The sequence below is a fragment of the Sylvia atricapilla genome, chromosome 4 (genome assembly GCF_009819655.1).
Source record: "Sylvia atricapilla isolate bSylAtr1 chromosome 4, bSylAtr1.pri, whole genome shotgun sequence".
In the NCBI taxonomy this organism is placed as follows: domain Eukaryota; kingdom Metazoa; phylum Chordata; class Aves; order Passeriformes; family Sylviidae; genus Sylvia; species Sylvia atricapilla.
The window spans coordinates 5578128-5635444 of NC_089143.1; the positions used below are offsets into that span (position 1 = coordinate 5578128).

The window sequence follows — 57317 nt, forward strand, 5'->3', positions numbered from 1 at the left end:
TACTGGTGGAAATAGCCTTACTGTTTGTACAGACCAATCGTAGCTGAATTCCAAAGATGTGCCTTGATAACTTCTGCAGTTGTGGGTTTTTTATAAAACCAACAGATGTTTATAGGCCGTGCAAACACTTCCTGATTAATGAAAGTTGGTGTTCTTCTTTGTGTAGGTTCTTTCTCACATGGAACACTGACCACTGTTTTTAAGAAAATAGATTTGATATCAGCTCATGGGTAAAATGATTTTTTACTCGCTGGTGGAAGTTATGGTCCTGTGTGAGGACTCTTTACACTGCAATCAGAAGATCATATTTCAAATTAAGAACTACTTGTCATTTATTCTTTCATCACACTGTGCTGGAGTCATTACCAACTTCAGAGAAATTAAGGGTTATTGAATTTGGGTTACTGTCAAAAGGATTATTAAGTTGAATAATCCTATCAGAAATGCTGGGGATTTTTTCCTCTGTCTTTTGGCACTCTCAAGGCAAGTTAGTTTTAAGTGGCATTTTAGATACCTTGCATTAACCAGTGAAGGATGTTCATGCAGAGTTTTCTGGTCTGCATCAGTGCACAGGAGCTCAGAACTGGACTTCCTTTGGAAACACTGTGGTTTCTTTCTGGAAGGCACTGGCCTTTCATTTTTCTATGATTTGCAATCAATAAATCCAAGGCACTTTGGCATTTGGCACCTGAAGTACATTCCAACACGGTAACACATTAACACACTGCATTTTGCTGTAGCCCTCCTTAGTATGTTCTGGGGTTCCATGAGTCACCACACAGCCAGAGGGTGTTGAGCTACTCCCTGGCCTGCCTTGTCCTCTTGGATGGACAACACAGCACTGGAGAACCTGTAGGAGAACCTTTTTCCACTGCTCAGTCACTGTCCCTCAATGATACAGCCTGATAACTGCAGGTGGGCAGTAATTTCATTTGCTGTAGCACCAGAACAGCAGCCATCTGGAGAGGTGGATCAATAAAGGTAAGAAAAAGTCCATGCTGAACTCTAACTGGAATGAGGAGAATTTTTCTCTTCCATGCCTGAACACATGGAGACTGATATGTTTCTCCTCCTGGCTCTGCCTTTTTTAGGCTTGTTTTTTTTTTTCCATTAAGTTGCCTCCCTTCTGATGTCTCCTTACCCTCCAGATGTGGCTATTCTCTTGTTTCCTCAGAAACAGCACCTCATACAGAGAGATTCTTATCCTGGGAAAATTACCAGAGGAAAAAATGGGGAGGTATGGGCCAGAAATGGGATTAGGAGTGTAGGAGAATGTGCAAATCACTTTTTTTCTCTGTCACTCATAGCAGCCTCTCCCTTGGGAGAAGAGGACAGACATATTTGGAGACACAGAGCTCAGCTTTTTCACACACACTGTAACCTCTGCATGCCATTTTGCAAAGGCCCAGGTCTCCATCCCCACGAGGCATTCATCATCCTACCCAAGGAGGCAACCAGCCTGATGCTACACAGCCTTTGGTTCCTTTTTTACCACTCAGCTCTCGCTGCTGCACCCTGCCATGGAAGCACAGGCTTGTTTTCCTTCAGGAGGGTCGTTTGAACCCAAACACATTCCCCTCCCACAGCTATCCTCTGGGCTGATGGAGATCCTGAGCCCTGGCCACGGGAAGGTGCAGGATGTGGTTGTGCAAGCAGAGCCAGAGTGCAGGTGGCAGAGGAACCAAGGGTCAGGAAACATGTGGAGCTAAAGGGGAGGAAGAGAAAGTAGGGAGCCTGGACTTGGCTTTTCCTGGTGACATGCATGTCCAAGAGGAGGGCTGGAGGCCACAAAAAGTCACTTTCGCTGACTGCACCAGGCCAGTGTGGTGAAGCTGCCTCCTTCTGTGTGTTCTCCTGGCCAGCTGGGGCCAGGCTTTGGGGGCCACATGGATCAAGGAAGAGAAGCAGTATTCCAAGTCATTTAACAACTTTTAACCAGAATCTGCTTTTTCTTTTTTTTTTTTTTTTTTTTTTTTTTTTTTTTTTTTTTTTTTTTTTTTTTTACCAGCTAGAAACCATATACCTCTATTTTCCCACTCGCTTCCTTTAAGAATTGGATAATGTTATTATATACCAGTAGGTGTGTTATTCTCCTAGCATGTTTTGACATCCATACCTTGGATTTGCCTGAAATGTTTTTGCACCAGTTCAATCAAAATATTTTCACAGGTTCACACACACACACACACACACACAAAAATCTAGTGACTGAAATGATAACAAGATGGTAGAAAATTCACAGTTAAACTGTGTGACTACAGTAAATAACATTAAAAGTGAAGCAGAGGGAAAAGAATGAAGAGACAGAGCTTTATTCTACATAGTGACTGTTCATACATCTGTGGACATCAGACAGATTTGTTCTTCACTGACACCTGTTGCTATATTCTCTGCGTTAAAATAATTGTGATTTTTAATAATCTAGAAATTATAATTTTATGCTTAGATTCTCACCCTTTATAAATCAAATATTCCTGTTTTTCTAAGTCTGAAATAAAAGAAGTCTTCTTGGCGGTATCAGTGACCCTGATCTCAATGTCTTCCTTCCTTGAAGTGCTAAGTTACCTTTTTCTTGGCACATGACAGTCTGCAGATGTCAAAGAATAAGGAGGTGTGTCTTGTGTGGTGCCAACACTTTGGTGTTGGCACAGTATTTCCTGCAATAAAGGTCTAATTTCAGGCTTATGGAGAATTCCTGCTGACTCACATCCTGTGGCATTTTATGGACAAAACCAGAAAAATTGACGTCCATGTCACTTTCATAAGTTTTTCACCCAAATGGTTTCTTTCAGCACTCTTTTCTAATGCTGACAGAAAGTCCTTGCTACCAATTTATGCCTGGACATTTGGCATCCCTATCTACATCTGCACATTTGTAGTTTGCACCATGTCATTCTCGGACTCTCAATTCCCATCTCACCTCTTCTCCATTGCCTGGCATTTCACTGCTGCTCTGAGCTGAAAAAGCTACCACTGAATTACAACCTCTGCAGAGAAAACAGTGTCCCAAGGACAGTCTGGAAGCCTCCACCATGCAGTCTCACTGGATCAGTTCTCCCAGTCTGTAGTGTTCTCTGTCCAGGGCTTGCCTGGAAAATGTGATGCTGACTGTGGAAAGGAGCACAGCTGGGCTCCTTCCCTGGCTGCTCCCTCAGCAGCAGGATGGTTCTCTAGGAAACCCTCCAACCCCTCCCAAGGTTCTGTGCTTTCCTTATTGTTTCCTTGGCATTGTTAGCCTTAATCAGCTCCTTCTGAGTCTGGGCAGGAGGAAAAATGTGTCCTCATTCCTTGCTATGAGTGTTACAAGGAAGGGTGACCCTTGGTGACTCCCACGGCTGCAAGGGTGGGAAGGGCAATGTATTACAAGCACTGAATCAGCAATTCAGTGAAATGAAATAATTTCAAAATGCTCATCAGCTCTGTTTACTGTGTAGTTAATAAATGTTATATTAGTAGTATTCCAGAAATACTCCTGACATCTCACAAAGTACAGGTATATACATGTATAAATATAAATGTATATATTATAGCCCCCATATATATGATTATGCAGTTTGTCTTTTTAGAATAATCTCATCACAGTGCTGTTATATATAATCCTAAAATCCACCTGAATAACGTGCAGGCTCTGAGCCCTTCATCTGCTATTAATTGTCTGGCTCTAGCTTCAGCCAGGCTCAAGCTTCTAGTGAATATTCCTCTTCTCTTCTAGTAGAATTTTTACTTCAATAATAAAGCATTGTGTCCTAGTGGGCTCCCTTTGCTGCCTGTGGATTTCAAAGGTCAGAATACATGTCCTAATATTTCCTTTTGTCCTTAATGATTATTCTGTGAATTTTGTGCATGGCTTGTTTGGGCGTCCCCCTCCGGAAAACAATGTGGAATGTATTTTTCAACCTTTGGTTGGTGACAACCTTTGGTGAGACAAACCCAGTGAAGAACACAGTCAGTGCCTGGTCACTTCCTTTCCTTTCCTGTTGATGCTTTTCTTCTGGTCCCACACATCAGCTACTAAATGTTCAGAGGATTCATTTAGCTACAGCCACAGCAGAAAGCCATGAGGACGTGGTACAATATTTGCTATGATTTTTTCTTCTTGGATAAGAGATGTGAGAAAATAGATGATTAAAAATAGTGTATTCAATCAGTCAACTTGTTTACAAAGGTAAAATACATAGAAAACAAAACTTTGGGTTAGGGTTTCTGGCTTTGGGGTAAAAAATTTGATTGTGAGAATTGAGGTAGTCTGCTTCCCCAGACTATCCAGTTGAAACATGATTTGTTCTCCTGTAAAGAGAATACTTTCAGTAGCTAAGAAGCTGTGATATTCTCCCTGTTCCTTTTCAAACCTGACTGATTTGTGTCCTGGAAGGGAAGCCTGAACAGAATTTAACTTGCCCTTAATGGAATACTTCTTTTCTTTGGAAAAAATGATGGCCACTATCTCATGAAAATGGGTATGAAGTAAAACAAATAAAATACTAACACGAAAACACACAATTAGTTGTGATGAACTTTTACACTTCTTAAGAAAACGCTTTTGAGACACGGGTGTTAAAAATCAACTCCCAAATTACAGCTTCAAAGGGTTTAATCACATTTTAAATATCTGCTGTGCAAGTAAATTTTGATCATAAAAACATGGGTTCCTCACTGTTGAGGTAAAAATAGTTTTTCAGAGGGATTGTGAGAGCCAGGTGTGCTGGTACCCAAAAGAGCCTTTAGAAGAATGGTAGAGTGATGAAGATCCCTCCTGTATCTGTAGGAGCCCTTGCTGTGTCTTTTGTGGATCTCAAAGTCCCTACATTATGTCCCATAATACAGTTACTATTTAGTTTTCCTGGCTGTGAAAATATTTGGGAAGAAAAAATAATTACCTGGAAGGAACCAATTTGGAAGTTTTCCCAAGTGCAGTTTAAGTGAACCAGCAGGCACTAGTTGGGAAAGAGATGTCACTCTCAGTGCCATTGGCTCTGACCTGGGAAAGTAATGATGTAATTTTGAACCATCACTATAAAACTCTGCTTGGACTTTGTCAGCTGCTGACACATTTCAGAAGGCCTCACCAATTTTTGTGCTCAGGCATCTCCCAAGAGTTCCTAGCTGGGAGCAGGGCAATGGGAATTATGGTTTGGAAGTTGGGTGGTTGTTGGGGAAGATGAATCAGGGAAACCTTATAAATATGATTGCTTAGCAAAAGATTCTGAAAATATGAAACCTATAATCGAAATAGAAATGAAAGCTTACTTTGAGCAGTAGGATACTGAGTCTTAGTTACTATATAACCTGAAAACAATGGTCTAGCCAGCTGAAGGAGAATCCCTTTTGATTGAACAATACCTTTCTGCTGGCTAAGGGATCCAAAGGTCAATGTAGCAAAACAGAAGTCTAAAGAATAGTTTTTAGAGTTTAAAATATAACACAGTATGGTAATATAGTAGTTCTTATAGGCTGTGTGTAGATTCTATAGGATTTTGTGTTGGTTGATCACTGTAAATTAGAATATTCATCACAAAAGGAGATATAATGTATTGTAACAATGACCTCGATCTCTTAACTCTCCTCTTAACTCTCTTACCTCTTAACTCTCACCCTTCCTCTTCCCCCTACTCTTGCTCTCTCCTGCTCTCTTCCCCCTGCCCTTTGCTCTCTCACTCCCTTCTCTCTCAGCTCTCACCCTGCTGTTCTCTCTCCCTCTCTCTTTGGGACTCCCCTCCAGCCCAGGCTGGTGGCTGAAGGCAAGGCCCTTTTACCCATGACACTTGCAATAAAACCACGTGTTCTAGAACATACAGGTCAGCAGAATTCCTTGTCCCAGCCATCCGTGGATTCGCCTACAGGTGGTGGTTTGGAGGTTGGGTGGTTTAGGATTTTTTTTCAGTTGTGTTGCCAAACACACAAAAAATGACAGGAAATCCAGTCACTTCAAGATACCTTCCAAGAAAAAGGTGTAGAAGAGGTACCAACTCAAACTGACCACATTAGTTCTTCTAGCTGAAAAGGAATGCTGAAATGTTGTTGTAGGCTGGATGGAATATTACACTTGAGCCAATAAAGAAGTACTTAATTTGGGGCTGTTTTATTAAAGGATGGGAAACCACAAATTTTATTTCTATTAATTATGAATACATGTGACTGGAATAAACCTGAGAAGACTCTTTAATAATGACTTCTATTGTAAATCAGAATTACATTTCATTCCTTACAAAGATCTGACAGACCTGATATGAAATACCTCAACTGATGTTAGTTCCAGACTCCCCAGACAACTTTATTCAGTGCTTAACTGCCCTGAAAATCAGAAAATGTACCCCATTATCTGAGCTAAATCTCCTGTCCAGAAAATTAGACTGATTATTTCCTCTTTTACCTTTGGTGACTATAAGGATAATTGATCAGGGACCTCCAGCCTGTCCCCACTGGAAGGTTGTTATCATGCCTGTCTCTGTTTGGTCTCCTCTTCTTCAAGATTGAACAGTCTCAGACCTGTCAGCCTTTCCTTGTAGGCTGAGTTTTCACAATTCCTGACAGCCTTTTGCTCTCCTTTGAGTTTCCTCCAGTTTCAACTCTTAATGCTGTTCTATGAGGTGCTGGCAGTCTTTTCCAGTTGTTGTGACCAGTAAATTTTAGGCTGGTGCCTTAGGGAAATATTAATCACATTTTATGTCTGTCTGATTAATTTTCTATCTACTTGACTCGTAATTTTTTTAACTCTTCTGCCAGTTTCAAGCAAACGTGACAGTGGTTAAATGTCTCTAAGATATTAGGCCCATATTTATTCCATTTAAGAATAAATTCCATTAGGTGGTAAGGTGTAGGAGAGACATCTGATTAGAGCGCTCAGCAGTGAAAGGCTGCAACATGACAAAGCCCTTAGCTGAGGCACCTCCACAGCAGAAAAGTGCTACAAACAGCACAAAACCCTTCAGATTTTCCCTTATGCAGTATGGGACACACAATCACCCTGGGAGCTGGGGTACATTGCTTGTACCCCTAATGCAAGGATGACTTATTGGAGTAGGTTGCATTGGGCTGGCTCCCTGTCAGATACATCCATAATTTTTATTTCATATAAAAATAGTAACATATACCTGTGGCAGACTGTTTCCCAAAGTTATACTTCTACTACCCTGGAAATTCAGCTGTAGGAGGCCTGGTTTTGTGTCACTAGAAAGCCTCAGACACCTTGCCATAACAGGTGGCCATTTCAGGTTTCCTGATGGTGCTGTTCCACATCAAACAAACTCCTTCCATATTTGCAGGGGCATGGTTCAGAATCCAGGTTTTTGCTCCAGGATCCTCTCTGTGAGTAGTGTGATATTTGCTCCCTTGTTTTCCTTCCATGAATATTAAGGGAATTAATGTAAAAACACAGCCATTTGCACAAAGTGCCTAAGGATGCTGCTTTCTATTCCTAAAGCATGGAGGTGAGGATATTCCTGTGAATGCAAATCTCTTCACAGGAGGGGATGCAGTGAAAACATGCTGCACCAGGTAACTAATAGAAAAAAGGATTTTGTCCTTCTTCAGTAGTTTTTTCAACCTAGGCTTTGAGACTTTTTTCAAATACTTTCAACTTTGAGCCCCAAAAAGGAGAAAGAAAATTCAAGGGGAAACCAAAAAAATACCCAAGGAAAAAAAATTTTGCATGCCACTTCTGTGTAAGAGTCTGTAGCTCGTCCCTGTCACCAGTTGCCCATCCATTAGCCAAACTGACCAGGGGCCCCAGACACCCTCTGCTTCCTGCTCAGAAAGTGATGCTTCAGATCTGCTTCCTGCTGCAAGCAATAGAGAATCCATAGACTTCAGCCACATAAACAACAAAGGCATTTGTCCCTTCTCCAAAAAGCTCTTGCCTTGCAAAGAGTTTGGTGGGAAAAAAAAATGTGATAGGGTAAAAAAAGGAGCTCCTTGAATGAAGTGTGTGTAGGACCTTGTTACCCTGGCAGGAGTAATTATGTAGAGTTTTAGGACACAAAAGGGACAAGTAAATAAACAGTGAAATAAAATGAGTTTTTCAAAGGTGTTTCCCTAAAATTCCACACATCTCAAACCATAATTACACGCCTAGGAGTGAAGAGACATATTCAAGTCACTTTAGACCAGTCTGGGGCTTGACAGCAATGAACCTGCTCCTCCAGTTTTGTTACCATCAGCATCCAGTCAAGGTAGAATAAAGCTGCTTTGGGGATGTCCATGCACACTGAACTCACACTTCTTGTTCATAGATGGACAAAGCCAAATACAAAGCACATATCCCTAGATTCCAGCAAAGGTATCAATGTTTTTGGCTTCCTCTGAAAATAGAAGCATTGAAAGCTCTACCTTTAGGCAACTCTGTCTGAAAATTAGTGGGTTTATGCCATCTCATTCCAACTCCCACATCTGTTCTCACCTGAGAAAATTATTATTTCATTTCTAGCTGGCAGGTTAGATTTTGTCTTTTGCAGTGCCCCACGCAAACCAAAATGCTTTGTGTGGCCTACATAGGAAGTACATGTTGTGGTGCATGCATTTCTGATTTTGCATGCCATTTACATTAATGCCATCTCATTTTCTTGAAGGGGATCTTGCACGTGCCTCCGTGTCTGCCTGGCCCAAGTTTATCCGTGTGCTGGGGACGCATTGCTGATGAGAGCCACACTGGGGCCAAGGCTGCAGGCTGCTGCAGGGCTGCAGGCTGCAACGGAGACAGAGCTGAAGGGAGCATCCACTCCTGCAGCAGATGCTGAGGTGCTTGCAGCCGTGGCTGCGGCACACAGCTGTGACCGGGAGGCGGCATTCCAGCTGTTTTCCGCGTGGGATGCCGCCTGCCGCATTCCAGATGTTGTCTGCGTGGGATGCTGAGCCCCTTGTAGGCTCGTTGAGCTACAGGAGCAGGAAAGCACATAATCAGTGTTGCCAGGGCCAGTCCTTATCTCCCCCCCAGGTTGTTATTTGAATAATTAAGCAAACAAAGGGCCGCTTGGCTGCTGCTGCTCCGGACTCCTCGGCAGGGCTGCCCGGGAAGCCTTGAAAGCCTGAGAGGAGTCGTGACAGCTCGGGGACGGGACGGGAGGGGGTTTGTCCGGTTCTTCTTTGTGTCCTGTTTTTAATGAGCTTTTGGCGATGAGAGGAGCAGCCGCACAAACAAAGGGCGGCCGGTCCTGGTCGGCCAGAGCAAGGCTCCGTGTCCCCTGCCATGGCACAGACCATTGCCAGGCACCGCTCATGGACACGGCGCTTCCCCTGCTGCTTCCACAGGCTGCAGGGAAGGAGCAACACGGGCCCAGGGGCTGGGGAACTCATTTCAGAATGGATGCTGTGTAAAGTGGGAGTTAATCTGATGAAGCGTGGAGTGATGCACAGGGTTTGGTTGCATTCTGTCGGTCAGCCACCAGTTCTTCCACAACTCTGGTGTCATGCTGAGATGAGATCTGTTCAGTGTGCCAGGACAATTGAAGTTTCATTGAGCTCCTTCTAGCCCCACGTTTCTTCACTGTTACTGTCTGGCCAAGGAAGAGGCACTTTTTAGAAGTAAGACAGATTTAAAAAGTCTTGATGGGTTTTCCTGTTATTCGAGGCCAGTGAGAACGCTGAGACAGAGGGTAGAGTATCTTTAGAGTATCTTCAGGCTGGATTTAGATCCCAGGAATTTCCACATTCACACTGTCCCTGGAGAGGGAGGAAATCCCATCCTGTAGTCACTCAACTCCATTAATATGTTTGGCTTCTCTCACTAGATCCCTGTGGTTCAGCACTGATTGTCTCTGGGGCAATCTGGACTATGCTAGATACTCTACAAGTCTGAAGGATGACACAAAGGCTGTGCAGAGATCACAGCCTAAAAGGCTGGATGAGAAAACTGCCATCCCTTAAACCACTGAGGTTTTGATTTTGTAGCCAGACATCTGTGTCCCATAGCTATCACAGCAGCAGTACATTTACATGAATCTTTCACTTGGATTTTAGGTGAAATTTGGATTTTAGGATTTTAGGACAATCTTTCTTCTGTGGTCTGGTTGATTTTTTTTCTCAGCAATTCCCCATAGCATCTTCCAGTGAAAATCCACTTGCAAAAGCCCCAGTGAAGCTCAAAATAAAAAAAAATCAGTTTAGCAAAGTACATATGACATCATACATGATGTATTTCTAAAGTCATCTCGCATCTTTTCTAATTCTCATTTTCCCCAAACATCTACCATTTTCAATGATACTTGAATCTAGTTTTCATTTGATCCTCCTAGAAGATTAGTCTCACCAACACCATATAAGTGATTTGAATCAGAAGAAAGATCCTGCATCTGTTGAATGACTCTTCAGAATAAAGTTACTTTCATGTTTAAATGTTAACAGGGTTAAGGCCCCATTCAAAGAAGTTTCCTTCTTGTTCTCATTGGTACAACAAATGTCCCTGGTACTGCAGGGATGGCAGTTCATGCACTGAAGTGGCAGCTCCTGCAGAATCATTCTAGTTACCAAGATTATACTGACAGCCAGGCAAAGTGCTGAAGGATTGTGTCCCATTTAGGAAGCACAGTATAAAAACTGAGATCTCACTGGGATCCCTCAGGGAGATAAAACCCAGCTTGTGCTTTTGAAATGTAGAGTTCCCTGTGGTTGAACTACAGTCACAACGTGCAAGCTCCTTGCTGCCAGCTGCTCAGTTCGATGTGTGCCCTCACCAGGTTTGTGTGTTTAAAGCCCTCTCTTTATTTCCCCTTCCCCAGGTTGCTGCAGGGGAGAAGGAGGCAGGGGACATGGCAAATGCCAAAGGGCTACAGAGGGCTAGCATTCATCTAGCTTGGCTTAGATGTGCTTAGGGCAAACAGGAGGTATTTGTTTCCATGAAGCTCAGGCACCACAATAATTTTCAACAATGAAAGCAGCCTTCCAAACCACTCACTTAATAGCAACGGCTGTTCGTGAAAACAGAGCCCAAGTGGCATTGCAGTGAGCTGTAGATGCACATCATCTGACTAAATTTTAGAAAAGTTACTTGTTAAAATCAGTACAGGGGCATATTTTCTACTGCTGCATTTTGGAAGCTCACGTAGGAATGCACAAATCATTAAGTGAGCTGATTTTACTGCTTTCTGTGGATCCTGTAGCAATTTCATGTAAATAGTTTTTAACTTACCCCTATAATTTGATTTTCTTTCTTGGCTACCTAAACTGCTTTTGAGGCAAGTACTTCTTGTGGGTCATCCAACCCTTATCAATTTTTTTTTTCTTTTTGTAGTCAAACCCAACAAAACCACCATCACCATAAATAAAATTACCAAAACTGGCTTTTTTTAGCATTAGGTGCATTTGATTTTCACTAAGTATCTGTCACTAGCACAGAAACCTTACATGTAACCTAGCTAGCCATTTCAGCAGGGTTTGTGGTTGAATTCACTGCCAGAGTTCCCCAAATGACCCACTTAATACCAATGACCTGACCTGCAGTATGATGGAGGTGGGGGTATGAATGAGGGCTGCAAATATTCATAAGAATAGCAAGTGCAGTTTTTATTTGTATGGTGCTGACTTCCTGCCACTTGAATCACGTGAGTCTTAGTTGACTTTTCCCAGATTTTATTTGATCTCTAAGAAAACTTTGGCTTCTCCCATTCCCCGTGTCTTTCTGTGAGCAACAGGAAATTACACTCTTTCCCCAGTACAGTAAAACAGCTGGAATTGCATTGCATGCAAAATAAAATCATTGCTTCGTTAACTTAGTAATTTGTGAACAAGCTCCCATGCAGACTGGCAGAGAAAGAGGAAAAGGTAACATGTAGAGGCACATGTATGTATATGCATGCAGAGATACGTACACATCTGTGTGTTTCTGTCTACCTCTTTATCTACATACCTCTCTTTACTGATCCATCTCCCCCAGAGGCTTTATACTTTCCACATATCAATGACCACCATCTGTTCATTTTTCCCAAAAGACCTCACAACTTCTCTTTAACAGTCGCTAGTTAATAATTTTGATTAAAGGCTCTACTTCCGATTGGGAGAGGTTCATTTTTTTAAAAAAAACCCCAACACTCGGTGTGAGAGGGCAATGATTACTGCCATGGGGAGCATCCCACAGAATGTGAACACTGACGGGTGGGAAGGCGCTTTTTGGATCCCATCGGCTGGGATGTGGCCAGTTAGGGTGGTTGGGTACATGCCACATCATTCGGGGACTCCACGTCGTGAACTCGGCACTGATGCTGCCAGACACTTCCAACCCGGAGGCACAGCCGCTGCCCGCAGGAACACGGCTGAGTCCCACTGACAGTACCTCATGCGGCTGGCCTTTGCATCTTCTCTTTTGGGGAGATTTTAAGAAACCCAAAAACCATCACGACGAAGCGCCAAACCATGCTGAATCTTACAGCTGAGACCCTCCTGCCGGCGAGCAGGGAAGAGGGAGCTCTCCCGAAGGGGAGCATCCCGGCGGGGTGCGGGGGGCCCTGGCTGCTGTGGGGGCGGGATCGTGCAGGGGAAGGCGGGGGCTCTGCCCCGGGCCCGCCCCGGCCACACCAGGGGCGGTGCTGCCCGCCGGGTCCCGCATCCCGCGGGGCGGTGCGGGGTGTGCGGAGCGCCGGGGCTCGGCTCGGCCCGGCTCGGCTCGGCTCGGCTCGGCTCGGCACGGCTCGGCTCGGCACGGCACGGCTCGGCTCGGCTCGGCTCGGCTCGGCTCGGCTCGGCTCGGCCCGGCCCGGCTCGGCTCGGCTCGGCACGGCTCGGCTCGGCTCGGCTCGGCTCGGCCCGGCCCGGCTCGGCACGGCTCGGCTCGGCTCGGCACGGCACGGCTCGGCTCGGCTCGGCTCGGCTCGGCTCGGCTCGGCTCGGCTCGGCTCGGCCCGGCTCGGCTCGGCTCGCCTCGGCTCGGCTCGGCTCGGCTCGGCCCGGCTCGGCTCGGCTCGGCTCGGCTCGCCTCGGCTCGGCTCGGCTCGGCACGGCACGGCTCGGCTCGGCCCGGCTCGGCTCGGCTCGGCTCGGCTCGGCACGGCTCGGCTCGGCCCGGCCCGGCTCGGCCCGGCTCGGCTCGGCCCGGCTCGGCTCGGTTCGGCTCGGCTCGGTTCGGCTCGGCTCGGCTCGGCTCGGCTCGGCTCGGCTCGGCTCGGCTCGGCTCGGCTCGGCCCGGCTCGGCTCGGCACGGCTCGGCTCGGCGCGGACCGTCGGGCACAGGGCTCGCTCGGCGGCCCGGGATGGAGCTCGGCGCGGCGCGGCTGCTGGCGGTCCTGCTGTGCCTGGCTCCCGGTAAGCCCTCGGGGAGCCCCGGCTCCGGTCCGTGGGGAGCCGCCGGGTCCGAGGAGAGGGGCGGCAGGGATGCCCGGGTGCCGCCAAGGCAGCGGCTTTCCTGTGGGTTAGTCGGGGATGCTGGGGCGGATGAGACAGTGCGAGTCCCCGGGTGGGATGGGACGCTTGCCGGTCCCTCTTGTCCCGTCCTGTTGGCCTCTCCTGTGGGCTAGTGCTGCTGCTGGCCCGTCGGAGCGGGCCGCCTGCCATTGGCATAGTGTCCTGCTCGCTTGGCTCCAGCATCAGCTGTCGTTTCCGAGAGCAAAATGTCCCTGGAGCCAAACGCGGGAAACCTGTCATCAGCGAAGAACCTGCTCGGAATGCAAGTGATTAAAGCGCCGGGAAATACTGGCGAAACAGGGAATGTCCCGGGCTGGCCACGCTTTTTTGCTGCCCGCTGAAGCCGGCCGGGCTGTCACGGCTGGGGCTGGTGAGGCGGGATTCCTGAAGGTGATGGCAGCAGCAAGGGAGGACTGAAAACCTCTCCCTGTGGTACTCCCAGATGTTGTGCTGGTGCCTCAGAGCAAGCCCTGGAGCCCAGCTCCCCAGCGCCGGTGTCCCCGGGTGGGTGCGATGGGAGCCGCGGTGCCGACAGTCCCGTAGTGACACGGTTTTGCCTAATTGCTTAGGAGGAAAGAGATAAAGTTAGAAAATCATGGCACAAAATAACTTCGTGGGATCTCAAATTTGTGATAAAATATAAAGTAGGTTTTTTCCCCCCCCCCCCCATAATTCATTGATCAGTCGTCTCAAAGAAGTATATTCAGTTTATTATAAGAAAAGTTCATAATCCCCAAGGGAGTGAGATCATCAGATGAAGGTTCACTTTATTTCAATGTCCCACATCCTCTTGTTAGACCTTGAAGTTGGCAATGCAAGAAAACAGGAACTCCACCCTGGCTGGCTGAATTGTAGTGCTCTGCAGCTAGCTCCTGACCATCTGCCTTTGCTTCCTGTTATGACAGAATATTTGAACTTTTTGGGATGTGTGAAAAATCATGATTTACCCTTCACTGCTAAATAGGTGATGTGAAAGTGTCCACTTAAAACCTGCTGCATATTCCTGTAGATAATACTTTTCTGATTGAGTAGCCTTTGCTTTGTTTATTGGTTTTATTTGAGGGGTTTCATACATGTTTTTGCAGGTTTATTTATGTCTCTGGATCAGCCAACCCTTAGCATCCAGAAAGATGTCCTCACAATAATGGCAAACAACACACTAAATATTACTTGCAGGTAAGGACAAACCTGTTCAGCATCATTTTGATGATTTGTAATTTATATAGTGAGCTTTTGTACAGAGTCATACGTGATGTGATCTCTCTCCTGTCGTACCTCCTGTTTTCTCTTGACTCCCTTTGTGCCTTCTGCTTCACTTTTCCCTGGCAAGTTTTAGGAATTATGTGGGAGGGTTGGAGCAAGAGAGAGCTGGGGAGTGTGAGGTGGCTGGGAGGAGGAAGTGTCAGCTGTGTCCTTGTGGATCCTGCTGGTGAGCCGTACTCTCAGTGCTCTCTTTTGGGTGCTTTGTCACTTAGATTCAGCAGAACGTAAATCTCGAGTAGCTTCCTTGTAGCTGTTACCAGCAGGTTGTGTGTGTGGATTTGTCCTGCATGGCTCGAGGGGGCATCCCTGTCCCTAGCCACAGAGACTGGTGGGGCTGGGGTTCATGTCACAGGTGTCTGCTCCTCTAACATTTGCTTTCCCAGCGGACAGAGGCCACTGGAGTGGTCGTGGCCAAGCAAGCAGAGCAATGCTGAGAGGCGTATCTCCGTGACAGACTGCAGTGATGGCCCCTTCTGCAAGACACTTACTCTGAGCAAAGTCATTGGCAATGACACAGGGGACTACAAGTGCCTTTACAGGGACAACCAGGCAGCTACAACCATTTATGTTTATGTTCAAGGTAAGTGCTTATGCTTACACAGCTCTCAGGTGTCTCTTTCCCTAGTGTCGAGTGAAAAAAGGAATATGAAGTGTCTCAAAACACTTAGTTTGGATACTGAAATGTATTAATCTTAGAATTCTTGGTCCTATGAAACATTTTCCCTGTTGAGTAATTCAATTCAGGTATGCTAGTTGCTAGGAACACAAAAGCCTTTGTACCTGTGATTCTGAACTGACCTGCCATGTGCAGTACATGGTCTGCTGTTTTCCACCCAGAATTTAGCACACATATCTCTGCTGAGCTCTGAGCCTGTCCTCATGAATGCAGAGCTAATACTGACCTCAGCAGGAGTTTCGTATGAGAGAGGATTAGAGAGATTTTATATTTGTTACAAATTACAGATCCAATCCCACATATGATTTGTACTGATACCATTAAAAAAACACCCAAAACCACCCAAACCTCACAATGTAAACTTCCATACATTTGCTGACTCTGGTGGTAAAATTTATGTAGGCTGTAAGAGCTAAGTTTTCAAACTTAGGCTGTCAGTCACGTTGGCAGCAGTGCAGCTGAGTGTCACAGACACTGCAAAGCCTCCAGTTATGCACTCAGCTTCAATAAGTGCATTCATTGAGGCATCTGCCTTTTTGCACTGATGGCTTCACCCTCGTTTCCATATGCATCCTGTTTCCTCTTTATTGTTAACTGGTAGTTACCATTTTGAGAAATGAGATGTGATTAAGTACATAGCTTGTTTTATAATATCATGGACCTATATTTTTTGTCTGACTTTGAAAAGGATGCTGCCATCAGGGAAGTCAGTGTAACATGTCACAACTTTTAACTGATATTTCCTGTAATATTTATGCAAGGAAAGTCACACTAGGGTAAATCAGTTTTTGTTAGCAAAAGGACTGCTGTAGCAGGAAGCCATTCTCCAAAGTGCACTCTGCTGCTGATAACTGTTTTGAGAATAATGATATTCTAAATCTGGGGGGTTTGGGTGTCTATAAAAACAAGTACCTCCCCTATTTAGTCTCATTATTTCAGTGCTCTGTGACATGGAAAATAATAAAAGTGACTTGTGGAAAAATATACAGGGAAAGAGGAAAACTGGAAAAGTTTTCTCCATAATCATGTGATGAATAATACCCATGTATCAACTGAATTTTATTCTAGATTACAGATCGCCATTTGTGACTTCAGTTAGTGATCAGCTTGGCATTGTATACATCACTAAGAATAAAACTGTGGTAGTGCCGTGCCTTGGAACCGTATCAAATCTCAATGTATCTCTACATGCGGTAAGGAAAAAAGCCTGTTACTTGTTCAAGAGTTAGTTGAAATCATTTTGGCATAAATATGTTGTTTGAAGTATAAATACATTTCTTAAAAAACTTCTTTCCATCTTTGGGAGTTTTATGACCTGTGTCTGCAAGATGAGTGCTGTACCTGTACTCATCTATGGCATTGCACTCTCAAAGCATGTACTAATTCCCTAATCTAGGCTGTTAAAATGAGAGCCCTGCAGTTGTGGAAAATGCTGGAGGTGACAATTCAGGGTCGTTTGATTCTTGAGATCTGACGATATGTTTTATCGATATTCCAAACAGAAATATCCAGAAAAGATATTTGTTCCTGATGGCAAATCCATTTCGTGGAATAATAAAAAAGGCTTCACTATACCCAGTCATTTAATCAACTATGCAGGCATGGTCTTCTGCGAAGCTAAAATAGACGACGAAAGCTACCAGTCTGTGATATACATAGTTGCAGTTGTAGGTAAGCCAAAGGTTTTTTATTTCTCTATAACCAATGTTCCTTTGCTTTTTACAGCATACTGAACCAATTACATTTGGTTGGACACTAGGTTATTCAATACTGACAATGCAGCTAATGCAAAATGGATGTTGCGATTTATATCACTTTTCTTTTAAATGCAATGTATTGTGTTCTTTCTGGTTGATCGCTGGGATAAGTGCTTCTATTTTTAGCGTTTTTTACACTGATGCCAGGGATTTAATTTTTTTTTTTTTTCCTGACAATGCAAACCTTTTTCCTAAAATCACTTCTCCACAACGTCGGTTACAGTTGAGGAAATGAGAGGCAGGCATCCATCGGCAGCAGATGAAAAGAAATTGTGCTGAGGGGGTACCAAGGGAAGGGTGGATCTGAAGGTCTCACTACCAGCTGGGTTGTCTTGTCTCCCTAAAGATCTATATCTCCACTCCCCCAGGGTTTTACGCTTTCCTGGTATATTTTGTCAGATGTTCATCAAACCCCGGAGATAATGTGATAATTCTGTCGAGACTTAAGCCTGAGCTGAAATTCAGCAGCTATTTCTCTGTCAGCTGAGGACACAGTGGCCATTTCAAGTATCTGAATGGCACCAAGGCAGTCTCTCCTGGCTTGTCAGGAAGGCATAGCAGCCCTTCCTTCTTTACTCTGTGCAAGAGGCTTTTACTTCTCCACCAAATTCACAAGTGCTCACTATCATTTGGAGGATTTTCAGCATATCTGTAGAATTTCTGCATTCAGAATATTCTGTTTTGAAATATTTTATTTCATAAAGTAAATTTGGTATAATTTTGCTAACACCCCACTGTTATTCTCTATAAAGTTCCTGCTTAGTGTTGGGAATGGGCATATATCTCCTTTAGTTTTAGGTTTCACAAGGATAAGGAGGTGTCTAAGGCAGAGAAACTGTGTGAGTCACTGTCTCTTGCTTGGTTCCACTGGTGGAGGGGCTCTGATCAAGTGCACACATCCTGCTGTGTCACTGTCTGACACGGATTTCAGCTGGGAAGTGCTCAGGGCAGGCACATCACTTCTCCCCAGGCTCCTTTGTACACCCATCACGCTGCGCTGGGGCATCAAGGGGCTTTTTTGTAGCTGGGGTTTTGGTGGGAGTTTTGGTGAATTCAGCTGGGAAATTTGGTGCTGAGTACTGTAAACAAACCTCTTCTTACCCCCCTGTTTCGTGTGTGCCTCTGTCTTTCTCTAGGGTACCGAATTTATGACCTGACAATGAACCCCCATGACCAAGTAGAGCTGGCAGTGGGAGAAAAACTTGTTCTCAATTGCACTGTAAGGACAGAGCTGAATGTGGGAATCGATTTTAGATGGGACTACCCTTCCATCAAGGTAAAGTTGTACAAACTTGCAGGTGCCTTCATCACAAAGCAATTTGATTTAGGTATAATGTCACTTCCCCCTTTAAAACATTAAGAAAGAAGATGATAATACACAATGTAATTTCTGGTATATACAAGTATGCAGAGGGTGACAGAAGGAATAACAATATAATTTCCAAACATCTCTGTCTTTTGTCTATTACAGGAAAAACGTGCCACTATTAGGGATGTAAAAACCACTGCAGGGGAAATCAAGAAGTTTGTGAGCACCCTTACCATTGACAGTGTGTCCTTAAGTGACAAAGGCCGATACACTTGTGCAGCATCCAGTGGTCGAATGAACATGAAAAACAGTACTTACTTCATTATCCATGGTATGACATTTTCCACTTCAGTTTTGTTGGTTGTTTCAGATTTGGGATTAATTACTGAGATGCAGAAGGCATCTCGATGATGAATCAAATGACAGAAATGAACCAAACTGCAGCTACAGTATTTCTCTTACAACTAGTATGGGATTATTTTTATACCACAGCCTTAGTTAATAATAAGATTTTAAAGGATGCTGTATTTTACTGAAAGCTGTAGAATCCCACCAGAAAGTGGGCAGTAAAATAAACTGATGTAAGCCTCTAACCCTCTTCTGCATGGACTTCCTTAAGGTCCTATAAAACTCAATTTGTGTAGGTGGCTTTGTGCATGGGCTGCCTGTTCTCACTCCTGGTGAACTCAAACTAGATCTTGGTGGCTCTGTGACACAAGAGTCTGGGGTCAGCATGAATGAAGCTGAGAAAATAAAACTTTCAGCCTTTGCGTTATGAATAGATGAATCAAATGGAGTTTTGGTCGTACGGAAATGATGCAAGGGAAACAGCTTTGGCTAAGTGAATAGACAAGTACGAGGCCACATCCTACAGCCTTTTCTCAACCCCCTCTTGGGCACAGCCCCAGCTCCACTAACTTACTTAGAGAAAAAAATCACCAGCATGAGAATGGTTCATTTTTAATCACCAAGCCAGACAAAGAGGTTTATATTTTGAAGGAGACTGGTTTTCCTGAAGTCTGAATTCAGGGGCCAGAATATTAATGGCACTTTTAAAACTAAACAAAAATCTTTCAAACTTATTGTGGGCATAGTGATTCAAGATATACTGAATTTTCTCCTGTGTTCTTTCTGTTCTGCTCTTGAGGAGCCAAAATTGAATCATGTGCTATACTGAGTGTACCAGATACTAAGTCTAAACCATCCTGAATCTTAGTCAAAAGGCTAATTTAGTCAAAAGGCTAATCACTGTCATGTCTGAATGCAAGTTTATAACTTACAACAAGTAATGTAAATAATTCCAAAGTACTCTGTGACTGCAGTGGTTCAAATACATACTTGAGAATAGCCTGAGAATATCTAACTTTATCACACTGTAGTTATGAGTAGTGTAATTTCCTGGAATGAGTATATTGAGAGAGTTTCATGATATGTGTATATATATATATATATATATATACATACAGGTCTGACAGTTGGCACACTATCCTTAAAGCTGAGTCTTGTCTCTGCTTTCCAGAGCTCCTCAGTGAGGGAATTGGTCTGTTCCTCTGTGTGAAAGAAAGCACTAGGTTTTCATGGTGGCATCTCTCCAGAGCCCAGTTTGGAGTCAGCTGTGCTTTACCAATGACCCATAGTCCTGTCACTAACTTCATTTTGTCATCTTCTTAGGTGCCAACTCAAATGGAAAGCACTTTTGCTTCCAATTTGTCTTTTGCATGGGAAAAGACCATTTAGTTTACTTCGTTTTTTTTCCCCCACAGAAAGTCCTTTTATTCACCTGGAGAAAATGGAGAATGTAGTTGAGACAAGGCTAGGCGACACAGTCAAAATTCCTGTCAAGTTTAAAGGATATCCTTCACCAGAGGCTAAATGGTAAGAGCTGGAATATAATGTGTTTGAAAAAATGAGCTGTTCTTAGTTAAAGCAAATAATTAAATATTCTAAGCGCTCTGTATTTTCTTCAGGTATAAAAATGGAAAAGCCATCAACGCAAATCATACAGTTAAACTTGGCTATGCATTAGTGATCACTGAAGCTACTGAAAAGGATGCAGGGAACTACACAGTTGTCCTTTCAAACCCCATTAACAAGATGCAGAAAAGACATACATTTACCCTGCTGGTAAATGGTAAGTGGAGTAACAGAGGTGCCTTTCTTCCATGTGTGGATGTGGTGTATTACCTTCCTTACACTTAATTCATCCCATACCTATGAAGATTCAAGTACTGAAGAAGAAGCTCAGCCCTGGGAGGGCCGAGCTGATTTCTCCTGGCTCTAGGATGTGTCAGTCAAGAGGCTGCAGACTGGGTGTTGGTGTTGTGATGATACTTTGTGTGGCGTGGGGTTTTTTTGTTTTGGTTTGGCTTTTTTCTGTATATTATTCTTTGCCTCTGTGTCCTGCTCTTTTCCTGCCCTTCTTGCTGGCTATGCTGCTGGAGTCCTCCTCCACCCCACTCCGTCCTGGCCCTGTCCCGCCTCACCCATCCTTCCTGCCCCACACAGGCTATCCCTCCTCTTCTGCCCTGCCCTCTACAACCCTCCTCCTCCTCCCCTACCTCCTCCTTTCTGCTCCCCAGGAAACAGACTCTGCTTTGAAGACAGCAGGTCTTGGAAAGGGCAGCAAGGCTACGTGCAGTGGGATCAGGCCTGGGGGGTAACGTGCATTGAATGGCTGGGAATGGTGGTGCAAGTCCAGGAACTGCATTTTAAACCACAGAGTAGGTTTAAAATGAAGGGGGGTTTTGCAGGAGATCCTCAGTACCCCGATCCTCAAAGCATTGGGCAGGTTCACTGCTTCCCCACGCGTCCTTGGCGATGCTCTGTGTCGCACTTGTGTCGGGGCATGGTGTGAGCTGGCCACCGTGGGTTCTGATGCATGCACACTGGGGAGCCTTCAGCGGGAGCTGTGACCTGCTGCCCTGTCCTGCAGTGCCCCCCCAGATCGGTGAGAATGCCCTGATGGCCCCTGTGGACTCCTACAAGTACGGCTCGACGCAGGCGCTCACCTGCACCGTCTACGCCGTCCCGTCGCCCGCCACCGTGCTCTGGCACTGGCAGCTGGAGGAGGAGTGCACCTTCAGCCCACAGTGAGTGCCAAGTCCTTGCTGACTTCTGCAGCTTATGTGGGTCTGGAGGGGTATTTGTGTGGGGTTGGGGTTTGTTTGGTGCAAAACAAACATGCGTTTGTTAACGATGCAGGCTCGTTACTGAGTGCAAACGCAGCGGTCAATGAAGAAAAAGGTTGTTGTACTTGATTTGCAGATTGCTGCAGGCAGGCTCTGCCAAGGTCCTTGTTGTTGGCAGAGGGGAGGGCCACCCACTGATAGGATCCAGCAGTGCTGGCATGCTGCTGTCCTGCACTCTTGAAGGGCATCTCGACTTGCACAGGGTCTCAAATACAGCTGTTTGCATGCTCTTCCCTCAGACCCCCCTGTGGGCTGCAGGCCCAAAACTCAATCCCAAACAGAGGAAATTTGCTGTTTATGCTAATTATGCGTCCTTGTGGTGTTTTTTTCCTTGAGCTCAAATGTTGAGTGTGATGGTGCTCTTTATCTGTGTGAAAGTGTATCTCAGAGGAAGTGCACTGATTGATGTTGGGGAATGATAGAGAGAGTGCCTGACTGAGATTCACTCAGCTTCCCTTATCTGGGCCTGCCATAAGCCCAGATTTCCTTTAAAAAAAAAAAAAGGCCAGGATTAAAAAAAAAAAAAGGCATTCTTCTTTCCTGTTGTTGTTTTTAAAATGATCCCACTAGTTTCTTCCTTTGGTGCCTGGTTGCTTCCTACACAATGGCTACTGTCCTCAAGAAGTTCTTGTAGGGAGTTCAGTGGTTTTTATGTCTCTCTGTCTTCCTTTGAACTAAATCAACTTGAATCATCCATTTATGAATGGAGGTTTGTTCCCAGAATAGCTGCTTTTGTCCAACCATCCCAACTGAGCTGACAACAGGCGGATTAATTAGGAAATTCACCTTTAGGCTTGGGGGTCCTTTACTTTGAAGAGCATGAGGGTCTCAGGAGGTTATGGGGTGAAAGTTAATAGAAATGTTTCCAGAAGCATACGCTTCCCTCACAGATGCAAGCTGTGGCCAGTGATGCATCTGACTTGTAAATATCTGCATATTATAAGGAGAACTCAAAATACCTCTCTTGAAGGGCAGATATTCCTCTTATCTAATGCATGTGTCCCTGCTTACATTTCAGGAAAGTTCGCTCAGGAGCCAACCCATATGCATGCAAGAAATGGAAAGTGATCTCAGAGAGAAAGGGTGGGAACCAGGTTGAAATTAAGCACCGGGTTGTTACTATTGCTGGGAAAACAAAGGTGAGCACATTGTCTTTTCTCTTGGCTGGGGGTGATTAACCTTGTTCAGCAGTCCACATGTCTGGAAATACATCACTAGAGATGAGAGTCTTTTCACCTATTGTTAAACTTGGGATTCTACTCTCAGCTAGGCAGGCAAGCTCCTGCTGGAGCCAAGAGGTGGAGATACACACTTTAAGGTCCTTTGAACTGATCCAAAGTGAATCTCCATTGAGGAATATAACTAACTCAGGCTTCAATAACTGCCTTTTAGTGGTCTAAAGGTGGATGAGTTAATCTTGCCAATTAACGGTAATAGAAAAAGCAGAAAAGCAGAAAAAACTGTGGGTGCAGCATTTTTTAACACGTATACCAAAGTTCACCTTTTGCTTCTTCCCTTTCCTTTTACCTGAGTTTTACACACTAAAGGACAAAAATGTAAACTTCAGAAGGGGACTGTGCTTCTGCCATGGCATGGGTTTTTGCTTTGGAGGGATTTTTGGTTGTAGATATCTGCAGAACCCTTTGCTGAGCTGTTGAGGTGCTTGGGCGTTACTTTAGCACTGATGTGGTATGAAATTGCTTGATTGTTTGTTTTTTTTTTTCTAGACTGTGAGCACCCTTGTGATTCAAGCAGCAAATGTATCTGCTTTGTACAGATGTATGGCTACAAACAGGGCTGGGTCAAGTGAGAGAGTGATCTCCTTCCATGTGACCAGTAAGTGCACCCTGCCAAGGACACCCATGTTGAATTAATGTTATTTTGTCTGTTTGCTAATGAAAGGCACTTCACTGATGTTACCTGATTCCTGTCCTTTATGAAATCCTTCAGTTCTTTCAGATTTTAGGTTTACTTAAGGCTTTCTTTAGGCAGCCTTTAAAGTTGCCACTAATTTCAGCCAAATGATTAGTTCTACTAGCATCAGTGGAATGGTGGGCCAGTGAAAGTGATGGAAGATAGGCATTGTTGTCCCAGGAGTGACTACTGTTGAGCTTTTGGATGTACTTAAAAGAGCAACAGAGAAATTATGGTAGTGTCATGAAGTGAGTAAAGACCTACTGTAAGAACTAAGGCTAAAGCTTTCCAAACCAGTGGCAAAGAGCTTCTGCCTCCTTAATAATCAGTCCCCATCTTCACATGCCAAAATTTTATTTCAATCCAAATCTAAAAATGAACCATAAGGTAGTGCTGAGAATCGTCTTAGGTTGCTGTAAATTTCTACGGGAAGAGTAATTTATTAATGTTAGCCACAAAATGCACAATCTAATAGGAATTTATTTTATTTTTTTAACTTGCAGGGGGTCTTGAAATTAATGTCCAGCCTCAGAATCAAGTGACAGAGAAGGATAACATGTCCTTGCGATGCACAGCAGACAAGTTCACCTTTGAGAAACTATCATGGTACAAACTCAGTGCTCACGTTGCACAGACTCCCTTTGGAGGGCTGCCCATGCCTGTTTGCAAGAACCTCAATGCTCTCCAGAAGCTGAACGAGACAGTTTCAAATACCAATGGTGAAAATGTCACCTTAGAGCTCATCCTTCGTAACATCTCCCTCCAGGATGGAGGGGACTATGTCTGCATTGCTCAGGACAAAAAGGCTAAAACTCAGCACTGCCTGGTGAAGCACCTCACTGTTCAAGGTACAGATCTCTTACTCTGAAGCAGAACGAGTGGTTGTGTGCGAAAACAATTGCAGTAGTGGCAGTTTTTGGTACGTTAGGCTTTGCATGTGTTTGGTTAGTGGTGCGCTCACTTTGTTAAATAGATTTAAACCAGTTGTTCTGACACACACTTCTGGGGCTTGTCCAAGCAGCAGGGACAGCTTCATTAATACCAGTGAGGAAACACTGACTGAGCCACTGTACTGTGCAAGGAGATGTCTTTGACTTCTGCTGAAGTAATGTGTTTAGCCCAGTAACTTCTCAGCTTTACTTTTCAGAACACATTTTTCTCTGTAGCTGTATATGAAATTGTGTATTCATAGCGTTGATGCTGTTGCTTTGTGTGACTGACTCAAGTTTGGAATATAATTTAGAACTGCCATGAGTGATACTGGTATTCAGGCACAAGCAATGCAAGCTGAAAATCGGTCAGTTTTTCACACATCAGAAATAGTGATGACTTTGCTTTGGGATGTTGATTAGGCAGATTCAGGAAAATACTTACACATGTTCATGGCCTGTCCTGAATGGACATTTAATGGACCAAGAGTTTCAGGCCTCTCATAAGGACCCTGGACACAGAAATGAGAGGGAATCAACTTCTCAACTGCTCCCTCTTCCCTGAGCAGCCTGAGCAGTTACAAATTAAGTCAGCTAAAGCAGGTTATGTCAATACCGTTGAAGTTTTCTTGGCTATTATAATTTTTTTGTCATGTGGAAGTTGAACTATGATCTTAACATGAACACTGCGACTCCTTTTGTAATAAAAGGATTTGAGACTTTTTACTGGGACATACACTGTTACTACTGAAAAAAAATTGATCTTTTTCTTAATAATCAGTAATTTTACTGTATTTTCAAACTAACAGAGCCCATGGCACCCACACTTGTTGGAAATCTGGAAAATCAAACAACAAACATTGGTGAAACTATAGAAGTGTCATGTGCAGTGAATGGCATTCCTCCTCCGAGCATCATGTGGTTTAAAAATAACGAGACCCTTGTGGAAGATTCAGGTGAGGATTGCTCCCTTGCTATTATTGTTAAAAAGCTTTCTTTCAAAGAACTGACTGCTGGTTTTCGCTATGAAAAGTTTAATTTCGAATTCTTAACAAAAAGAGACATAAAAATAGCAGAATTAAGAGTCATAATTTTTTCCAGGTATTGTTTTGAAAGATGGGAACAAAACACTAACCATCCGTCGAGTGAGGAAAGAAGATGGAGGAGTGTACACCTGCCTTGCGTGCAATGTCCTCGGATGCAGTAAAGCAGTGGCTTTTTTCTCAGTGGAAGGTTGGTGTTAGCTTCTTTCCAGATTGTGCATAAAATCATTAGAATAACTAGGGGAAAACCTACTGGCTATCCTGATGTGAGAGCTGAAAATATACTGTGAAATTGGTGAAAAGTCCTGGCTGTTCCTATCAAGCTCAAATTCGGCACTGTCATAGCTGTCATACCCCAGCTGTTAAGGTTGATGCTGTCTTCTCCACTATGCTGCTTAGGGCTTTTCAACAAAAACTGGATCTATCTTAATTAACTAAACCCTGCCAATATAAACTACATGCAAACCCATACAATAAAGCTACATAAACATGCAGATATCCTGGGGCATCTCTGTTGTGTAGGTAACATAATTGTCATACTGTATTTTTTAGCATAGTGTGTTGTACCTTTTTAAATTATATTATTGCTTTCACGGCACCTAAGGAAAACACAGTAAAGACTTTTTGCAGTCTGTTGTGATTGCTGTCCCATTTCAGTGAAACAGGTAGTGATTTTGAGTTAGGGGCCTCTAGCCTTGGTCCACCACACTCTGAAAGCAGCATTTGTGAGTCATCTCTCACTTATTCCATTCTCTCACTTATGTCCTATTGTGGCACACCAAAGTGCAAGTTGCAACGACAAGCAATAAATGGCAGCAAGAGGTTAGTCTGCAGTGTGGGTAGCTGGGACCATGATGGACATTCCACTAAGAATTGCAACAAGAAGCTTCAAACTAAAATCTCCTTGCTCTTGATTTGCATACTTTGGTCACTGAGCCCTTCACAAACCTCTGCCTTTAAAGCCAGGGGAGTTGTCTGATCCATACCATTAAGGTAATTAAAGCAATATCATGTTATTCTCATATGTTCCTTTAGGATATTTTGATGTTGAGCAAAATGTTTACTTAAATGGGGTGGAAATTATGTGCAAATGACATCGATGTAGATTTCTGATGTGGTAAATATGGCTGGGGCACATCTTTAGAAGTTTGAAAGTTGTGTAGGACTGTTTCACTCCAAGAAATTTGTAGCTCAGCTCATGGGGTGTGCTGCTGTAGGAAAATCTCTGTGGTGCAAGGGATGAGATACAGGAGCATGATGTGGCAAATGGGCTGAAGAAGGGAGCTGTTTCTGTGCACTAAAAGGTGTACAAATGGTATCTGCTGGCCACCATTTTACGGGAACAGGAACACTGTAAACAAGACCTTATTATCATGTGTTCTTGCAGAACCACATTTTTCATTCCCCAACTGAATGATGTCAGAAGACAAGAGAGAGATTGTTCTCTAGGTCGATCTCACAGCTCTTTATTTTCTATATGATGGGGGTGGGTTTTTGGTTTCTAAAGGCAGAGTAATTAGTTTTTGGTATTCTGAAACAATTATTTCTTTCCAAAATCTGAATTTTACTTTTTTCATATTTGCCAAAGGTCCAGACACTGTCCTTGGAACAAAGTTGATGCTGAGAAATGGGATGGTGTGTAAAACACCATGAAACTGTGATATTCCAACATAAACCCCCAAGCTTTTTGTTTTGTTTTGCTTTCGTTTCCTTGCTCCGTGTTGCAGTTTTAAAACGAACCTTCGGAACAAGGACATCCATTCTTTACTTTAATGAATGAACAAAACAAATATGCTTCCAACTATCACTCAAATATTCATTTATTTCTTCCCAGGCGCTGAAGAGAAAACAAATCTGGAGCTCATTATCCTCGTTGGCACTGCAGTGATTGCCATGTTCTTCTGGTTGCTTCTTGTAATCATCCTCCGGACCGTTAAGCGGGTAATGAAAAAATTCTCATACTGTCCTATCAGCACTGGTCTTGCATGACAAATGAGAGCTGACTTGAGGCCTTTTGTGTTGCTTCTTTCCATTGTTCTTAAATCAACAGACACATTTTTTCTCTCCATGCCATAACATTCTTGCCTGGAGCCGGGGGTGCAGAAATTTGTTTTTAATTGAACAGGCCCTTGCAAGGGAAAAATGTTTTGTCTGGTTCTGTTTATTAAAAAAAAAAAAAAAAAAAAAAGGAAAAAAAAAAGAGAGAGACAAAAAAGTGCAAGTAGTTAATAGTGGTCACACTCATGATGACATGGTGTAGCAAAATGGTAGCCTGGCATTTCTGGGAACTAATGAAATACTCTAAAGTGAGAAAATGGCATTTTGCCTGCACATTGCCAGCAAAAAAACTGTGCAACTGCAACTAATACCATTTTCCAGGCCAACGGAGGGGACATGAAGACTGGCTACTTGTCAATCATCATGGATCCTGATGAAGTTCCAATAGATGAGCACTGTGAGCGGCTCCCATATGATGCCAGCAAGTGGGAGTTTCCCAGGGACCGGCTAAAGCTAGGTGAGTTCCCATTGCATGAGCCATTTAGTGATCCTGCAGCCAGCACCATGCTGGAGGGTGTTTTGGGTCCTAGCTCTGCTGCATGATCCCTGGGTGGGCTTTGTGTTCCTGTTGGATGTGATGCATCCTGTCTGCATTTTAACTCCTCTGATAATTTCTGCTTGATGAACTCATTTTTGGAGTAGCTTTTTTATTCGACAACTCTTTCCTGCTGTGCCAAGCAAATGTATTTGTGTTCTCACTTCAAGGTAAACCTCTTGGACGTGGAGCTTTTGGCCAGGTCATAGAAGCAGATGCATTTGGGATTGATAAAACTGCTACCTGCAAAACAGTGGCAGTCAAAATGCTTAAAGGTAAAAACAATGACTAGAACTTCAACCTAAATATACAATATAGGGATATTTGTCAACACTATGACCACTGTACCCATCATGGTAAAAGTTTAGCTTAATGGCTGTTATCATGAAGCAATAATTAAAGAAAGTTCATGCCTTTCCTTTATTGACAACTGGAGCAATGCAGCTGTGGTTTCCTAGCCACTGCTTTATAATTCTGCTTAGGTTCAGCAGTGTAAGGTGCTCCTGCAGTCAGTTTGCATGTGTCCATTTATTGCCTCATGCATCCTTGTTAGAAGCTTTCTGCAAGTCTCAAGACAATGGCTTAGGCACGCTCCAAAATGAGCTGTAGTTTGGAATAGCTTTCTCCTCACTTTAAATCATATTATACAGCCTCACATTTGCCACAGTTGAAATGTGTGGTTCCCTGATGCATTGTTCCTAAAGAAGACATAATGGGGCAGCAAAATGGGGCTGGCAGCCGCTGGGGGCTGTATTCCACAGCATGCTGTACTGGCATAGCTGACACAGCCTACCAGCCAACCAGGCTCCTCACTTGATGGGCTGGATAAATGACAGGAAAGAATGGAGAGGAGGGAAAAACCTTTCTGTCTGTGATGCTCCTGACCTGTGTTGCTTTACCTCTGCAGAAGGGGCAACCCATAGTGAGCACAGAGCACTCATGTCAGAGCTGAAGATACTCATTCATATTGGCCATCATCTCAATGTTGTCAATTTACTTGGAGCCTGCACAAAGCCAGGAGGTGAGTCACTTCTTAGTGGGTGAGAAGGTGCTAGTGACAATCCCATTTCTTCAATTTCTGCTGCATAGACAATTGAAATTCAAAATTAAGGATTGGAAAGAGTAGTTCTTTTAGCAACAACTAAAAAATCTGGTAAGAATGAGCAAGTCCAGAGGTGGAATAAAGGCAGAATAAGGGTGGAATAAGGGCCATGCAGGTCCATCCCTTAGCTGTTTTATCACTTTGCTTTTCTGTACTTGAGATCCACCTGTATAATGGACAGCCCATGTGTAGCAGACTTCAGAACTGAGTCTAATACAAGGTTTAACAAGTTACTCTTAGTCTTGTCACCGGCTAGAGAGTGACAGCAAGTTGAGATTTCCCCTCTCTAACTTTAGATGGGCTGTTGGTGCCTCTGTGTGTGTGTGTAGGAGGGGAGATTGCAATTTGGAGTCCAGCTCTGGACGGATGAACCTATTTCACTTTATAATCAGAGACAGATGTTTTGTTTAGTGAATCCAGTATTACAAACTAATTTGGAGGAAAGTCAATGCAAAGTAACTCAGTAATAATTTTTCAAGGGAGCTGATTTGTTGGCCTACTGTGGGATGAAAATTTAATTTGTGAAGTTCCATGACAGAAGTCAGTAGTTGAAGGAAACATAATCCATAAATATTTATTTCCTTGTTTATTCCATAATAAAATAGAGATGACCAGTATGTGGGACCTAGGATGGAAATTTATCACGATAGCATATGCCTATATGAAGTAAATTTGAACATAAAATGACCTATTTAGATTGTACATTAAGGCCTTTATGTCTGAAAACAAGATTCCCGTTTTAAATTTTTACTACTGTAACCATCTGTAGAAAATTGCATGGATAATCTCATGTGTATTTTATTGCAGAAGTTAATTGCACTGAAGTTCATTCAAATATTTATGTTGCATCCTTACAATGTCAATTAACTTGGGCTGTTAGTGGCACTTCAAATATAAGCACACAACTATATGTGTGACATATGAAATTAAGCCTGTGGTTTTCAAATATATTTGCTTTGGTTTATCCCTTTAAACAGCAGAAAAATAAATAATTTCAGTGCTTTGATTAGATTATTTATTTTTAATACTGATATTTTTAAAAACCTTTGGCTATTGCTCTTTGAACTGTATGTATTTCTAGCCAGAATTTATGCTGTGAGATCAGGTGGGATATAAATGGTCTAATGAATTGCTTTACCTGTTGTACAGGCCCACTCATGGTGATTGTGGAATACTGCAAGTTTGGAAATCTGTCAGCTTACCTACGGAGCAAGAGGAGTGAATTTGTCCCATACAAGGTAAGGAGTCAAGGTTAACAGTGAAATGTTTGGTCTGGTGGGTTTTTTCCACGCACAATGTTTCTTTTTCTAGTGCAGGCTGAAGCAGCAGTCCCTGGGGACACTGAATGTCTTTCTTAGTACTTCTCATGGGAATGAGAGATGGCAAAGACATCAGAGGTCATTTAGTCTTTCCCCTGGCCCCTGCAATGTAGCTGTTTTGTTATTGTTAGCTTAAAATGTGCAAAGGAACTGGGCTTCCACTATTTCCTTTGGCAGACTATTCTACACTTGGCTGTATCTTTCAGGAAGTTTTTTCTGATAATCAGCCTGAATTTTTTCCTTTCTTAGTTAAGCTCCAGACCACCTTAAATAGCTGCACTCCTTGCTTAGTGTATATATCTGTCAGATATCCATAGGTATCTGTCACATGATTATCTGTCCTATTGTCCCCTTGGCTCATTGCTGAACGAGGCTGTACATTTCCTCTGCTCTTCATAGTTTTGTATAATTGATGTAGCTCAAGAATTTACATTCAGCTTTTCACCTCCTGAGTCTTTTGCAAAAAGGAGCTCGATCACAGCACCTCTTCTGCACCCTCATTTAAAAGAAGTGGGAAGATGGAGACTTTCAAACTCATGGCATTTTCAAACTCATTTCTGGGCACCTCTGAGAAGAGTCTTATTTCTGGAGAGCATCCATCTGGAGGATGCATGCCCTCTGAGGGTCAGATGGCTGTGTGAAGAACTTGGCTGTGTGTAGCCAGCACTCAGGGTCATCCTGAGGACCCTACCCTTTTCCATCCACAGCCAAGAGGAGGCCCCTGGGCTCTGCTCACCCATGTTGGTAGACTTGAGTTTTCCTGCAGCTGCTGTGTTTAGATCAGAGCTTCTTCCACTGCTTGTTAGTCCTCCAGGGGGCTATTTTTCTTTTTCCTTGGAGACACTGTTTACTATTTTATATTGGCAAAGGCAACTCACTGCATCTTCTTGTGAGGTAAAAAGATAAACAAATATCTGAGAGGCCTTGAAGGAAGAGACGGGGTTTCATGAGAGTGCTGACCCTTGCTTACACAAGCAGTGGGAATGGGATTTGGCAGTGTCAAAAAGCAGCCCTGCCAGGGGAAAAAAAAATCACCAAACCAAAGCAAGAGAAAATAGAAATGTTTTGGATGACACCTGAGGGGCTGGATTCCTCCCTAGAGGCCTGCAGTGGCTTAGGGGAAGAAGGAAATAAGTCAGATTTTGATGGCTGTTAGGGTTTTGGCCAAGGTAGAGGTTTAGCAGAAGGGCCTTTGCAGCAGCAGGAGGTAAAGCCATAGCAGTACAGAGAGGCTGGGGTGTATGAGAGGGTTTGGCAGCATCCATCCTAATGTGTTTCACAATTTAGGGGGCATTGGGGGCTGAGGACACCAGCTCCTGGATGTGTGTGTAGTCCCTGGCATGTGGAGATGTTGCTAGGGTTTGGCTGGGAGGTTGTGAAAGCAGGAGAAAGTTGTGCTGTGGAGTGGCAGAGGATGCTCCAGCTGGTGAACCTGCATAGCCATGGCTTGGATTTTCCTGGTACTGTCAGTGCACCAGCCCAGTGCCCCAAGCAGAGCAGGCTTGGAGCAGAGCAGCTGGTTGATCATGCCTTCACTGGATTCCTCTCCCTGCCTTCCCTGGTGACCTTGGCACACGCCATAGGGACCATCACTTCTTCTACAGCAGAAACTCCTGGCGTGCCTTCAGCTTCTGATTTTTCTCACCCTCCCCTCATTTCTAGACCAAATGTGCCAGATTTCGGCAGGGGAAGGAGAACTATGTTGGTGATGTCTCTTCTGACCTGAAGCAACGCTTGGACAGCATCACGAGCAGCCAGAGCTCAGCAAGCTCTGGCTTTGTGGAGGAGCGGTCCCTGAGTGATGTGGAAGAGGAGGATGGTAGGATACATGTTCTTCTGGTGTTGGAGAATGTGGCATTGGTGGGGCTGATGAGGGACATTGGCGACTGAGTGATTTCTGAAGCTCCCTCAAAACTGTGTCCCTCAAAACTCAAAATCTATATCAGCATGCCAAACCCCTCAGCACAATCCCAGATAATGTTGTATATGAAAAGGATCTGTTTTTAGAGTGAAGCCTTTTGGAGATATGTCTGTTTAATACCCCAGTATTTTCAGGGAAAACTGCAGAGTACAAACTCCAAAGGCAGTGCAGAGAGGGATGCACCAGCATGGTAACTCAATTCCTGTAATGTTTACCCAGAAGTTAAATACTGTGAAATGCTATTTGATTCACTGCTTATTAGCAGAGAGCTTGCTTTGCCTTCCCTCTGCCCAGGTGGTCTGTCAGGAATAGGAAGCCTGAATTATCCACTCATTCAAAACCTCCTCAGGATGCACGTATCCTCTGCAGTGATTTCACTGATGCATTTGCCATGTTCTCTTTTGGCAGATGCAGCACAAAGTGCTCAGTGCTGCCATTTCAGAGGGTGCTAATTTCACCTAGGGATGGGATCAGACTAGTTGGAAGGAAAGCCATAGTTCTACTGCCTGTACCTCTACTAAAAATCATTTAATGCGAAGAAAACATCAGTGTGTGAACAGGGGGAATAATCTTGCAGTTTGAATGTAATCTAATAGGTGATGTCACAGATGCACTTCATGCATTTCCACACCATCTTGGTACCTTTCCAGTAGTCCCTGGTGTTAACATTGACCCCCTGAGCTGGGATGTCACAAACAGTATGTACACCTGAAGCAGCCCTTACAGTGGAAGTTTTAGCCACCAGTGTTGTAGTTCTTGATAGATGTCTGCTTAAAATCAAAAGCTGAACAAAGTCAGAGTTGTTTATTTCAGCAGGAACTAAATGCCTGGGTATCTTTGGGTATTTGAGTACATTATTCCCCCAAGTCACTAGATGATGAGGTTAGGGTTCTTCTACATTAAATTAGCAGGGTTTTTGCCAAATCAAAGTATTTTTCCCTATCGCATATTTTTCCTTTATGAAGACTAGGTGGGGCCTCCCTCTCCTTGGTTTCTAAATTCATCTGCTGAAACCACAGAAAGCTTTACTGTCCTAGGAACTTGTGAGCTGAATTTTAGTTATTTTTCTTTGGGGATTGCCTCACAAAATCTTTCCTCTGGAAATAAGCAAAGAGGCCTAGGGTATAACCCGTCGTCTCAAAGTTTATTTTGCACGAGACTAGTTTGATATAAAATGGGTTGTTAATGACAATTACATAGCTAAAAAGGGTGCTTGATGTGCTCTTCCAGTCCGGAGTGGCATAAGGTTCAGATGGACTTTTACCTAACAAGCAGTTATTGGTGAAATCAGTGACAAAGGGCATGTTTGACTGTCATCTGATTCTTTGCAGCTGGTCCTGAAGACCTTTGCAAGAACCCTTTGACCATGGAGGACCTCATCTGTTATAGCTTCCAGGTGGCGAGAGGAATGGAGTTCTTGGCTTCACGCAAAGTAAGGAACTTCTCAGGAAGAATGGCATGTTATTTATTTGACTGCAGGAAGTAATGCTGTAGGTCTAGAGAAGGAAACAGCGTGTTCATCTTTGGACTGGCAGTCATCCGCAGCGTTTTCTTTCTTTGCTCTAAGACATACCCAAATCATTAATACTACAGAGTGAAGCAGCCCGTGCATTTATTGACACAAATGTTAGTGATCTGTGTGAGCTTTATGGGCCACCAGTTCATAGAAGAATGGTTTAAGTGGTTGGAGGAGGGGAACTAACTTATAAGGACAATTAAAGGAATTAGGGACAAATCCCTGGGAACAGGATCTGAATGAGAGTAAAAGGATTTGCTCTGAGACATTGCTTGTACCATTGTGCACTGGGATTGGAAGGGCAATGTGAGGAGAGACAATACTATGAAACTTTATGGATTACTCCTTGGAGAATCTCTTGCCAAGTACACCCTGGCAGTTAATAGCACCTCAACTGCATTTTGGCCTTCTAGAAGTATTTTTCTGTGGTTTGAGCCTAAATATGAAGAGCACATAGTTCAAAGGATGACAATTCCAGCAAGAGGGATTTGTCTGCAGCTGTATAGAAACAAAAAATACTTCAAAAATGGGAAAAGAAAATAGAAGCAGGAAGTACAACTGCTCTAGAGTGCAGGCTAGGTGTCCAAGAGCAGACTCTTCAGTGTCTTTTTCTAAAAAACATGCTTTTGTTTGCCTTTCATATACATCCTGATGTGCAAATGTAAAAATACCTGCTTACAGAATCTGCAGTTTCAATCCATAGTAGAAATAAATCTGTAGCCACTTTCAGAGCCTGTTTTGTTTTTTTTTTTGGGGTTTTTGTTTTGTTTTTTTTTGGTTTTTTTTGGTTTTTTTGTTTTTTTTTTTTTTTTTTTTACTTTAGGCTATTGAGGCTTGAATTTTGAAGTATTTGAGTTGTTAACTAAGCTGTTGTTCTGCATAGGTAGAGATGAGGACTTCTTTCTCTGTAGTAAATATGAGTTTGTGTTGGAATCGAGTCAGCATTTCAGTGTGGTGTTTTTCAGAGAAATAGTGCAGTACACAGATTAGAGTGAACCTAAGTAAATCTAAAGGTAATCAGATCTGAACCTGTTTTGTGTCAGCTTCTTAGGATAATTAATTAGCTAACTTCAAAGGCCCTCTCTGCACAGTGGATAAACAGATGTATGTTTGGACTTGGGAACACAAGTCTCCCTGCGCCAAATCAGTTGTGACCATCAAGAAAGCACTTAAAATCAGCAACTGTTGATGCTGAGGTTTTTTTTCTTAAAAGGTTTTAAGAATTATCTGGCCTTTGAGGGTAGGAGAGCACATATGTGAAAGAGATCAGCCCTGTGGACAGAGCTGTGACGACAGGCAGCACATGAAGTTGTTTACTTCTCTTTGCAGTGCATCCACAGGGACCTGGCTGCTCGTAATATCCTCTTGTCAGACAATAATGTGGTCAAAATCTGTGATTTTGGCTTGGCTCGAGACATCTACAAGGACCCAGATTACGTCAGGAAAGGAGATGTAAGTTTGAGATTATCTGTTTGATAGAGAATTAATATGAAATCAGGAATTATGTTGGTTTTTTTTTTTTCTTAAAGAGATTTTTGGAACCTCAGTGTTTTGCTAAACTGTGATACCATTTTTGTTTATGAAAATGCTTTTAGGCCAGACTACCCCTAAAATGGATGGCACCAGAAACCATTTTTGATAGAGTCTATACCATTCAGAGTGATGTATGGTCCTTTGGAGTTCTGCTGTGGGAAATATTTTCATTAGGTGAGTCACTTTCGTTTTACTGAGCCATCTCTAAACAAAAGAGTCTGAAGAAAACAGTCAAAGAAGTGTTCTTGGACCCTCTGTACCATTTTCTTTTTACTTCTTGAAAAATTTTTATATATTTTCTCCATCAAAATAAAGTACTCAGATTTTCTTTAAAATGCAAATGTAGGAACATAGGCTTGAAATGCTTCTTCATACAATTTCAGTATGTGATGATGAGCCTCATTTACTCAGTCAGTGGCTGTTTCCATCATACATATAAACTGTTTACACATCCAAATATATCAAATTGTCTTATTAACACAAACCATAGCAAGTTATTTGCTTGAAAATGAATCCCCAAATTTAAGAGTCTAATGCATTAAAATTACTGCTGCTTTCATTTTAGGCGCATCACCGTACCCTGGAGTGAAAATTGATGAGGAATTTTGCAGAAGACTGAAAGAAGGAACGAGAATGAGAGCACCAGACTATACAACACCAGAAATGTGAGAAACTGTTCTTCCACCTACCCACATTTACCCCACAGTACTAGCAGGTGCAGGAGCAAGCAGTAGGTGCTGTTTTCTTTACGCTGGTATTTTAATTGGTTTTGTCATTCCAGGTACCAAACAATGTTGGATTGCTGGCATGGAGATCCTAAGCAGAGACCAACTTTTTCAGAGCTGGTGGAGCACCTGGGGAATTTACTGCAAGCCAACGTCCGTCAGGTACGTGAACTATATTCTCTTGTTGCTAAAACCACTGTCTGAATCTGTCCTGTCCTAGCCTATGCTCCTACATCACAGCATTCCATAGTTGGGTGCTGTCTGCTGGAGCTGTCAGGGAGCCTGGGCTGCTTCTACAGCTCCCATTACTGACCAGCAGTTGGGTCTCTGACTAGCAGAGAGTGACTTATGATGTGTTGTGGTAACCAAAAGCCACTCTGCCCTGCCAGCAAATTTTCCCTTGACACTCCTGCTGTCTTTGCTGGGGAGTTGTTGGCACGGGCTCAGTTCCCTGCTGATTCCTCTGCATGCTGCATATACATTCCAGCAGGTAGCTCCTGTTGATCTCACTGTGCCAAAGATGGTTATCTTAGTGTGTTTGTGAGGGTGCAGTGCTTTTAATGGCTGTCCTGGAAAACAAGGATACAAGAACTTAATTGCCTGTGAGCAGCTCCATGCAAATGAGTGTATTAAGGCATGACCTGTGTGCAGGCATTGCAGTAAGAGAGCCCACTGAACAGGTGGGGACATGGGCCTCCCTTCCATGCTCTCCATCTTGTGGCTTCCTCTCCAGTTGCCACGGAAATGGACAAGGCCAGGGCCATAGATGTGAGCCCACTGAATGAAGGAGGATGGATATGGCTGTGTATTCCCTATTAGACAGGCTCTCCCTTTCTAACCTCTCAGTGGTGATGGGAATTACACTGCCCTTCTAAACTACCAGGTTCATTTCCTTTGGTGCATTGGGATTCAAGTATTACTAAAGTCTGCTTTTATTTTTTTCAAAGGCATCAACAAAAGTCCAGTTTATACATTATGTTACAGTATATCATATAAAAACCTATTTTTTAAAACAATAAAAACTACTTGGAAGTGGTTCTTATTAATCTTCCTTCGTTTAATGTAGCTGCTCCTGCAAAGGTGGTATACAGTTCATAGTTTAATAAAACATCCACACTGTTGGGCTGATGCATTCTCCATGTACGTGCATGTATCTGTTTATGTCTGTGTGTCTCTGTAGCCTATTTAATTTTTGTGTTTTTTCACTGCATTCTACAGGATGGTAAAGACTACGTTGTCCTTCCTTTGTCAGTATCATTGAATATAGAAGAGGATTCAGGTCTCTCTCTCCCAACTTCACCTGCTTCCTGTAGGGAGGAAGAGGAAGTCTGTGATCCTAAATTCCATTATGACAACACAGCAGGAATTAGGTATATTATATGGTGGACATCCTACTGGGGCCTATGGGAGGGTTTTGTTCATGCTGGGGGAAGGGAAAATGAAAGGAAGAGACTTCAGCTGCCTGGTCCATATTTAACCTTCTCCATAGGGATAAGAAGGAATTTGTAAAGCTTTTGTAGGCAAAAGCTAGTTTCTTACCTTCCCAGTTAGTGATTTTTAAATTTATTTTTAATGTTGCTATCCTTTCAAGATTTGGTATTTCTATTCAAAAACAAACAAACAAAAAAGCAAAACCTATGAAAATAACTGTTATTTGTTTTTTAAGAACTGGAACATTTAGAAGGTTTTACTGGTCCAATTCAGTTGTGTTTGCAGTGTTCTTGTGTGGCAGCTGCCAAGAATATTAATGATGATAGATCTATCATTAATAACCTCTCTGGCATTTCTCCTCCTAAACTGAAACATTGGGAAGTAGCTCATGAATTGATAGCCAATGTTGTCACTGTTTTTTGTCCACTGCTTGCTTCTGGTGGGCTCCAAAGACATCCACAAATGTAGATGCTGTTGGGTATCATGGCAAGAGTGACTTTCCAGTAAGGAGTTTGTACTAATGCACTTCAGGGGCTTGTGTTGGACCCTTTGAGGACCTCTGGCATGGGATGTAAGGGAGAAAGGCATTTTCTCTGAAATGCTGAGAGCCCTGGATTGTTCAATGCAGTCTCAGAAGAAGGAGGGTAGAAAGAGATGGATGTGAGATAGACTCTGTTGGCAGATTTCATGTGGTTTCCATGAAGGAAAGAGCCCTCTGCCTCACTGCTTGTATCATACCCACCACAGACAGAGCTCCCAGTGATTTGGAGTACAGCAGGATAACATTTTTATGTGGTCCTAGGAAAGACTACATAGGCACAATGCATTTCACACTCCAGTTGAACTTATGATCCTGCAGTTCAGCTCTCAACCCCATGTTTCGGTAATGGGGCAGTTCAAACTATACATGTTTAAAAGACAAAAAAGCATGATTTAACACTTATTTTTCCACTTTTAATACTTCCTATATGGCTTTTATTGGTCCCCATTTCCTGTTATGACAGAAGCACTCAGTTGATATTTTAAGGAGACTTTGAATCTCTTTTCTCTTGCCTTATATTGTGACAGGATTGTGAAAACACTTATGGCAACCATGCTAGGAGAGGCAAAGTAAGGAGGCTGAGTCATGCTTAGGGGTTTTATTCTTATATTCTGGTAGCTGAAAATGATCCAAAGCATGGATCTTGCTATTTGGGTAGTGGAAAAGATTGATCTGTTCAAAGCTGTTTTTTTTCAATCTTCACAAATGTACTAACTATGAAAAAAAAGAGAATCTCTAAATCAAAGCTGGAGGAGGATAGCAAGCACAGGGAAAACATGGAGAATATTAAAGAATGCTTAGATTGCTGATATAAATTAAAATCAGCTGGACCTTGTAACATCTACCATATTTGGCTTAGGAAATAGATCTGCAATTTCTGAACCTTGAAATATTGTAATTAAATTAAAAAAAAATTAAAATTAAAGATTGTCAGGTGAGATACAGAAAAGATAGTGTAAAGTGTGAAGATAAAACCTACTCTTATACTCTTAGATTAGAACAGAAGAAGTGTAATCCTGTGATCAGTTTAATTTGAATTCTAGGAACAGTCCTGGAATAAACATTCAGATAAATAATGGTAAATGCCTAAATGGTAACTACAAATGGCCAGCATGGATTTGACAATAACAGATCAAGTCAAAATAATCTAAGTTTCATTTTTAGGCAGAATAGTTGACCTGGATGATAGCAGAGATGCTTGTCTGGGCTGAGCAGAGGCGGGTCTCCTGTACTTGTGAAGTCATTCAGATCAAGAGGCTGGGCTTCTCAGCCCTCACTACCCTGGAAAACTGTAGTCCTGGCCATGCAGTTCTATGCCTATGTGGGCATTTAATGCAGGGAGCTTCCAAACTTAGAAAAAAAGTTGTGGAACGAACTTCTAGTTGTACAAGATCAGGTTGTCCCAGAGGGTGCATGGACTAGATTGTCCATTTGATAGTTTTGGTCCTGGAAGTGTTGCATGGGAAATAAATTAGATACCACTGCAGAGGAGCAGAAGACATGGCCATTGCAGAGAGCTTGAAAACTGGTTTTGTTAAGTTTAGGAAGAGAAAATGGAGAGGGAACATATACGATTTTCAGTATATGAAAATTTGCTCCAAAGAGGATGTTAAATAATTGTTCTGTGTCCCTAGTAGTAGGAAAAAAAATTATTTGAGCAAATACGTAGGTTTACTATTTGAAAAACATTCTGAAGTGTGATTAAGCACCTGAGCAGGCAACTCAAGAAGCTTGTAAAATCTCCACCAATTTAAATGACTGTCTATTGGAGATGAGCAGGATTCAGCATAGCTAGACTTAAGGCTGGTAAAAGGTGTGAATGATGCTCTCAATAGTCTCCAGCTTTGCACTTCAAGTGGATGCAAGTTACTCTTCTAACTCCATGGCTTTTCCTTCATTAGCTGTTAAGAACATAAATTTGCTGTTTAGCTGGGACACCATCCATTTCATTCCATATTCACTTAGGCAGAAAACCGAGGGTGCTGTTTTGTTTGCTGTATTAGTATCTCCATGAAAGTCAATTTTATTTTTTTGTACAATGTTTTTTTATGGACGTCATCCTGAACCAGAGGGCTTCTTTTGGAGGAGAGCCTTCAAGAGAGATTTATCTCTCCCTGTCCTGATCCTCACAGCTTAAGGGCAGCAGTGTGCTGACTCTGCTGTTGTTGTCCTAGGTCCAGGCAGGGGTCTCAGAAGTGCAGTCCAAAGGAAGAGACACATGTCTGTGCTCCAGGCTTCTCTGTTTATTATAGTTCTAAGCAAAGCTTGCAGGAAGTAAAGCCCTCCAGTGTAACTGAGGAAAGAAGCTGTTTTCTCAAAGCCATTTCTTAGAATTTGCTCGGAGATCAATATTGTCAGGAGCAAAAGGTCAGAAATATGCCACTTTCTAGGCTGTTCATCCCTTTCAATAAATAGATATTTTGCAGTTTGCATAATATGTTTTGACAAAAGGATTAACTTCTCTGAAGAGAGATAAAAGGGTTCTGATATCATTGTGCTGTTTGCAGCCAAGTTGTGGATAGTGGAAACAAGATTGTTTTGTTTTCTTTGCAGTCAGTACCGACAAGGTAGCAAGAGAAAGAGCCGTCCTGCGAGCGTGAAAACATTTGAAGATGTCCCATTGGTAACCACTGTAAAAGTTGTTCAGGAGGTGAGTTTGTCTATTTATACATACTTTCCTTCTGTTGATACTTCTTTTTGTGTGTTTTTAATCTGTTTTCCATTTAATGCATTTCCAACACCTTTGCAGGAAAACCAGACAGATAGTGGGATGGTTCTTGCATCTGAAGAGCTGAAGGCATTGGAAGAAAGTGAAAAACAAGTGAAAATACCCTTTAGGTAAGGCTCAGGCTACACATAGGATTGAATATCACCTTTTACTGCAGTATGTCAGAAGAATGATTGGTTTGTGAAATTAGTTCAGACAGACCTCCAGCAGCTTTTGGGGTTTTGCTTGCTTTTTTTTTTTTTTTTTTTTTAAATAGCTGACACTCAAGTTTTCAGGATGTACCGGGGTGTATTTTCAGAGCATTGTACAGGGGGTTCATTGTGCAGTTCACAGGAAGCACAGTGGCATTCATGGAGCTGAAACCTCACGTATGCTCTCTGAGAGCTTCTCAGGAATTTTTTTTTGCAGGACAGCTTCGGTGCAGATGAAGGTATACTGCATTTACAATTGCACCACAACTGAGGTTAAGCCTCTAAAAGCTTTCTCTCCATTTCATCTGGGGGCGCAATCTAACTCCATCTATTGTCATAAAATTAAACATCTTTTTCATGCATTAGTGAAGTGGAGGCATGCGAACAGGTCTCTCCTTATAACCAAATACATGTTTAAAAAGGCTTGTAGCCAGGTTTGAGCACAGCCTTTTGCTTTGGTTGCTGCTGTGATGGAAAGCAGCTGCCACCCAAAGCACCCACCTGCCCTCCAGAAGACAGTCTCCACAGCTCTGATTGTTTTTTACAGCACCCTGGTGCCCAGCAAGAGTAACGAATCCGTCATGTCCGAAGCCTCCAACCAGACCAGTGGGTACCAGTCAGGATACCACTCGGATGACATGGACACCACCGTCTACTCCAGTGAGGAAACTGAACTCTTGTGTGCCCAGGAGGCTTCTCCCGCGCTCTGCCGCGCTCATGGGCTCCCCTTCGAGAGCCCTGCACCACTCTAGGGCGAGGCTGGCAGCTCCAGCTCCCCTGGGATGTGCCTTTGTGCCCTGGGCTGGTGGTGTTCGGGTTTGATGTATTGGAAGATGGCATCCGGTGGGACTAAGGAAAGGCATTTATTTTTCCTGAAGATGATGATGCAGACGCGTCTGGCAGCAGAACTGCGCCGTGCCAGGCTGGGGTTCTCTCCTCAAGAGACGTGGCTGAGGGTGCACAGCCCTGGCCGTGGTGTGTGGGCTGTGCCAGCCCCATGGCAGAGGTGCCAGCACCATGGCTGAGCCTGGTGATGTCGAGCATCTGCCTGATGCAGGCAGCATCATGGCATTCGACTTACTGTTTCTACTCGTACGGAAAAAAAAAAAAAAAGGCACATCCCTGCTTTTGTGGGGTTTTTTCTGCTTGTTTGTTTTTCCCCTTGTGGCTGGACTTCAGGAAGGAAACAGCGCAGCACTGGCTTCTTGTTTCTCAGAGTTATTCCTTGCTTGTACCTTCACAAACAAAAAAAGGAACCTCCAGCTCAAGGCTCTGGCACTCTGATGGCCTGAGACTAAACATAGGCTGGGCTAAATTTAGGTGGGGGTGATGGTCTCTGTCCTTGGCACAGGAAAAAGGCTGCTGTACAAGTCCTCCTGAGTTGCTTTTCCTCACTTTTCTCAGTGGTTAGTAGGGAGAAGGCAGAGCATTGAGCCAAGTGATGGGACTCAAATAGCAGGGCCATGCCTGACCTCTGAGGATGGCTCTGCCACACTTTCATCCTCAGCACCCTCCCTTCATGCCAGATGCCTACCTGTCTCTGAGCTGCCTGAAAACTGCTGCAGAAAATACTCCTCTCCCCTCAGACCACCACTTGGGCAGCCTCTGCAACAGGTAGAAAAGGCAATGTCATTTACCGTAGGACCACAGGAAGAACTATGCTTCTGGTGGGGCATCCTAAGGGCACCCTACATTCTCATCTCATTCCCCCTCCCTCAGATTCAGGTCTGACTCTTTCATTTTGAGAGCTCAAAGTCTGTTTGCAGTGGCGGAGATCTCAGTTTATGTAGCCTTGGGAATCCGGGACTGGTTTCATGGCAGCCCTGATCTCCGAGTGATGAAATTGTGCCTAATTGTTGGACAACTTCTTACCTGTGCTCTTGTAGTCCCAGAACTTTATTGACAGGCACAAGGAGGACTACAAGATTTTAAAATGTAAAGCTATTTCTACTGAGTTCTTTTTGTATTTTTATAAGTATTTTTTTTGTTTGTTTGTACTTACTATAATTTCAAATGCTGGGAACCATGAATATAAGGCATATACAGTATTTATAGCCTCTTTATGTAGAAATAAATGTAATATATTAAAATATAAATATATATTATATAACAGATATTGTACTATTCACATCTTTTATTGGTGTTCTGTAGCATTGCAAAGGTCACAGAATTTTTTAATAGCTAAAGCTTTTCATTTTACTAGAACGGACTGGAAATTTAGAGCTGGGGGGCTACAAGCAGGTTTGTTTTCTTTTGTTATATCCTTTCTGTTGACAGGGAAGATTCTAAAGTACTACTTGTTTCAAGTCTACAAACATGTTGTAGGCATGTGTAGTAAGAAACTTCAGTGATTTTTAGCAGTTGGCAATAAATACCTTTAGAGAAATGGCCAGAGGAAAAGACTGCTTGTATGAGCTCAATCTGCTCTGAAAGAGTTTATGTTCATTTGGGAATGGTTGATTTAATTGTATTGTGGCTTTTGCCTGGGGAGTGGCATTTTCCCTTAAACCTTGCTAATCTTTCCCCACTTTTGTTTCTCCTAGCTCACTTCTCACAGACTTAATGTTGTCCCTGCTCTTGTGCAGTGAAGTCTTCCTCTATTTTAAACCTGTGCTTAAAGCTCCTACCTTTTCCCTTTGTCCAGTTTTTGACTTTCTCTTCTGCACTGTGTGAGCCTTCATTCTTGGGGCAAGGCTGTCCACTGCTAGGGACACAACAGCTTATGCTAAAAAACAGCCACAAACTACAGACTTTAATTCAGCTTCTCTTTATTGCATTTTGAAATGAGACAGGCTACTGCATAGTGAGAACATTTGTCTAGGAAGTGTGAGCTCTCACTGCTGAATTCTTCTCAGGTGGAACATGGTACTAATGCCTTCTACACATTATTTACATTACCCATATGCAAGGCTATGGGATGTCAAGCTGGAAAGGTTTCTCCGTTGGCAGCCCTTAATCTAAAGCATTTTACAGCCAGGAAATCAGGAGCAGGGAGGTCAGACAGAAAAAAAAAAAAGGAAAGGCTTCCTAGATCATGCACACGGGCTTCTAGGATGGACTTGTATTTTCACATATGTATTTGACATTTGTCTTGCTTCCCAGGCAAGAGTGTAGCCAGCAGAGAATGCTCAACTATGCTACCTCCTTTAACATCCATTCTCTGCAATATTTTTCAATATCTTTAATGAAAGTGTTCTTCTATGCATTTTTACACAATGGACATAAAATATTAACACTGGCAGGACCTTGATGAGCCATGTGTTGGAGAGTCCTGACACTGAGGTGGAGATGGAGATGTGTCATTGATATCCATCTGCCCTAGACCTGCTTTCCTCAAGCTTTGGGATGTTCAATTTAGACATCTCATTTTGAAGGTTTTCTTCCCTCTCCAGCTTGGTGTAACACACTGTATGTGCCACATACACACAGATGCTTCCCTGTGTGTTCACCATACCTCTAAAACAGCCTCCCACCACAATGCATCACAAACTGATAAAGTTTCAAGACATAGCAACTGACATGGCTAAGTTCACACTTACAGTCCTTGTCAGCCAATTAAACTCTCTTCTGGATCCAAATAGTTTTAAATATGCCTGGAAAATGTGGCAACTAGCACACACCTGCTTTAGGAAAGGAAATTAGTTTCTAAAAAAAAAAAAAAAAATAAAAGTCAACCCAAACTATATATTCACTGTCAGAAGCAAGCAAAAGTTCCATAAATGTGTTCATATATTTGACATGCAGTAACACAGTTCTTTTCTTAAACCATGGCCATTACATCCTTTAAAACACCTGGACTTTTTGTTGTATTCTGTACACAGTACATTCAGCTAAACACTAGTCATGCCTCATCTGTCTTTGAGATGCTTTAGATTCCAAAAAGGGTATTTTCAATGAAACAACAGACAAATAATGCACGGATTTGCAAATGCCTTACAAACCAGTCCCAGCTTTATCTCTACCCTGCAGCCATGCAGCGAAGTGTCAACGTTTGGATCAGCATCCTTATCCATGAATTTCAGCCTGGATCTGAGCCCAGTGAGCTACAATAAACAGAAGGGGCACGTAGGAAATGATGTATCCAAACATATCCCTGTGAGCAGCTGGGTTGGAGTGAGGAGAAGATGGGATTGACTCGTTCAGAGGAACTGCCAGAGAGAACTGTATTTGCTGGTGGGTTAGGATGTGGGGAGTCAAGCACAGCCATAGCAGAAATAGGCAGTTTCAGGGCTTGGAGATGGCCCATGTCAGCTCTTATCAATGTAAAAACAGCTCACCTGAAGAGTGCAGGGGTCTTCAAGCATTGTAGGTAGGTCCTTCTCCCTGCAAAAGATACTGTGAAATGCATCTCATCATTTGCATGGAAATGTCTTGGCAAATCCAGTCCTTGCCTAAGCTTTTCTTATTAATGCATCTCCAATTGCAAACAAGTGCATTGCACATGAGAATAAAAGTGTCAGCATGATAGTCCATGTTTTCTGATGTGGTTGTCGTGAAAGACCATGCCTGGAGTCTTTTGGGACAGAGTGCTAATTAATTCTAAAAGCAGTGTGTGACTAAAATCACTACAATCACAGAGCTGCTGACACTGGGGACAAAAATTTCCTCTTCAGGGCATCTCTTTTTATGGTTCCAAGGCTGGAAAACATAACTGGGCAGTGTGGATAGCCTCTAGATAGCTGGAATTTGCTATTTTTATGCAAAACATTCCCAAACCATGAATCATCTGAGGTTTCCCCTCATTACTGATACTTGAGCACACACCCTGTGTTACCTTGCAGTATGGGACCTCTCAAAGCAACAGCAAGGGCAAGGAAAACAAAGTTAACGTTTGTTCTTTCTAATTGACAAATTTATTAGGGACAGAAGTCAACCAACAAAGACCTTTTCTTTGGACTTCAGCCCTGCATTTTTTTTATTCTGCCTGGCTGAGTGTTGCATTCTGTGTTGTAATATATGTCCTCAGCTCCTCAACCCCTGACATTCAGGCTGATTAAGTCCCAGAAGGTCATTGGGAAACATAGCAGGAGCTTGTAACATATGGTGCTGATAAACATCTCGGCATCAGAGATAAGGAGCTGCTCAATGTAATCTTAGGAAGCTCAGGTTTTGTTGCCATAAAAGTGTACAATGTAAAGCCTAATCCCTACACAGGTTTAATTAGCTGTTAAAGATATCAGATTCATGATGAAGGGTGTTCTGGTTACCTAGACATTGTTCACTGGCTGCCACTGGTTGGTTCAGATGTGGAGTATCTCTGCCCTGCACCTTGTTAGGATGACTTGTTATGGTGAATGATTACTGCTCTGTAAGTTTTGGGGCAGAGTGGGGGGGAAATGAATTCAATTTCCAGACCCATCTGTAATGTCAGACACAGCCTCTGGTGCCAGGTAAAACTCCAGTGCTATGGGGATTCCTAAGTCCTGATCAAAAGAAAAAAAAAAAAAAAAAAGACTTTCTCAAAAAGTGGAACATATGAAATGAAATTCAATTATCTTTTCCAAGGAGAGCTGAATCTGTTCACCACCCTGCAAAGCTGTTTCCCTGGGCTCCATGCTCTTTCAGTATAGTCATGCTAAGTAGTGTGATCAGCTGTAGTTTCACAAAGAGTTTTTAGCTTTATTTCTCTTGGTTTGTTTTCACACCACAGTCAGAGGCATGATTGTCACTCACTGTAAAGTGACATAAGGTAGTTTTCACCCTGCCCAGCTAAGCAGCAGTACCAGTGAGGCTTTGGCAGCCTGGGCTTCTGCTTGGGCCAGCATCACCCATTATAGTGATGGCCCCGTGAGAGTGGGGCACACAGCAAAGTCTGTGCTGCTGGCACCAAGCTCACGAGCAGGAGGCCAGCCACAGGGGACCCTCTGTATGTGCTGAGGTCACACCTTCAGCTGCAGCATCTCCCCATTTGGGAAAAACCAGAGGAATGCAAGTCTTGTGTGGTTGCCGGAGTTTCTTGCACTTCTTGGTGTATTCCACTCCCCTGTTGTGTCATGTACTGCAGCAGCAAAGGTTATCTGCCATGTTTCACCTCTGTCAGACCCATTTGAGGCTGAAGATGGCGGGTTGTTTTCCACCACTTATTCCCAGTGTACCAGACCCTGGTTAACCTGCAGTGATGGGGGCCAGCAGGCAGCAGTGGCCTTGGTTTTGGGACTGACACTCTGCCTGGGCTTGGCAGTGCTTCACTGCATGGACCAGGGGAGAGGAGCCAAAGACTGAAGGTAAGTTTTAATAATTTTGTACATTGTTTTCAAATATGCATAGGTCCTGGAGAGTTGTGCTTTAGCACCAGGAAGTGAGGAAGAACGCGGGGATTTTGCTGGTTAGAGACCTTCAGGTTGCACTGTCTTATTGGAAGACCAGCACTGCTTGCTGCTAGTTGTGTAGAGGCTGCTTTTTAGTGCATATTTCATGCAGAATTCCTGGGAAGAACAATTCCTGAAGTTTTCTAGGGTTTCACTTGTAGAATTGATCCATTTATTTCTCTGTTCACCATGTTCAGGCTCTGGTTTAAGAGCTGATCAGTTGGGCCAGGCATCTGAACCAGCAATAGACCTTTAGGTTTAACATCCTTTGATGTATTTTCCACTTTTTTAACTCGTGTGTAACCCTTAACATTTGCAACACCCCACAGCAAGAGCTGTTTGAGTGCAGATTTTTCACTTGATGGCCAAGGCTATTTTCCAGTAGGTCGATCAGGTTTTCTCTACTCACTTTCATTGTGTTATTCGGGATTTTACGGACAGTTATCCCCCAGTCCTTCCCTTCCAAATCCGAGTATCCCTGCAAATTCTGTTTGCTCTCCCAACCTGTAAACAGGGCCCCTTGGTGAGGAGGTGACATCTGTCTGGCCGGGTTCCCAAGCAGGTCTCCAGGAGATGGGGAGGAAGGAGGCTGTGGGACTCACAGTGGTTTGTCAAGGGCTGGTGTGGCGGATGTCCCGCGGCACTGGCCACCATCAGTCAATGTCAAGACCCGACTCGACATCTTCTCAGCGCTGCTATTTTTGGCTGGGGAAAGGTTTCCAGGGGCTGGGCTGGGCTTGTCTCCCGTGTGCAGCGTCGCCCTGTTCCCAGGCTGTTGGTGCTGGCTCCTGGCTGGCTGCAGAGAGGGATAAGAGGCAGGAGGCAGGGGCTGGGTGACTGAAATGCAGCACAAACAGCAGCACCATTTACCACCACGAACAGAGGGAAAGCCAGACCTATCTTATCACTTACTTACTGAGTTCAGACTCGGGGGCATAAAAGCTCTCTTTAAACTCTGGGTAATACCCATAAACGGAGCTCTTAGGAGATAACTTCACCAGCAGAACTTTTTTTTTGTGCACTTATGCGTGGTTTTGTATTACAATCACAAAGACATCTTTATATTGTCTGATAAACTTCTTAAATTGGCAACAACTATTTAGCATTTCAGTATAGTTAAGTGCTAAAACAGCAGGGAGTGTGCAGCTAAAGCAATACAATTATTAATGTATGTTTGGTAATGCTGTCAGAACAATGGCTTTAGTCGTTTCAAGGCTGCTCCCGGGCTAATGTTGCTAATTTTTCAGGAGGATTATTGAGTTTTATTAGCAATTTGCTTCTCAGTATAATTATATAGCTATTAGAGAAATCAATATTGTATCATGTAGCGTCCCTTAATAGCTATAGTTTGTTGAGTCTGTTATGGGGCCAGCTTTGAAATCAAATAAGGAGGAATCTTTATAATTCTGCTGAAACTGGGCTTTGTATGATGAGATAGATGTCTTAGACGCTGAAGAAAAGTTTGCAAAATCTGTCTGCAGTCATAAATTTTTGCATTCAATTAACAGTTTTACAAGTAGACTGTTAGAAAATCATTGCTGTATGTTTAAAACTTTCTCCCCTTTCTGACTCCTAGACATCATTAAAAATCCTGACCACTACATAGCTTTCAAGTAAATCAATATATTCATATAAATATGTATATTCAAATCACCATGCCATAAACATGTTTATCAGTTGCTCCAAAAATTCACTGGCCTAAGGTGAAGAATTCTTTGCCACAGAAGTGTCTGTGACAGATTTCTCATCTGAATTGATGAAAGGCTTTTTATTTTTCATGATATGATGCTGCTTCTTTTTAAGAACATACTCCTGGGTTTGGGCATATTACAATTCATCAGAACTCGAATATCATGGTAAAAAAATGCAAGGTACATCTCTGGCAGCTGTTGTTTTATAAACTGTACTTGTGAACAAATATATATACATATATATATAGTTGTGTACAGTATATATACTTTCAGTATAGCTCAGCCCAGCATTTCTCTGACACTTACTCTGACATTAAGTGTCAGATTTGGGCAGTTTCTTCACCAGAGGATACTCCATAACTTTGGCTTAGGACTCTTGGGCTTAACCCTTACCCCATCTTCTGTGGGTTTTTTTGTGCCAGCAAAAGACAGAGCTGACTGAAAATAAATTGGGGTTATTTGATTGGTTTTCTCAGGTTATTTTGAACTCAGCTCCCAGGATATGGTTTACTGAGCATCACAGCTGTAAAAAGGGACATGGCAGCACAGGGAGGGAAAGCTGTGGATGCTGGCAGTAGTGGAGAGGAACAGTTTCAGTCCGGCTAACACTGCTTGTGAAACTAAAACCACTGCAACCTTTTTCAGATATAGCACAATGTGTCCATGTGGCTGTGAGCTGCAAATGGAGGAGAATCACCCACTGCTCCCATCTGGGGCATTTTCTGAAATGGTAAGAAAGATATTTTCTTCTGTCCATTATGTTCTTGTTTTGTCTTCAGTAGCTGAAGGAACTTCAAGTAAAATTGGGGATATTCCTTCAGATGTGTAAAAGTCTTCATCCAAAGAGTTCTCTACATTCCTTTTACTTGTATTACAGAGAATAAGATAATACAGAGAATAGGTAATACTTTGCTCATTTAGGTTTTGTCTTACAGAAACAGAGTTGTAGGGAAAAGCTGGTTTTCTGTTGCTTCCAGCATAAGAACTAGTGAGCATCAGCTGCAATTACATTAATATAGCTTTCATCTATGCTCAGTAAACTTGTGAAATTCTTTTCCACAGGTCGTAAAATTTACATCAGTTGGGCATACTGTTGAGCAAATTAACGGATGAAAAAAAACATTCAGATGTAGTAAATATATAAAACACATCCCAAGTTCAGGAAATCTCTGAGCAGCAAATCATGGGAAACTGAGACAAGGTGTTTGGGAGAAGTTTTCGATGTGCTTATCCTGCTGATTTACTGTGACTTCAGCTTCCACTGTCGACTGCTAAAGCTCCTAGAAGGGTGCTTTGGTGTACTGCATCCCCCTGAAGCTTTTATAAGTGAACTTGTAAGCTCTTATTGTTAACTAAAACATTATCTTGACATTAATACAGTTTTTGGGCTGCACATAAAAAATCATAAATGTGTGTTTTCCAACGCACACTCAAAGTGCTCTGCAAAGAGCACCGTGTACACTGGTAAAACAAATTCTGCTAAAATTGCTCTAAGTGGCTCCAAGCCCTTGGAAAATGAGTGGATCTCCAAAGATAGGGTGAAGGGCAGTGGAGCAGACACTGTCACAGACACCTCACATGGCTGGCTGCAGCCTGCAGTTGGATTTCAGTGATGCTTCATTGCCAGCAAGTACCAGCTGCACAGCTTGTATCTCTCTCAGCAGCTTGTTGAAGAGCCATGTAACCTCTGGGTGAGAGACTTTAGGTCCTGATTTTCAGTCTTTTTTGCTGCAAATAAACACTGCATTCCTGTCATTTCAAGTACACAGGCAGAATACCCTCAGCTCCATCAGGCTGCTGACACGTTGTGCAGAGGAAATCTATTACAGCCTCAGGAACTGATGGGTTTCCTAGTCATTCTCAACAGATTGACTGGTGCTAAATATATATATCCTGTATTTCCACACAATCTTGGTGAAGAAGTCAAGCTGTTTACAAGTATTTTAAGATGGAAAAAAAAAAAAAAAAAACAACCAAAAGGTGAATGTAAATTCATAAAGGAATTCATACAGGAAATCCATAGAGGAAAACCTAAAAACTAAATCGCATTTTTCTTATCACTCCATGCTTCCAGCTCAAAGTTCACTGAACACAGCACAAGATCATGCTCAGAGAAATGCATAGAGAGGGAAAGCTCATTGACACCATTGGGATGCCTGGCTAGTTAGTAATTTTACAAGGAAAAATATTCCTCAAGGCTAAAACATGGAAATTCCAAACAACTGCTGGAAGCCCATGACAGGTAAAGGCTGTTTACTTTCTGTCTTTGGACGTTGCCCTGTGGCATCAGCTTGTAAGAGATGGTCAATATTCTGGGAAAATCCCCAGTGACGTAGCTAGATACACAGCTCAGTCCTGCAGGTGGTGGGACTTGTGCATCCACAGCCTCTCTGCAAACAGATGAATAACTGCCCTGAACATGGCCCTGAGCAGAAACACCCTGTCAGATTTGCAGCTTGGTATCTAATGCAGAAAAGCACCAAATACCTGGCAGTGCTGCTACAGCTCTGTCAGCCCATGCACAGCAGGTATATGAGAGATCTGCATCCAGGGGTTGTCCAAACCATTTGTGATGCAGGACAGGTCAGAGACCTTCACAGGACTGTAAGACAGCAGTTAACCTGTCTGGCTTCTCCCAAGCCTTTCCCATAAGGCTGGAGAAACAGAGCACACAGCCTGATAAAGCTGTCCTCTGGGAAACCCAGTTCCCTGTTTCAGCTGACACCTCACTACTGTCTGAGTCATTTTCCAGCAAGTCACTGGCTCAGTTAAAGTCTTCTCCCATGTGAGAGGTATGATATGAGCTTGTAAACAAGTTTCTTCTGCAAATATCACTGTAAATCTGGGGTGGGGCCACAGGAAATTTCAGACACAGCTTACTTTACTCTCTCTTAAAAATACTCTACCTTAAAATTTTAAGATTAGACCCTAGGTGTTAACTAATCAGATAGATTTTTCTCTTCCTTATTTCCTTGTTTTACATATACTCTGGCACCTTAACACTCAGCTATCCTCCCAGCTACCTTTAGAGCAAGACTCTAGAAACCTGGCATAGCCTTCCTTAGAATCAGTGAAGCTGAACTAGCTGTCTCCTGCTCTTGCAGTCAGATATATCATAGTGCCTATTAAGTCACAAACTCCATCTGAATTCTTTCCCCAGTGCTAGATTATACATAAAATAATAAAATGGAAAATGGATAGATTCAAGTAACTACTCGAATTGAACTTATTGGCTAAGAAGTTACTGCAGGGGGCAGGGAGGGAGGACAGGCAGACAGTGTGATCACAGTGGAGTGATTTCCTGCCCAGGGTCTGCAAGAACCTTCAGAGCAATATTATGCAAAAAGTTAAATGCCATACGTGTTATAACACAATGACCAAATACATTTTTTTGGGAGTCCAGGGAACCAGTTTTCTCTGAAATTCGCAGCATTTTTGGCCTCACATAAACCTCCTCCCTGTGAGGAACATCCTGCAGAAAGAACTGTGTGAAACTTCGTCCTCATTGAAACTCAAGAATATTTCACCTTGGATTTTAAACCAGACAATATTTTAAGTGTTGCTTTCTCGGCAAGAGCTGTGCATAGAAAAATCACCTTTCACTGGCCTCACAGTTTCTGGAGCCCATGGGACAGTATCTGTGGAAAAAAACAACAAGGCCAATTAGACAACAATAACCCAGGCTTCTCCCTACAAAACAGCAGTCCCCTCCCAATGCAGCTAGAGGAAGTAACAAGCCAGATGAGGAAGGCAAACTTGGGATCTGAAAGGAAAGAGTCTCTGGTATTTATAAAAGTCAGAGGTTCACACGGAAGCCTGGTTACAGCACTGATCCTCTCCAGTCTATTTCAGGACCCCCCAGCCCTTTTTCAGCTACAGCATTTGACTCACTAGTGCTGGAATATTGCTTCTCTTTTTAACTCTTTAAATGGAAAACTTTGTATTTATTTGAAACCATAGTGACAGCTACAATATATGAAGTGAGTGCTGAAATTCATTGCATGAGGAAAAACGGAGAGAAAACCAAATCACAGCTTCAGCATGTGAACTGTAAGCAACAAAGCCATTTGACCCATCATGGTCTTCTGTGATGGACATACCCATGACATGGGAAAACCGAAAGGGAAATTGCCTCCAGCAATGAAGTGCAAAGAATGCTGATGCATGCTACGTTTCAAATGTTAATATTCTCTGAAAGAACAGCATGGATTGTATTTCATATCTTCTCACAGGATCTTGGGATAACTGAGGTTAGAAGGGACTACAGAAGGTCTCTCCTCTAGCCTCCTGCTGAAACATGGCCAGCTCTGAGATTAGATGAAAGTGGACTTCACCACCCTCTTTGAGACATTGATAAAGATGTTACACACAAGAGTTTACAAGAAGGATACCTATGGTACCCCACTTGTTACCAGCTTCTTGGTGGAGGATGACCCATTGACCCTCAAAGCCTGATTATCCAACCAATTTTTCAGCCCTGTAGTTATCCACTCATCCAGACTGTAGTGCTCCAATGTGGGATAAAAGATCATTGTGAGTGGCAGCCTCAAAAACCTCACTAAAGGCACCTGCAAAGCCAGTTATTTTATCACAGGAGACAATTCAGGTTGATCAGGCATGACTTACCACTCTTAAGACCATGCTAACTGATACCAATCACCTACACTCCTTTATGTGCCAAAAAATACCTTCCAAGAGTACTTTTTTCCAGAATTTTCACAGGGATCAAAATGAGACTGGATTGTCCATTTTGGTCTTTTTTGACCATGTGTGTACAGCATTTGCTTTTGTCCAGTCACTAGAGAGAGGCCTCTCCCAATTTCACTGACTTTCCAAAGATCACACAGAGGGGACCCTGCATCTCAGTGGACTGTCACTACAACTTCAATCCTTTAACCCCAGAAAGCCAAGAAACTGTTTTGAGGTAATTGGTCCCCAGTGCTGTGAGGTCTTCTGGGGTCTAATCTCTTACATTTTCTATTCAATATGTCTCTATGATACCAAGTGAGAAATAAAGGCCGTAGCTATGATGATTAATAGATGTCAAGCAGCAAGCTTAAAGGATCAGACTATAGATAACACCTGAATCTTAGGTTTCTGTTGCTCCTGTCCAGGTGATATGTTGACTCAAAGGAGATGATCCTTTCTTTAAGAGAGGATTCAATACTGAAACCTAAAAAAGAGCTAGATGTCTCAATCCACACGACAGGAAATACGCTTACATATGCCTAAATATCTACAGCAGGAATAACTGGGAAACAATTGGGATGTCCTAAGGAAGAAGCTGTATATCTATTCACAGCCCAAGTGTAAAATGTCTCTATCACAGAATCACAGAATATAAAGAGTCACACCATGTGCCTGGAGGTAAACTGCTCTTTCCATCCATGGATGGCTGTAACATTTTACCAATTAATGCTGGATTATTCATCACTCACTCATATTAAAAATGCTTCATTCTTGGATTTTCTGCCTGGAAAGTTTGGACTTTGCACTGGCCTTTTTGAGCTTTCTGCTGCAGTCAATGTAGAAAGCAGTAGCCAGCCCAGCCAGAGCCACAGTTACATCCTTACGTACATTATCCCATTACACAGACCTTATTGACTTTCAGATACTGGGAGAAGATCAGTACATGTAATTTCTACATAATATGTAGCTCCTTGGAAAGCTCAGGAAAAGTGCCTGGACCCTCAGAAGTGCTAGGGCTTCCACATGCAGTTATGATCCATAGAAAAGCCATGCCCAGTTTTATTTGGCTCGAGATTTTTCTGAGAGCCTTTTTCCAGTCATGTGAGATATTATCCTAGGAAGGACAGGCATGTTAGCAAAAATTCTGCTGTGTGGGGAATATTCTCCCTTGCAAATGCTGATGAAGCATAAAAAAAGGTCCAGGCTCAAATTTAGTCTATTGGAAGGTGGGTAAGTCTTTTGTCACCCTGGAGAATATATCGCTTGGGGTATTTTTGCCATTGTACCTGGGTAATTTCTTGTAAATAAGTAGTCTTGGACCTGTCAACCAACAGGAATTGTCTATAAAACCATGCCATGTAACTCTGTAGCATGGTTCATGAGCTGATGCGAAAGACTCAGAGACCAAACTGTATATAGGGAGAGGAGTTTGCTTTGAACAATTTCTAACCTGACTCAGAGCCTGAATGCCCCTTAAGTGGCTGGGTCATGTCAGTTCATGTGTTTCTCCATCTCACCCTTTTGCCTGGCACCATCTGAAGGGATCCTGGTTCACACATGTTATCAAAGAATTCAGCCATGAGCAGGAGTGGAAGATTTGCTTCCAATATGTTCCTTTAAAAAGCAACAAAATGCTAAGGTCACTACACCCTGAATACTGGTCTTGATTGTAGGAGTTTCCACATCACTGTTAGTCCAGGTTCCTCTCCTTGTCCAGACCTTTCATACAACTTGTTAATATAAGCCTTTAGCTTTTCTCAACAAATTGGTTTGAACTTTCTAACCTCAAAGGTTAAGCCTGCTGCTCAGCGAGTATCTCATATTATCTGCCTTTATAAACTGGAAGAACGCCTGCTGTAGATGTTTGCTCCACTCCTGGCAGGATTTTAAAACTGCAGGTTACACCTGTTTATCATCTGGAATGAGAAAAGCGATGTGACTCCCTCTGTAGCAGTACTCTGTTTATCTGACAGCTCAAGCTCAGGATCATGAGATCCTCAGGAGACCACGTTTCAACTTGGTATCCTGATTTGTGGCCTCTAATTGTTTATTTTGAAAACAGAACTGTCACCAGCGTGCCTTGAAAACAGAGCTCTGGGTTTTAACTCTGTTGTAGCAGTCACTTGATATTGCTGCTAAAATGAGAGAGCATGTTGGTGTTAATTGAGGTCAGCATCAGATGTGTTTTATTGGCTTCTGATTGCTACCATTACAACCATTATTCCTACTGCTTACTTTTCTATAACCTCCTGCTCATCCATCAGGTAGTATATCAGCTAAGCAAGTTGCTTCCCATCATAATGAATACCAAGTGAGGACAATAAGGAATTCAGCTTCTGCTCCTTGAAGTCAATGGAAGTGTTGTCATTTCACCAGCTTCATTTCAAGCTAATTGTGCTGAAAGGCATATTATAGCATTTCCCTTCTTAAAAAAAAAAAAAAAAAAAGAAAGCATAAATTAGGATTATACACTTAAATCCATTAAAAAATTTAACAGCTAACATTCCAAGCAGGCATTAGAGAGAGGGGAGCACCTGTCAGCACCATCACCTTGAATAATGATGTCTTCTGTTCTAATGATACGCATTTTTCTCTGTTTTGACTTTGGGGAGACATCCTAGTTTCTGGATGCCTGAAAATCATCACATCATTCACAAGTACATTCAAATGTACTTGTGTCACAGGGAATTTGATATATAACAGAGGGATGTGTTGGACAGAAGTCCTGGGGAGGGTCATACCATACCATCTCAACCAAGATGCTGAGATGGAGGAGGAAAGAGCTGTCAGGAACTTTCTACAAAGACCTACAAAGAAATGAGGTGTCCTGCATCTTTTTCTGCTTCCTGGTTTAGAGGCTATACTACAGCCCCTTTTCAAAGCATTTGGTGAGTTTCTCCAAAGAAATAGGATTTTGATTTTCACATCAGCCGTTGATGTTCCATGAATCCATCCTTAAAGGGAATAATGTGCCTTGCAAGCAGTTTAAGGTATCTCCAAACACTGCATTCCTCACTAAGTAAAACACAATTTCTTCTCCTTCTGCTCTTATTAGCTTGCATTTATCTGATCATCTAGTTTTGTTTCTATTTTCCAGAGTCAAGTTCCTGTGGTGTTTTTACTCTTGGGGTAATTTTGATTTATTTTGATTGAGCTTTCAAAACTTTAGAAGGGAGAGTAAGAGGAGAATAATTTTGGAATAACCCAACTCACATTGGCAGGGACATAATTGGAGTTTGAATTCATGCTTGAAAATTCCCTTTTCTCTCCCTTTGAGTAAGGTGAAAAGTGATCAGTCGTGAGCTCAGGGATGAAGACAACTGGCCTGGGAAAATGATGCCCTTCACCTCCTGAATGAAGTGAGAACAGGTAAAGATGATTAGACAAGGTAGCAGATATGTTTCTGCCCAACCGGCCCTGCTACCCAGAGACACTGGAGGAGTGCAGTAAAAAGGAGTGAAAAATAAGTGGTGTGAAGGATGACTTGTTGAGTTGGCCAAGCTGCATGCTATAGATCTTGGGAAGAGATCAGGCTTGGGAAAAGATACAGTATAAGAGAGAGTCTTCTCACTCTCTGTTGTCTAGTGAGTTTGGGTAGTTAGAAGCCTCGATTTCTTTTGCCTTTAT

The 57317-nt window shown here is 42.9% G+C and overlaps 1 protein-coding gene across 1 annotated transcript; it reads left to right on the forward strand.

Moving 5' to 3' along the window:
• Nucleotides 1–13172: 13172 nt before the first annotated feature.
• Nucleotides 13173–43391, forward strand: KDR (kinase insert domain receptor). Its single transcript, XM_066316987.1, has 30 exons — nt 13173–13224; nt 14409–14499; nt 14970–15166; nt 16331–16455; nt 16765–16933; nt 18156–18295; nt 18491–18659; nt 20092–20203; nt 20296–20459; nt 21261–21417; nt 22535–22655; nt 23244–23352; nt 23934–24278; nt 25169–25315; nt 25461–25592; nt 27237–27343; nt 27782–27917; nt 28166–28270; nt 28903–29016; nt 30247–30335; nt 32079–32235; nt 33669–33769; nt 35183–35305; nt 35449–35560; nt 35952–36051; nt 36168–36273; nt 37330–37481; nt 40637–40733; nt 40833–40921; nt 41550–43391. The coding sequence occupies exons 1-30, from the start codon at nt 13173–13175 to the stop codon at nt 41752–41754; spliced, it is 4023 nt and encodes a 1340-aa protein (XP_066173084.1). The 3' UTR covers nt 41755–43391.
• The last annotated feature ends 13926 nt before the right edge of the window (nt 43392–57317 follow it).

Excerpts from the sequence above, each read along its gene's own strand:
- KDR (XM_066316987.1), top strand. The coding sequence starts at position 13,173 with ATGGAGCTCGGCGCGGCGCGGCTGCTGGCGGTCCTGCTGTGCCTGGCT. Across the intron at positions 22,656-23,243 it reads CTATTGCTGGGAAAACAAAG|ACTGTGAGCACCCTTGTGAT; the intron begins GTGAGCACATTG and ends TTTTTTTTCTAG. Across the intron at positions 40,734-40,832 it reads CTGTAAAAGTTGTTCAGGAG|GAAAACCAGACAGATAGTGG; the intron begins GTGAGTTTGTCT and ends ACACCTTTGCAG.